The 72,089-nt window shown below is 42.7% G+C and overlaps 10 gene segments (V, D, J or C); 6 read left to right on the forward strand and 4 right to left on the reverse strand.

The window, feature by feature from the left end:
- Positions 1 to 1,608: 1,608 nt before the first annotated feature.
- Positions 1,609 to 1,993, forward strand: LOC115788822 (Ig kappa chain V region 3315-like). The segment is given in 2 exon segments: positions 1,609 to 1,660; positions 1,768 to 1,993. Coding segments are annotated over 2 exon segments (249 nt in total).
- A 1,398-nt stretch (positions 1,994 to 3,391) lies between these two features.
- Positions 3,392 to 19,064, reverse strand: LOC115788820 (Ig kappa-b4 chain C region-like). The segment is given in 2 exon segments: positions 3,392 to 3,813; positions 19,039 to 19,064. A coding segment is annotated over 1 exon segment (258 nt).
- A 1,228-nt stretch (positions 19,065 to 20,292) lies between these two features.
- Positions 20,293 to 20,809, forward strand: LOC115788799 (Ig kappa chain V region 3547-like). The segment is given in 2 exon segments: positions 20,293 to 20,344; positions 20,452 to 20,809. Coding segments are annotated over 2 exon segments (396 nt in total).
- Positions 20,810 to 22,872: 2,063 nt separating this feature from the next.
- On the reverse strand, positions 22,873 to 24,091 carry LOC115788823 (Ig kappa-b4 chain C region-like; the record flags this gene model as incomplete). The annotated part of the segment is given in 2 exon segments: positions 22,873 to 23,330; positions 24,061 to 24,091. Coding segments are annotated over 2 exon segments (363 nt in total), but the record flags the coding sequence as incomplete, so codon positions are not given.
- A 1,738-nt stretch (positions 24,092 to 25,829) lies between these two features.
- LOC115788800 (Ig kappa chain V region 3381-like) lies at positions 25,830 to 26,324 on the forward strand. The segment is given in 2 exon segments: positions 25,830 to 25,885; positions 25,993 to 26,324. Coding segments are annotated over 2 exon segments (384 nt in total).
- A 2,823-nt stretch (positions 26,325 to 29,147) lies between these two features.
- LOC115788814 (Ig kappa-b4 chain C region-like) lies at positions 29,148 to 30,843 on the reverse strand. The segment is given in 2 exon segments: positions 29,148 to 29,682; positions 30,732 to 30,843. A coding segment is annotated over 1 exon segment (258 nt).
- A 2,179-nt stretch (positions 30,844 to 33,022) lies between these two features.
- Positions 33,023 to 33,778, forward strand: LOC115788806 (Ig kappa chain V region 3381-like). The segment is given in 2 exon segments: positions 33,023 to 33,077; positions 33,185 to 33,778. Coding segments are annotated over 2 exon segments (375 nt in total).
- An 18,361-nt stretch (positions 33,779 to 52,139) lies between these two features.
- LOC115788801 (Ig kappa chain V region 3381-like) lies at positions 52,140 to 52,634 on the forward strand. The segment is given in 2 exon segments: positions 52,140 to 52,195; positions 52,303 to 52,634. Coding segments are annotated over 2 exon segments (384 nt in total).
- Positions 52,635 to 57,361: 4,727 nt separating this feature from the next.
- LOC115787758 (Ig kappa chain V region 3381-like) lies at positions 57,362 to 57,840 on the forward strand. The segment is given in 2 exon segments: positions 57,362 to 57,413; positions 57,521 to 57,840. Coding segments are annotated over 2 exon segments (372 nt in total).
- A 1,375-nt stretch (positions 57,841 to 59,215) lies between these two features.
- Positions 59,216 to 60,917, reverse strand: LOC115788797 (Ig kappa-b4 chain C region-like). The segment is given in 2 exon segments: positions 59,216 to 59,721; positions 60,767 to 60,917. Coding segments are annotated over 2 exon segments (465 nt in total).
- Between the last annotated feature and the right edge of the window lie 11,172 nt (positions 60,918 to 72,089).

The raw sequence follows: 72,089 nt of genomic DNA on the forward strand, positions 1-72,089 counted from the left end.
TTAATCACAACGTTGCGGCTGCGTGGACCCGACAAGTAGTCACATTTCTCCAGAGGTGAACGTCAGGTTAGGTCGGTTCAGAGTGACTCTGTGGCTTTCTCGTGCACACGCATGCACACGCACAGCTGCCCGACGGCGCTCTCAGCTTAAACTCGGAGAGCGGAAAAATGATCAAACCACAAGGCTTTTAAATAAAATGACAAACAGGAAAAAAAAGGTAATTTTATCTATAATTTCAGTTAGTTTTAGTTAGTTTTTTAATCTCACAATACAGTTTTAGTTAGTTATCGTTTTTTTCCTTTTAATTGCAGTTTTTATTTATTTCAGTTAACGACAATGTTTTTGCAATTTCAGTTTTCGCTATTTCGTTCGTTTTCGTGAACTATAATAACCCTGATGTGAACAGGTTTGTTCTTCTCTCGCTGGCATTCAACGAGCAGTCTGGCTGCGTGGATAGTGTCGTTGGTGCCGTGTTCTTCCTCCATGATCTGGTTGAACATCAATGTGATGTAAAAGAAAATATGATTCATCAGATCGAGCCACCTTCTTCCATTGCTCTGTGGTCCAGTTCTGATGCTAACAGGCTCATTGTTGGTGCTTTCAGTGGATGATGGGGTCAGCATGGGTACCCTGCTGGTCTGTGGTCATGCAGCCCTATACACAACAAACTGTGATGCACTTTGTGTTCTGACATCTTTCTGTCAGATGTAGGATTAACTTCTTATGGAGTCTGAGCTGCAGTAGCTCATCTGTTGGACCACACACGCCAGCCTTTACTTGTGTATCAGTGAGCCTTGGCCGCCCATGACCCTGTCGCTGGTTCATCACTGTTCCTTAGACCACTTCTGATAAATTCTGACCACTGCAGACCAGGAACACCCCACAAGAGCTGCAGGTTTGGAGATGCTCTGATCCAGTCATCTAGCCATCACAATCTGGTCCTTGTCAAAGATGCTCAAATCCTTACACTTGCTCATTTTTCCTGCTTCTAACACTTCTAACTTTGCTCCCTAATATATCCCACCCACTAACAGGTGCATGATGAAGAGATGATCAGTGTTATTCACTTTACCTGTCAGTGGTCATAATGTTATACCTGATCAAATAATTAAAGGAACACTATGATCTCCAACCAGATCTGGACCAGAGCATCACTGAGCTCCTGGAAAGTCTGAGGTGCAACCTGGCAGCATCGAATGGACCGAAACATGATGTCCCAGAGGAGTTCTATTGGATTGAGATCAGGCAAGCGTGGGGGCCAATCAGTGGTATCAATTTTAGAGGGAGGTGGTATGTGGGCTACAAAAGGAATGCAGTTTTGGTATGAATTTAAATCTGTTTTTAATCCACTACACCAGTTTATACACCATGAGACAAATCAGACAAATTATTTCTGATTGAAATGACACCTGTTAATTCACACTGTGATAACTGTACATGAACCCCTGTGTGAGTCAGTGAGAGCATTTCCATAGAGAGCCACTTTGCATCAGCAGCACCATGCTCCAGTGCTCTGGGAGACTTTATAGTCCTGACAGTTGAACACTGGATGACTGACAGCTGTCCTTCATCACAACAGAAGCCACAGAAATCGTCCTCATCAAAAACATGACTTTGATCTGCGTCCTCATCTGGACTCTCCTCTGCTGCTGCTTCACAGGTAAAGTCCAGAGAATCAAACTCCTCTCCTCTATCAACATCTGTCCCTCTGAAATGAAGCTGACAAAACCATCAAGCTGCTTTATGTTTGTGTCTCTGTATCCTCAGAGTCCAGAGGACAGATCACAGTGACTCAGCCTGGAGCAGTGAGCTCTGCTGTGGGAGGATCTGTGAGCATCAACTGTAGGACCAGTCAGAATGCTTATAGCAACAACCATTTAGCCTGGTACCAACAGAAAGATGGAGGAGTTCCTAAACTGCTCATTTACCTTGCTAGCACTCGAGAATCAGGGATTCCAGGCTGAAGATCCAGCAGTTTATTATAGTAAGAGTGTGCACTGGTTGAACAGTCAGTACGTGTTCACACCAGGGTTATTATAGTTAACGAAAACGAACGAAATAACGAAAACTGAAATTGAAAAAACATTGTCGTTAACTGAAATAAATAAAAACTATAATTAAAAGGAAAAAATGATAACTAATTAAAACTGAATTGTGAGTTTACAAAACTAACTAAAACTAACTGAAATTATCGATAAACTGACTTTCATTTACTTGTTTTTTTTTTTTTTTTTTTAAGCCTTGTGGATTGATATGAAATCATTGTTTCCGCTCTCCGAGTTTAAGCTGGGAGCGCCACAGGACAGCTGTGTGTGTGAGTGCGCATGTGCGTGCGCTCACCGCGCTGGTCCGCAAAGTAATGGCTGCGGTCTGCCGAGAAAGCGGCAGAGTCCCGTATGGAGGTTCTTTGAGTACAAACACCTGCACACGACCACAAGGTAATTAACACACACAATCCAGCTACACAAGCATAAATGCGGACATGAGGTCGGCAACTTCCGTAGGTTGTGTACAGAGGCCGCAAAGACCCTGCAGGTTTAATTAGCGAGCATCTAACCAAGCTAGCTCCAAAACAGAAGCAGCTTCAGGTGGTGAGAACATCAGGATGCAGCTGGATTTGAGCTTTGACTCCTTCAAAGAGTTTGTTTTTGTCAAACACCACTTGTAGGTGTTGTTAATCTACTGCACTGATGCTGAACTTTATTGTGGAGTTTATTGTAGAATGTATTGAGTTTGGGAGTTCATGTTTTTCTTTGTTTCTCCTTGCTGATGTTCATGTGTGTCCTTAATATTACACACATTTAGCATGTCTTGTGAACAGTTGGTTGTTGAATATATTTCTTTAAACTGTATCTTTTGTCAAGTTTTCATTACACAATAGTCACTTTTGCGCCTTGAATCTTGCACCTGATTAGGTATGAAAATACTAAAACTAATACTGAAACTAACTGAAACTACCTAAAACTAAGCATGAAACCAAAAATAAAAACTAATAAAAACGAGAAAATCCACTCTGAAAACTAATTAAAACTAACTGAATTAAAGAAAAAAAAGTAAAAACTAACTAAAACTAAACTATAATGTAAAATCCAAAACTATTATAACCCTGGTTCACACAGTGAAAAACAGTCGTACAAAAACCTCCCTCAGTCAGACTGAACAGAAAGTGAACTGACTGCTGCAGCTGGAAGATACTGCAGAGACTGATACAGTTCACTGAGGACACACACACACACACACACACACACACACACACACACACACACACACACACACACACACACACACACACACACACACACACGAATGAACCTGTATCAAGACAAGTTCATTACTTAAAAAAATACTGACTGTCAGAGATCATGATCCTGTTAATTTTTTGCTTTTAATGTGAGAAGAAAAAGAAAGAAAGAGACAGAGAGAGTTGGAGCACACAGAGAGCAGTAGCTGAAGAAAAACAGGATCAGAGTCCCAGTGAGTCACATCAGGACTGGGAACACTGGTCTCTCCTCAGTGTCTCTGAGACCAGAGCCTGGGAGCCCTGGGTGGCCTCACAGGTCACAGAGCCCACCTTCCCCCACTGGTCTGCAGTGAGTGTCAGGGTGCTGCTCCAGCTGTAGCGGCCGTCATTGTGCAGCACTGCGGGAGTCCTGCTCTCCTCCCCTCTGATGCTGCCACTGCTGTGGCTCATCTTCCAGGACAGCCTCCAGTCTGAGGGGAAGCCCTTGTTGGCCAAACACATGAGCGTGGCCTTCCCCTGCTGCAGCTCCTCACTGGAGGGACCCAGCACATTCAGGGCGGGGCGCACATCACCTAGGAGACACCAATCAGCTTAGAGCACAGGAACCACAACTTGATGTTCTCCTTGAAGAAGTTTCTGCCAGATGTTTCTGCTCCATCAGTCACTCACTCACACATTGTGTAAAAAAGGCTGTCCTGGGGGAGATTCGGCACCGGAAGTATCTCGAGATCTGGCTCGCGCTCTTCCTGGTGACGGCGGAGGGATTGAGAGTCGCCTGCGCGTGAGCTACACAGGACGCGGTAGTTCAGCTGTGTCAGCTACGAGCGGAACGGGTGAAGAACACCGACTGTCAACCCAGAGGGAGATTGGTGCAGCGGCCAGCGAACTGTGTGCGTCTATTTCAAACCACACAAACACCCACACACCTGCACCCCTACTACGCATCTACCCCAGCAGACCCATACTACTGACCCTATGCGTCCACAACCTGGTGGAGCTAGGAACAGCTGTACCTGCCTTGGTGGTGAAAATAAAGCATTCCAAGAAAGACATCCGTGTGGTTCTGACCGATCACCTGCTGCGGTTACCCATTCGATAATCCGGCATTAGTAGTGTAGAGGAGGCAGCCTGCCCCCCAACAAGTGGTCCTTCGAGCCGGATAGGGATTCTACAGCAGATAAGGATGTCTACAGCACAGGAGGACGAGGTGGGTGTGCGTGTCAGGAGGCAACAATCCCTCCCCGCATATCCGGACGACGATGACCGATCTGTGTTCCCAGCCAGATCAGGGCCACCACCAGGCATGGAAACTCCTTCCTCAATGCAGGACAAGTTGGGAGATGAAGACCACCACACCAGATACTTCACACGCTCAGCCTCCCCGATTAGCCAGGAACCCCATAGCCCAGAGCAGTGGAAGAGAGAACGTCACGATCTCGAACTGGAGAGGGACAGCCTTCTAGCATCGGTGGAGAAGCTGAGACTCCAAAACGAGCAGCTTAGGGTCAAGCTTGAGCATGGCGGCTTGGTGGAGGGATATCGGCAGGGGGCTCCCCAGGGGACACGGCACAGTACGGGTTCCGGCTTTAGAGCCACAGCCTCGCGGCCAGGCTCTCCAGAGGGTTTTCTTAGTGAGGCCGCATAATATCCACAGCATGCGGTCAGAGGTCCCGGCGAATACTGGGCGATACTGGACTTCACGTCTGACCCAGGGCGCGCGGAGCCCTACGCTTCACGTAGGGTACCCAGTACAGGAGGGGAGTATTACACCAGTGATGGCCAGGAATGGCGGCGCAGGGACTCCCCCGAGCAGAGACGGGGCTACAGCCCTGAACGGGGGTGGGGTCCGGGTCATGGACCGGAGTGGCACCAATCCAGCTTCCAATACATGGGCCCACCGGGTAGGCGAGAGAGCGTGTATAGGGGGCCGGTGCCTACCATCCCGGTTTCAGCCGCCCGAACCCCGGGGAGTTTGCGAGACTCCGAATGGCTCTGGAGAACCTGCTGCCAGAGGGAGTTTCAGAACGCTTTAAGTTCCAGATATTAGTCGACCATCTGAAATTGGAAGAGGCACTGCTAGTCGCAGATTCCTACACCAATTTGGATTACCCCTTTATGGACACTATGGCCGCCTTGAATCGGCAATATGGGCAGCCGCACCAGCTTGCTCTGCAGCGCATCGCTCATGGATGGACCCAGCATCCTAAGTGGGGACATTAAATCCTTTAGGTTGTTTGCCTTGAATGTCCGCTCGCTGGTGAGCATGTTAGAGCAGCTGGGGCAGAAAGGATGGGTGAAGCTGGACTGTGGTTCACATGTCACCCGCCTGCTGGGTAAGTTACCGCATGAGCTCAGATCTGGGTTTAGACGGTATATACACCCTCTGCGGATCCCAATCCCCATGCTTTGGGATCTGGCTCACTGGTTAGAGCTCCAGATCCAGGAGGATATCGTGCAGTACCGCCCCAAGAAAGACGTTGATACAAGGCCCAAAGACCTCAGGCCTGCTACGAGGTCACCTACTAAGGCTTCCATTCTCATGGTAGGTACCGAAACTAAAACTGTGGGAGGTGCAGCTAAAGGGCTAGGCCAAAGTGTGAAGAAATTCTGCCCATTCTGCGACAATGACAAGCATTCGCTGAATAACTGCTCAAACTTTAAGTATCTGAGCACAGCGCAGAAGCGTAGTTGGATAAAGGAGAATAACCGTTGCTGGAGGTGTGGTAGGGAGCACAGAGCCTCAGACTGCAACATGAAGATGCTCTGTAAGTCCTGTAATAATAGGCATCTCCTCGCCCTGCATTATCTTAATGCACCAGCCAGTGGGAAAAAGGATGGAGGCGAGAAGAGGTCGGACATTGGGGCGGCAGAGGCCAGTGAGTCCACACCTACCCCAGTGGTAGAGGAGGTGTTCTACATCGGCAAACCCCCGCAGGGGTTCCGCGTGTTACTCAAAGTCACCAAGGTCATTCTGCGGCATGGCAATCAAACCTTGGAGGCTTACGCAGTGCTGGACGACGGGTCAGAACGCACCTTACTGCTGGACCCAGCTGTACAGCAACTGGGGCTCCAGGGTCAGCCTGAGGATCTGCCCTTGCGGACGGTGAGACAGGAGCAGCATGTGCTTACGGGAGCATCAGTCACGTTTTCCATCTCGCCATTGGGCTGTCCAGATAAGGTGTACCGCATAGAAGGGGCCTTCACGGCACCGAAGCTGGGACTAGGGCAGCACACCTATCCGGTTAAGGCGTTGAAGCGCAAGTACCGGCATCTGAAAGGGGTACCTATCCCATCATTCAAAGATATTGTCCCATTGCTGCTGATTGGCTCAGACTACCCCCACCTGGTGACCCCGGTTGAGTCGGTAGTCCTGGGGCCCCCCGGGGCACCTGTGGCAGTCCGCACTCGCCTCGGGTGGACGCTACAGGGGCCAACCCATAACATCAAGGCGTATCTTCGTGAGCAGCACTGCCTGTTCACCAGTTATCGAGCCCCACCAGCTGACATTCAGCAGCATGTCGAGAAACTGTGGCAGTTGGATGTGCTGCCATGGCGAAATGAGAAGGCTAGTATGAGGTCGCGACAGGATCAGGAGGCTCTTAGCAGTTTGGAGCAAGGGACAGTGCGGGTCGAGGTTAACGGCATTTACCGTTATGCTACCCCTCTACTGCGCGTCCGAAACTTCCCGAACCTGTGGGCACCTAAGGAGGCGGTGTTGCCTCAGCTCAGGAGTACTGAGAGGCATTTGGCTAAGACCCCCGACATAGCCCGAGTCTACAACGCCGAGATCCAACGACTCGTGCAGGCCGGTTATGTCGTCAAGCTACCACTTGACCAGGGCCAGAGTGTTAATAGTTGGTACATCCCGCATCACCTGGTTGAGCACAATGGCAAGCATCGAGTGGTTTTCAACTGCTCTTTCCAATTCAAAGGGGTCGATCTGAATGGGCTTCTGCTTCCTGGCCCAGCGCTCGGCCCTACCCTACTCGCCGTTCTCCTGCATTTCAGAGAACACAGCGTAGCCTTTAGCAGTGACATAAAGGGCATGTTTCATCAGGTTAGACTTTTGCCAGCAGATCAACCTTTACTCCGCTTTGTGGGGAGAGACCTCAAACGGGACGAACTGCCCAAGGTTTATCAATGGGCCGTGCTTCCCTTCGGTACGACCTGTAGCCCCTGCTGTGCGATCTACCCCCTGTAGAGGCACATTACCGACCACACGAGGCCCGGTGATCCAGTGAGGAACGCGGTACTAAGGCACTTCTATGTGGACAACTGTCTACATAGTGTGGCCTCAGTGGACCAGGCTAGGGCTATTATCCGTCAGTTGCAGTCTCTTCTGGCGGAGGGGGGCTTTGAGCTGCGCCAGTGGGCTAGTACGCATCTGGACACCATCCGTCACCTCCCAGCGGAGCTGAGATCGGCAGGTGCCGAGAGATGGATAGCCCAAGGGCACCCTGGCCAGGCTGAGTCTGCCCTAGGCTACCATTTCCACCCTAACACCCGAGAGTCGGTGGGCCCGTGGGCCGTGTTAGAATAGATAAACATGTAACTGTTTTTCTATATGTATCACAATGTGTTCATCATAAACATGCACATGACCATCAGACTGTAAGCACAAAACATACTCTCATACACCTGGACCCTCCAGGTGAGGAAAGCAGGTAACGCCTGTTTCCTGACATCACACACACATACACACACCCCCCACACACACTTACGTGATGCTAAAATAAAAGCACCGGCAGGAAGAAGGAAGTCAGACTCTCTTTCAGAGGCACGTGAGTGTTAGCTGACTGAGACTCTCCCTGCAGGTAAAAAGACCAACTACGGGTTTCTGTGTCTTTCTTTATTCAACGGTGGTCCGAACCTAACATTTTTTGGTCCTTCGAGAGCCGGGCGGGCAGTGAGGAGGTTTTCCCAACGACTACGGAGGGACGCCGGCAGACTGTCCGGACAGCCAGCTGCAATAGAGGCGCTGCACAAAAGACCTGGGGCATGACGTTTGTCGCCAGGCCCGGCTTCATAGGTTTCTCCGCGGTCGCTGGGAACGCTTTCCTCGAGACCTGATCCACCAAGTGAAGACGACAGAAACCAGGTAGGACAAAACGTGGACTACTGAGTCAGACCGGGTCCGATTGCCATTATAACTTTAAGGGAAAGTTGGCTTTTCAGGGAAAACTGTAGTCTACGTCCTCCGAACCGGGTTCGTGAGGTAACCGGCCGGAGCTTTTCAGGGAAAAGCACAAACAAATCGTACACTACTGAGTCGGACCGGGTCGTATTGCCAGGATAACTTTCAGGGAAAGTTGGCTTTTCAGGGAAAACTGTAGTATACGTCCTCCGAACCGGGTTCATGAGGTAACCGGCCGTTGTAACTTTCAGGGAAAGTACGCTTTTCAGGGAAAAGCGCCCTCAGAACAGGGTTCACGAGGGGCACCGGCCGAAGTAACTTTCAGGGAAAGTTAGCTTTTCAGGGAAAAGCAAATAAAGCATAAAACGGTACCGTAGGTGTTCTCGCCGAAAGGAGAAAGTAAATTGGTAACTCCCGCCCAACGGAGAATTTTTAATTTGGCCTTAATTTGGAATTTTGGTGTTCTCACCGTAAACAAAGATTTAAAATAGGCGCCATAAATACGCGTATGTGTGTGTGTGAAAGTGAGTGACTGAGAGTGAAAGCCGCCATTGAAGTGGAAGCAGCAGCATGAAGAAAATCTAACGGTTTTCAACTTCATGGTCTGTTGAAGTACACAGTGAAGGGCGGATTTGGGTTTAGGTCTCAATAAAGACACGTGGTCTGTACGAGACAAAGCAAAGGCCGATTGTACGTCGGGAACAATGGGTAAGTCCTCGTCGAAATGAGGGCGATGTAAAATTTATGGAATGGCATAAACAAGGGTCAACTCAATATATAACTAAATGGAAGAAAAAATATGGGTTTAAGGGAAAGTTGGTAGTGACAGAATGTGAAAACTTAGTAACACAGCTGCAACAAAAAGCAGCATTTTGCAAAAAGGCGCAGTTGGAACTGCAGTGTGCTAAGTTGTGGCTGTTACAAGCTAAACGCCGACAGGAACAGCGGAAGGCAAAAGCCACAGCAGCAAAACCACCCACACACGTGCATGCAGCTGTAATAAAGGCAGATGAGGAAACTCACATTGTATGTAGATCCCAGCAAGACCGTAGTGGGCCTGACCCTGCGGCACCCGGAGCCGAGCCATGTTTAGCGTGGGGAGGAGCTAACGGCGTAAAACAAGCCGCGCCATGTTTACAGGGGGGAGGAGCTAGTGGGACAAAACAACATGAGACCCAAGCAAGGGAAGGCTTAACAGCTGTTTCTCCCGCAGCTTTTTCTCCCATTGCGAGCCGCACCAGAAATGGGGAACTTAAAACACTGGCGCACATAGATGTGCATGCCACACCTAAGCCAGCAGGTTATCCCATTTTATCAGAGTACGGGCATGAAAGGGATTGTTTCAATTGTGGAGGGCCCCCACCCGCACTGGAACCAGTGACACAAACCTTCCCAATGCTCCAAGTCGCGAACCCAAACATAGGGACAGCGAGCGCCCCTCAACCTCCTACTATTTTGGTTTACCGACCTTGGACTGAAACTGAAATGCAAGAGGCCGTTAGAGGCTTAACCCCACACAAAATTGACATAGAGCAATGGGCGACAGATATAAGGGGATTACAAACCTCGTTTAACCTGAATGGGGATGAAATGTTTCGTGTGTTCCGCAACCATTTTAAACACGAGTGGGGAAGAGTAAGGGACACCTTCACAGGAAGAGATGAGGGCGGCAACATTTTAAGGCATAATTCAGAAATCTTACGGCAAGGGATGGAAGGAGTAATTTTGAGAACAAAACAGGCCCTAGTGCCACCCCCAAATTATGACAAAATTAACCAATGCAGACAAAAGGAGGGTGAAGATGTGTACGAGTACCAAGGTCGCCTGGAAGCAGTTTTTAAAGCCCACAGCGGCATTCCTGAAAGTACAGAACCAAACAACCCCTACCAACAACACCTAAAACTAGCACTAATGTCAGGATTTCAGCCCAAATATTCTGATTTTATTCGAAAACACTTTGTAAATCACTCAACAGCTAATGTAAATGAAATTATGAACTGGGCAACACACGCAGAGGGAGTGATACAGAGAAAAAAAGGCGAAAAATCTAAATCAGGGGGGGCAGTAGCGCGTTCATGACCGACACTATGCCACAGGACTCCCAAGTGTTTCTCGTCGCCCCTTCTCAGAGCAGCCAAGGGAAAAGGTTTCAACACCAGAAGGGGAAAGCCAAAAGTGATGAATGTTACAATTGTGGCCGGAGAGGTCACTTCGCCAGGGACTGCCTGAGGGAAAGGAGGGACAGAAGACGGCAAAGGACAGGTCACAGGAAAGGCAGGAGAGACCCCCCATACAATCCTGACTATGACAGCGACCACAACATAGCATGACTAGACCAGGAACCACGAGAACATGGCCAGGAAATCACTGTGGATTTCCAAAGCATACTGGCCATGCTTTCCAAGCCAGGTGAAAAACCCACAATAATACTCACAGTAAATGGCAAAGACTTAGAGTTTTTGTGTGACACAGGGGCAGACCGAACAGTAATTAGAGAACCGTTCCCAAACCGCAAACCAACAAGAGATAAAGTATACGTGAAATCAGCTAATGGACACCTGAGTACTCTGTCACTATCCAGCCCAGTACAAATTTACAATTCTGAACTGGACATGGAGGTCAGAGGGACAGTGGTCTTAAGCCCAGAATGTCCAGTAAATCTACTAGGTAGAGATATGATGGCCAAACTGAAAATAGCTGTTATCCCAACACCCACCGGCATGCAAGCCAAGACTATTAGTGAACTACATCACAATTAAGAAGAAGAAGGAAAACATTATTACTGGAGTCCAGCTTTGCCATTCCCGGACACAGGCGTTGTAGATCAGGCATGATCCTTTGTCAGCTTACAGGACCATCCCGAACTAAAAGACGTTCCAGACCATCTGTGGTCCAAAGGGCCATCCGATGTAGGTCTTCTTAAGACTGCGCGACCAGTAATCATCAAACCCAAAACTGCTTACAGGCCAATTGTGAGGCAATACCCCCTGAAACCAGACGCCCAAGCAGGGATTGAGCCAGTAATAACTGACATGATCAAAGCTGGAATAATAATAGAAATGCCAGACGCTAAATGTAACACTCCAATATTTCCTGTTAAGAAAATAGGAACAGAAAAGTGGAGGCTAGTACAGGACCTGCGTGCTGTCAATGAAGCTGTGCAATCCAGAGCCCCATGTGTCCCAGACCCCCACACATTGTTGAATCAACTCACTCCAGATAAAAAATGGTTCTCAGTGATAGACTTGAGCAATGCTTTCTTTTCAATCCCACTGCATCCAGACTCCCAAGATTGGTTTGCGTTCACTTTCAAAGGGAAAAAATTTGCATACAGTAGGCTTGCGCAAGGCTTCACCGATAGTCCGACCATATTTTCCCAGGAAATTAGTAACTGTCTGTCAGCCATGCCAATCTCACCACACTCTCAAGTTCTGACATACGTGGATGACATTCTAGTAGCATCAGACTCTGAAGAGCACTGCAGACAGCAATCTCTCAGAGTATTACAACACCTAGCTGACACGGGTAACAAAGTCAGCTTGGACAAGTTACAGTGGGTGAAACAGGAGGTAAAGTATTTGGGGCACACACTCACACAAGAAGGGCAGAGACTGCTAGAGACAAGAAAATCATCACTAGCACAAACACCTAAACCAAAAACCAAGAAGCAAATGATGGCCTTTTTAGGACTATGTAATTATTGCAGAGCATGGATCCCTAATTATGCCCAACTGACGCAACCATTGCTCTCCCTAATATACGACAACCCCATGGCAATGACAGATGTCATACAATGGACAACAGACGCTGCAGAAGCTTTCACAAGAGTAAAAGAAGCACTGGTAACAGACCTAGTGCTGCCTCTTCCAAATTACAAAAAAGATTTTGTCCAGACTGTAGATTGCAAGGATGGCTTTATGACTTCAGCTCTGTTACAGTCTTTTGGAGATAAATTAAGGCCAATCGCTTATTACTCCAAACGCCTAGATGCAGTCTCACGAGCATTACCACATTGCGTGCAAGCAGTATGTGCAGCAGCACTCGCTGTTGACGCCTCCAGAGAACTGGTGCTTTTCCACTCAATTACACTTAAAGTGCCACATGCAGTATCAGTTTTGCTCTTACAGAGCAAAATGACATTCTTATCTCCAGCCAGACACTTGAGCTGCATAGCTCTCCTGTTATCGCAACCACACATAACTATAGAGCGCTGCACCACTCTAAACCCAGCCACTCTACTACCAACGCCACATGACGGCGACCCTCATGACTGCAAAGTGCTGGCGGAACAAACCAGTAAGCCCAGATTAGACTTGCAAGACGAACCACTGGCGAGAGGCCACGTTGTGTTTGTGGATGGCTCAAGCCGGAAAAATGATAGAAACAAAACAGACACGGGCTAAGCTATAGTCACCAATACCACCATAATCAAAGCTGAGAAACTGCCCTCACACCTCTCTGCTCAAGCAGCCGAGTTAATCGCATTAACCGAAGCATGCAAGCATTATGCAGGTAAAGTAGTCACGATTTACACCGACAGCCAGTATGCCTTTTCTGCCGTACATTTGTTTGCAGCGCAGTGGGCGAGAAGGGGAATGCTGACCTCTACAGGAAAGCCAGTGAAACATGCTGAACTGTTAAAAAACCTATTAGCAGCCATAAAACTGCCATCAGCCCTGGCTATTTGTAAATGCGCGGCACACAAAACAGGCACAGACTTGGTAGTACTGGGAAACAACTACGCTGACAAAGTGGCAAAACTGTCTGCAAGTGGTAAATATGGCACCTCAGATGCTTATACAACAATTGTGGAACCCTTGTGAACCGACGTGCTGCACGACATGCAGCAGCAAGCTCCTAAACCTGAAATAGAGCAATGGCTAAAGGATGGGGCATCTAAACTAAACCAGCTGTACCACATAAATGGAAAACCTGTACTTCCTAGGTCACTGTTCAAAACAGCAGCCATATTGACACATGGTTTAACACATGTGTCAACAGGGGGTATGGTGAATATTATAAATAAGCATTTCTATACTAAAGGCTTCAATAATTACTCAAAACAGTTTTGTAGGGCATGCATCATCTGTTGTAAGAATAACCCCCAAGGCAACATAAGGCCAATGCGAGGGACCTTTCCTACCCCCAGCTACCCATTCCAATTTCTGCACATGGATTTTATAGAGCTAAACCCATGTAAGACCTATAAGTATTGCTTAGTGTTAATAGATCCTCTGACTAAGTGGGTCGAAATAATTCCAGCAGTGAAAGCGGACGCACTCACAGTAGCAAAAACTCTGTGCAAAACTATTGTACCCACGTATGGGGTACCTGAAAAACTGTGGAGCGACAATGGCCCACATTTCGTAAATGAAATAGTGAGCAAAGTATCGCAAAACCTAGGGGTACAGCTAAAAAATCACTGCTCTTATCATCCGCAAAGCGCTGGACTCGTTGAAAGAACGAATGGTACAGTAAAAAACAGACTAAGGAAATGTATGGCAGAAACGGGAAGGCCCTGGGTAGAATGCATAGACTTAGTAAAAACATACATGCATGTGACCCCCAACAACACAGGGATAACCCCCTATGAGGCATTGTTTGGCCGACCTTTTAGACTCCCAGTATACACAGAAGAACAACAAGCAGAGGAAGAGACAGACTTAAGTGATTGGATGAGAAAGTTGTTCCAAAGCAAAAATGTTGTTGATACAAATAAACTGCCGGAAGGCCTTTCTGCTTCTCCACAGGAACATCCGGTGGCGGTGGGAGACTGGGTCCTGGTCAGAGTGATTAAGAAGAAGTGCTGGAACCAACCCCGGTGGGACGGACCCTACAAAGTACTACTGACCACACCAACTGCAGTCAAAATAGCAGAGAGATCCACGTGGATACACCTCAGCCATTGCAAAAGGATTGAGCCAATCAACGCTGAGTAGGGGGCGGAAGTCGGGCTTCAAAGGGGGAAGTGAGCCCTAGGCCACTTTCGTCTCAAACCCGTGAAGAAAACAACTGAACCCCCCACTAAATAGGGATGACTCATTCACGTGCAATGACCACGTGGAACTGGATCTGGACCCTGGGCGCATTGATGACCATCGCAACTGCAACACCACTGAACCACCTCAAGTACCCACATGCCTACGCAACCAACGAATGGTGGCGACTGATGAACGCAACAGCTTATAATAGAAACTACACCAATTGCTATGTGTGCTCCCACATGCCAGTAGCAGCCCATAATTCAGGCCTCAGGCCATATAATGTCAGGTGGACAAAGTCATGGTGCCTGTACGGCCTGTCAACCCACCCAGGAAGTGGTAAACTGTGGCAGAACTCTAACTTCAGTCAACCATTAAAAATCAATTGGGCCAAAACACCGATCACTAGAGCTGAATGTACCCCAAATGAAGATTTGGTAGCATGGCCACAGCTGTCCGTAGCACTACCAGAAGTATTAATGCTAACCCATCTTCCCAGAAAGGCTTTTCCAGCATGCGTGGTTAACAATGGATCCCGAGAGGTGGGGAAGCTGCCTCACACGTTGTGTAACAGTACGTTTTCCTACTGTCCACGACAGAACGAGACGAAGTGCATGTACTGCCTCCAGAATCCCACGTGTGCAAAGAACAGTACGCTCCAAGAGGCAGCATGTGCGATGACCAACCGCTCGTTACCGCTGGAAGATGGAAGTCAGAGTTACTGCTCCCGCATAGCCCCTGGGCCTAAAGGAACCCGGGTACTGACGGGCTGGTATTTTGTATGTGGACACAAAGCCTATGTCTCCTTACCACCTGACTGGAATGGACTGTGCACCATAGCATCATTATCAGACCATGTGTTCTTTATGCAAAGAACAAGCACAACCAGCAGGCACCGCCGTGAAGTGACTGAACGGGTCGAGGATGTTCCCAAGGAATGGAGAATATGGGGAACCGGGAAAAAGATAGGACAGAGCCTGTTTCCATGGGTCGGAGTTGGACTGGTTCGGGACCATGTCGAGATAAACAGGTACGCCCTACTCCGTCTGATAAACGCCACAAGAACTTTAGGCAAAGGAACTTCACGGGAGTTGAGCGCCTTGCGTGCAATGGTGATGCAGAACAGAGTGGTTTTGGACTTGCTGGCTGCCCCGCAAGGAGGAGTATGCAAGATTATTGGACAGACTTGTTGCACCTTCATCCCTGATGAAAACGGTGATGGGGGGAGTATCCACACTGCTTTGTCTGACTTAGACACCCTGCAGCAGTATGTAGAACGGCAGACACCTGGAGGGAATCTGGATTGGCTCTCTTGGCTGACTACTGGAGCCTGGTGGCAAATTCTGCTGAAAGTCTTAGTGCCACCAGGGGTCATTCTGCTACTCTTTTGTTTATTTTTCAGTTGTATTGTTCCATGTTTAAGGAAAATGATAACAAATGTTTTAATTTCGGCTTTCTATCAGTATACCCTTGTGCAGGGTGTGCAGGAGGGTGAAACAGAAGACCAAATATGAAACCCCCATTGAAAATGGGAGACCAAGTGGTGGGGGTGGATGTAAACTGGTTTTCAAACTAATGTTTAATTTTTGCAAATGTATGTAGGTGCTTCCCCGAGTGAGACTGACTAGCAGTGGCTGCCGTGAGCGGCGGGGCCGTTGAGGAATTTTCCTGTCTTGAAAGAATAGAAAGCGACTTTGGGTCAAAAGAAGGATAGACAGCCGCATGACAGGTTTTTCGCCTCAACCTCATTCAGGATTGTATGTGCTATGTTCATGATAAACAGGGAGGAATTGTTAGAATAGATAAACGTTTAACTGTTTTTCTATGTATCACAATGTGTTCATCATAAACATGCACATGACCATCAGACTGTAAGCACAAAACATACTCTCATACACCTGGACCCTCCAGGTGAGGAAAGCAGGTAACGCCTGTTTCCTGACGTCACACACACATACACACACCCCCCACACACACTTACGTGATGCTAAAATAAAAGCACCGGCAGGAAGAAGGAAGTCAGACTCTCTTTCAGAGGCACATGAGTGTTAGCTGACTGAGACTCTCCCTGCAGATAAAAAGACCAACTACGGGTTTCTGTGTCTTTCTTTATTCAACGGTGGTCCGAACCTAACAGGCCGGGGTTCCTGGGGAGTAGCCCAGACATATGGTCGTCAACTCCGCCTCTTCAGATTCGTGCAGAGGAATGCGAGGAAAAATAACAGTTTTCTGCGGTCTTACTACCGGGGGGGGTCCCCTGCCTGATGTGACCCAGTTCTCTACCTTCAGCGAGCTGCTCGCCGCCGCTATCCAGAGCCTCCACGGGGCGGCCTTGACTAGTGCCACGGCTGAGGATTACCACCAAGCTCAGCAATCCTTGCTACGTCAGGTGCAGCTGGATTGCTTCCCCACGGATTACGCCCAACTACAAGCCGGTAAGCCAGTCGCTAAGAACAGCCGCCAGATTACCCTGGCCCCTGAATTTGAAACTGGTGACCCGCTCATCCAGGTGGGGCGTCGTCTTCACCACAGTAGTCAGCTAGAGCCAGATGCGGTGCATCCAGTTGTACTGGATGCCAAACATCCGATCACCCGTTTGCTGATCCAGGACTATGACCAACGATTGCATCACCCAGGACTGGAGAGAGTCTTCGCTGAGATTCGTCGTAAATATTGGATCCCAGGAGGCAGGGAGGCCATCCAGCATCTCCAAAGGAAGTGCTCTGAGTGTCAGAAATGGAGGGCCAAGCCACAAGTCCCTAGAATGGCTTCTACTCTACAGGAGTCGATTGCTTCGGGCCCTACTTGGTAAAGATCGGTAGGAGGACCGATAAGCCCTGGAGGGTTCTGTTTAAATGCATGACCACCAGGGCTGTACATATTGATCTGCTCTCGCACCTGGATACAGATGCCTTCCTGATGGCATTAAGACGTTTCATAGCCAGAAGAGGCAAACCTTTCGAGCTACTCTCCGACCAAGGAACCAATTTTAGAGGGAGCGATCGAGAACTGCAGGAGGCTTTCATGGCCCTCGCACCAGACCTCCAGACCCAGCTGGGCCCTCAGCAGATACGGTAGAGGTTCAACCCGCCTAATGCGCCCCACTTTGGGGGCTGTTGGGAACGTGAGATACGATCCGTGAAGCAAGCACTTCAAGTAACACTGGGAGCCCAGTCAGTAACTGAAGAGGTATTGAGGATTCTGTTAGTGGAGATTGAAGGAATCCTTAACTCCAAACCCTTAGGCTACGCTTCGACAGACATCGCTGACCTGGACCCGGTCACACCTAATACCTTGCTAATCGGACGTCGGGATGCCTCCCTCCCACAGGTGGTATACCCTTCCTCAGAGCGCCTGAGCAGTAAATGTTGGCGCCATAGCCAGCTGCTGGCCGATCATTTCTGGAAACACTTTATCAGATTCTATCTGCCTGGTCTTCAAGCCCGGCAGAAGTGGAATACAGAGAATCCAGACTTGCAGCCTGGCAAGACGGTCCTCATTGTGGATCCTCAATTCCCACTCGCCCTGTCACCCGGCTCATCCAGCTCCCAGCTATCCTGGAATAGATACTACCCTTCGACAAGGAGAACGGTGGAGGGCCCCCCTTTTTTTGGATGTACAGATTTCCTTCAGAAATCTGGGGGCGGCTGTAAAAAAGGCTGTCCTGGGGGAGATTCGGCACCGGAAGTATTGGGAGATCTGGCTCGCTCTCTTCCTGGTGACAGCGGAGGGATTGAGAGTCGCCTGTGCGTGAGCTACACAGGACGCGGTAGTTCAGCTGTGTCAGCTACGAGCGGAACGGGTGAAGAACACCGACTGTCAACCCAGAGGGAGATTGGTGCAGCGGCCAGCGAACTGTGTGCATCTATTTCAAACCACACAAACACCCACACACCTGCACCCCTACTATGCATCTACCCCCACAGACCTATACTACTGACCCTATGCGTCCACAACCTGGTAGAGCTAGGAACAGCTGTACCTGCCTTGGTGGTGAAAATAAAGCATTCCAGGAAAGACATCCGTGTGGTTCTGACCGATCACCTGCTGCGGTTCCCCATTCGATAATCTGGCATTAGTAGTGTAGAGGAGGCAGCCTGCCCCCCAACACATTGTTTCACTTCCTTTAAGAAAGCTCTCATGCACATCAGCACAGAGAGAATCATCACAGTTTGACCTGAAATATGTTCAAACTACTCTGGAAGTAAAAGCAGCAGATGTGACAACATTTATAAAACAAGTTTAGCTTAAAAATCATCTGTTCTGTGTAATACACTACTTGGTAGAGATAAAAACTTCATACCACCACTTACTTCATGTGGATTTTAATCAGTTTTTGAACAATTTCAAGATTTCAGACTAAATTTGAAATCATATCTGACACAATAAAAACATCTTTATCTTCACTCTGTCCAGTTTTACATGAGGACAGTAACAGTTAATTCATCCTAACAACAGTAACTGTGGAGGAAAACTAGAAAACAATCACAGCATGATTAAAGTTTATATTATTTACACATCACATTCATTTCAGTTTGACTCAAATGTTGACATAAAGTTTAGGCAAAGCTGATGAGGTCAGCCACCATGGTATAATGGGAATATTAATACTACTACATCAATACTGTTAACATTCACACTTACACATATTTACTTAAAAAGAAAAAACAGAATAAACTTACTTCCAACATCCAGTCTGGTTCCTCCACCAAACGTCCACCACAGTGATACAAACTCACTGAGCCGCCGTACAAAAACCTCTGACTGCACAGAGACACGGCTCTCTGACTCTGAGACAAACAAACTCAACAACATGAAGGATTGTTTGTATCATTTAATAATATAATAAGAGTGTAATTTTAAAATAAAAACTAATGAAACACAGTCCAACATTATTATTATGTACATTTGACAGTGTTTCCACCACAGATAAGATACATATCTTTAAAGTTTCTGCACTTCTCAAAACTTTAAACAATGAACTTAATGTTCAGCCGACATTCACAAAACTGCTCAAACTTCACAAATGCATCAAAACATTTCTGTGTGCTCAAAACCGCTCAGTGTTTTCAGATCGTGCACAGAAAAAGTCAAAATGATAACAATGCTGAGCAGTTATTACACACTACATCACAACACAGAAAACACAAAGATCAGGACAACTCGAGTCTTTCCAGCCTCATGTGGTTGTCCTGTTATCCTAAAACTACTTTTAAAATAATTTAAAAAAGAAATGATTGATTTTAGCAAATTAATGCTGAGTTGGAGTCACTGCAATCACTGCAAAGTGTGTTATAGTGAATGAGAATGTTTAGGGCCAGATTTACTAAAGGAAGCAACATTTGTGCAACTTTATCTTTTTAGGTTATTAGACTGTGTGCTGTTAAATTGTTTGTAGGTTTCTAATTGGCCAACATTTCTTGTTTTGGTCATATTGCCATATATTGCATGGCTGTGCTCGCTACTTAATGTCTTGTGTTTTCCTGTAGACAGAGATGTTTTTCAAAATAAAAGCACAAAATTCTCAGTTTAAAAAATACCCATATATGTGTGGTTGTAACCTAAGATCTAAGAAAGAAAAATATATACACTTTTCCAACCAATGATCTGATAAATTAATTAATTGGCTAATCAAAGATCAATATTTATTGAAGAATGGAGAGATATCCTGTCAAGAGAAAAATTAATATTAGAAAATGCATTTTGAAATATTTTGGACTAAACATTCTGAGAAACTGATTCATTGATAAATATCATCAACTGTTTGACGCAGGACACTATTAGAGTCAGAGCATTTCCATAGAGAGCCACTTTGCATCAGCAGCACCATGCTCCAGTGCTCTGGGAGACTTTATAGTCCTGACAGTTGAACACTGGATGACTGACAGCTGTCCTTCATCACAACAGAAGCCACAGAAATCGTCCTCATCAAAAACATGACTTTGATCTGCGTCCTCATCTGGACTCTCCTCTGCTGCTGCTTCACAGGTAAAGTCCAGAGAATCAAACTCCTCTCCTCTATCAACATCTGTCCCTCTGAAATGAAGCTGACAAAACCATCAAGCTGCTTTATGTTTGTGTCTCTGTATCCTCAGAGTCCAGAGGACAGATCACAGTGACTCAGCCTGGAGCAGTGAGCTCTGCTGTGGGAGGATCTGTGAACATCAACTGTAGGACCAGTGAGGATGTTTATGTTAAGACTGGGGTTTTCACCAGCTTCCACTTTTTAGCCTGGTACCAACAGAAAGATGGAAAACCTCCCAAACGCCTAATTTACACTGCTAGCAGCAGAGAATCAGGGATTCCAGCTCGTTTTACAGGCAGTGGATCAAACTCTGACTTCACTCTGACCATCAGTGGAGTCCAGACTGAAGATGCAGCAGTTTATTACTGTCAGAGTTATCACTATATCAACAGTCAGCTTGTGTTCACACAGTGAAAAACAGTCGTACAAAAACCTCCCTCAGTCAGACTGAACAGAAAGTGAACTGACTGCTGCAGCTGGAAGCTACTGCAGAGACTGATACAGTTCACTGAGGACACACACACACACACACACACACACACACACACACACACACACACACACACACACACACACACACACACACACACAATAAAACAAGTTTCATGACAGTGTATGAAAAAAAAAATGCTTAGTCAGGTTCACAGTGGATAATATAAATCTGAAGACTCAGGTGAAGAGCAAAGACATTCTTTCATGAGTTTGAGTAAAATGCTGTAAGTAACACATTTTGCTCAAAGGTAAATGAAACACTTGAAGGTAATGGAACAATCTTTGTTTCTGAGCTGCTCACAAACAGAAACCCTTTCATCATTTATTAATATCTTAATTAAAACATTTTCATGTTTCACATTTTAAATATTTTTATTTTCATTTGTGTGTTTAATCATGCTCATAAATAAAGCCAGAACCAAACAATGTTCCTCAATTATTGTTAAACTCTTTATACTCTGTATATTTAACATTTCAGTCCATCTTTGCAACATTACACGTCAGCATTGATAAATCTCTGAAACCATCACTTCCACTGTCAGGATCAATTCTGTCATCATTACTTGAGTCCAATCATCTTCTTGCCCTCCTTCTGAGAGCCAATCAGCTTCTGTTCTGTGTGCTTTAAATCTCAGAGCTCTTCTTTCATTCTGCCTTTCAAACTCTCATTGGTGCGACCCGCCTTAATCAGACTTTGATCAATCATCTTAAATTGTTTTAAATGATCTCTCCTTAAAGATAGGGATGACTCTCTGCTCTTTAATCTTTATTATAGATTGTTTCACATGGTCAGAATAAAATGCAGGTCAAAGAACTGCTTCAAGACTAGAAATTATGAAGAGATTAGAGTTAATCTGCCACTGACATGGCCTCAGCATCTATCAAATATATTAAATGTGGATATAAGAATGAATTCAACCATTTTACACAACATTACACTCAATGTGTTCTGCTGCCATTTTTCTTTTGGTCGGCTTAATAAATCTTACAAAATGTTTGATATTTGTTAAACTCAGGGAGTCAAAGAACATGTTTACTCAGTACATTTTTATTCTTTTGAAAAGTTCAAATATCAGTTTTACAACAGACAATCACAAAAGGATCAAACTAGAGGAGATTGTTTTTAGCATTTTTTTATCCTTATGAGATGGAAAATATTATGATTTGATTTTTTTCTTTTAATGTGAGAAGAAAAAGAAAGAAAGAGACAGAGAGAGTTGGAGCACACAGAGAGCAGCAGCTGAAGAAAAGCAGGATCAGAGGCTCAGTGAGTCACATCAGGACTGGGAACACTGGTCTCTCCTCAGTGTCTCTGAGACCAGAGCCTGGGAGCCCTGGGTGGCCTCACAGGTCACAGAGCCCACCTTCCCCCACTGGTCTGCAGTGAGTGTCAGGGTGCTGCTCCAGCTGTAGCAGCCGTCATTGTGCAGCACTGCGGGAGTCCTGCTCTCCTCCCCTCTGATGCTGCCACCTTTGTCCTGCGTCCCTCATTGTCATACCGTGGACGAGGACATGGTTTGTTTGCTCAGTGGTCCTCGTCCTCTTCCTCCTCGTCTGCCACCTCTCACATGCACTCTTCCTCCTTTTCCTCTCTGTATGTGTCGTCCATTGTAGATGCACATGTGCCACCTGCACACTAAACTGACTTTTATCCTGCACAGTTGTTCTGCTCACATCATTGGACGCATGTGTGTTCATTTGTAAGTTGCTGAGTGTAACAGATGACAGTAGTGTTGGCGTTGTGTTTGCATTCTGCTGCCAGTGTTTAAGGTTTAGCAACACACGTGTGAAGTGTGTTTAGTGACTGAGACTGTGTTTGCTGTTTCACAAAAGAGAGCGATTGAGCTGCACCGAATGTGTCGAAGTGCCTGAACTGTGTTCACGGTTTGACTGGAAGAGTGTGTCACTCGAGAAATTTGTTCAGGCCTCTTTGATTTGATTTAGGGAATGTGGTTTAGTGTTTTAGTGATTGAGAAATGCTGTAAACAGGTCAAAGTGCTTGATTTGAAAAAGAAACTTTTATTGTCTTAAAGCATGAACAATATCAGCAACAGTGGAGCTGAATAATGAGACAGAGAAACACAGAGTACAGAGTAAACCAGGATCAGAGGCCCAGTGGGTCAGGTCAGGACTGGGAACACTGGTCTCTCCTCAGTGATGCTGAGACTGGAGTCTGGGAGCCCTGGGTGGCCTCACAGGTCACAGAGCCCACCTTCTCCCACTGCTCTGCAGGGAGCCTCAGGGTGCTGCTCCAGCTGTAGTGGCCATCATTCTGCAGCACCCCGGGGCTCCTGCTCTCCTCCCAGCTGATGCTGCTGCTTCCATCCACCTTCCAGGACAGACTCCAGCCTGAGGGGTAGCCCTTGTTGGCCAGACACATGACCGTAGCCTTCCCCTGCTGCAGCTCCTCCTCACTGGAGGTGGCCAGCACCATCAGGGTGGGGGGGACTCGACCCACTGCAGAGAGAAAGAATTTAGAGAAACTGGGAGTTTGAATGAATCTGCTCTCCAGATGTTTCACTTCCCTCTCTGAGCTCTGTAACCATGACAACAGACAGGCATCACTGCTCAACCGCAGCAACAGACGAGTTTCAGGACTAAAGATAAAAATGTTAAAGAGACATTTTGTTCTTTTCATGCATTCATTTAATCTGCAAACGACTGATTCTTAGTTTAAGAGAGAAAAACATGTTTTTAGTGATGAAACTTTTTCTGTTTATCAGGTCGTCTTTCTGACGCGTCTGTTTGTTTCATTCATTCTTAATTTTAAATCTGGAAACATTAAAAATGATGAAAATTGTAGATTCATGTCAGTTTTCAGTCAGTTCAACAGGAATGATTCATGTTTGATCAAAGTAAACATTAATGACTCAGTTACATATTCAGACATTCATGTTTGAAACACAAAATCTAAATGAAAATTAATTTGAACAGAAGATAAAAATATTTTCAGACACAAAAACTTTAATTTAAATGAAATTTGAGACTCAGAAAAGTTAAAGTTTGTTTTTCAGAGACGAAATGCTGCCAAAGACTTCAGTCTCTCTGACACACAACATAACCTACTGAGGAATCACTGCAACTATATTAAATAAGGAATTTCACATAAAAATATAATGTCTAATGTTAAACAATATTAGAAAATAAAAAGAGAATTTGGACATCTAAATGAGTCAAATGTACTTACAGTTAACATCCAGTCTGGTTCCTCCACCAAACGTCCACCACAGTGATACAAACTCATTGAGCCGCCGTACAAAAACCTCTGACTGCACAGAGACACGGCTCTCTGACTCTGAGACAAACAAACTGCTCAAAATGTCAAACTGAACAAATGTGACTGAACTGATCACAAAGTTCACAAATAAGTGTTTCACTCTTAATTATGAAATGTGTCAAAATCATTTAAAATACAGACAAAATGAAGAAAATAACTTTTTTCTTTCTCTATTTCAGAAATGATACTATAGTAACAAAAGTAATTTACAAAATACTTTAAGATGTCATTGCAACAGTAACAATGATTCATCTATATTTGAAATAGAGTAATTTATAAAACCGCTAAAATATTGAAAAGCAAATTTCTCAGAGTGAAGAAGAGTAAATGGACACTGAAGTGAGAATAAGCCCTTTCAGACAGAGCGCTGAAAATAATCCAGTTTATCAACAATCAAATACACTGATTGATCCACTGATTGATCCACTGATAAACAGTAATTGATGTAAGTCCCTGTGTGAATCAGTCAGAGCATTTCCATAGAGAGACACTTTGTAACTGTTAGTAAAGCTGTTTGCTTACTTCAGTTTTATTTTGCACCTGGAGAAAAAAACTCCCAGATATTTCTAAAATTAGAAACATCTTTTCTCAGACTGATGCTGAAAAGCTAATTCATGCATTTATTACTTCTAGGCTGGACTATTGTAATTCATTATTATGAGGGTGTCCTGAAAGCTCCCTGAAAAGCCTTCAGCTATAGTAGCAAAATGCTGCAGCTATAGCAGAGCCTTCAGCTTTCAGGCCCCTCTTCTGTGGAACCAGCTCCCAGCTTGGATTCAGACAGACACCCTCTCTATTTTTAAGATTAGGCTTCAAACTTTCATTTATGATCAAGCTCATAGTTTGGGCTGGATCAGGTGATCCTGAATTCTGCAGTTACACTGCAGTAGGCCTGGGCTGCTGGGGGTTCCTATGATGCACTGAGTGTTTCTTTTCATTCACCTCTTTTCACTCTGTTTATACACCACTCCACATTTAATCATTAGTCATTATTAATCTCTGACTGTTTTCCACAGCTTATCTGTTTTCCTGCCTCCCTCCCCTCACCCCCAGCTGGTCACAGCTACCCCTCCCTGAGCCTGGTACTTCCTGTTAAAAGGGAGTTTTTCCTTCCCACTGTCACCAAGTGATTGTTTATTATTGTTTATTATGTTTATTGTGACAGCTGATTTTGGGAAAATGTGGCAAGCCTTGATGGTGTTACAGTCCAGCTGAGTGCCTTTGGAAAGCAGGAAGGCAGCTTCCTGTTGCTCAGTGGAGCAACTCACCAGGCCCCCCCTTTGTTATCAGCAGGCACCACCCAAGCTATGACGAGTGGTTGACTGTTAGTCCAGCAACAATCACATCATTCATTCTAGTGTATTGTTAAGGTCTGACACTCTGCTTTCCAGCACATTGATTTTTTTTTGTTTGACAGTTTAATTCATTTCCTCAACCAGATTTAGGATTTCTCTCTGCTCCTGCCAGACTGCAGGGATCTCCTCCCTTCATTATAATGAACAGCATCATCATATTGATCCCTGTGTGAGTCAGTGAGAGCATTTCCATAGAGAGCCACTTTGCATCAGCAGCACCATGCTCCAGTGCTCTGGGAGACTTTATAGTCCTGACAGTTGAACACTGGATGACTGACAGCTGTCCTTCATCACAACAGAAGCCACAGAAATCGTCCTCATCAAAAACATGACTTTGATCTGCGTCCTCATCTGGACTCTCCTCTGCTGCTGCTTCACAGGTAAAGTCCAGAGAATCAAACTCCTCTCCTCTATCAACATCTGTCCCTCTGAAATGAAGCTGACAAAACCATCAAGCTGCTTTATGTTTGTGTCTCTGTGTCCTCAGAGTCCAGAGGACAGATCACAGTGACTCAGCCTGGAGCAGTGAGCTCTGCTGTGGGAGGATCTGTGACCATCAAGTGTAGGACCAGTCAGAATGTTCATGTTTACAGCAACAACCACTATTTAGCCTGGTACCAACAGAAAGATGGAGGAGTTCCTAAACTTCTCATTTACCGTGCTAGCACTCGAGCATCAGGGATTCCAGCTCGTTTTACAGGCAGTGGATCAAACTCTGACTTCACTCTGACCATCAGTGGAGTCCAGGCTGAAGATGCAGCAGTTTATTACTGTCAGAGTTATCACTATATCAACAGTCAAGCTGTGTTCACACAGTGAAAAACAGTTGTACAAAAACCTCCCTCAGTCAGACTGAACAGAAAGTGAACTGACTGCTGCAGCTGGAAGCTACTGCAGAGACTGATACAGTTCACTGAGTACACACACACACACACACACACACACACACACACACACGAATGAACTTGTATCAAGACACGTTCATTACTTTAAAAAATACTGACTGTCAGAGATCATGATCCTCTTAATTTTTTGCTTTTTATTGATTTGCCAAAAAATTAAGATGAGCAACATGACATTGTATGAGAAAATGCTTAGTCATGACCTTTGACCTGAGGTTCACTGGATAATCTTATATATTTGAAGACTCAGGTGAAGAGCAAAGACATTCATCCATGAGTTCGAGCAAAATGCTGTAACACATTTTGCTCAAAGGTAAATGAAACACTTGAAGGTAACGGAACAATCTGTGTTTCTGAGCTGCTCGATTTACATTGTATTACAGTATTTCTGAACTGCTGACTCACATTTCCTGACACGAATCCAAAGACTCAAAGCTAATAAAGCAGAGATCTGTGCGCAAAACCAAACACTGTGGGGAGATCAAACACACAGCAAGTAAAAAAATATATTCACAAAGACCATCTGTTACACACTACATCAAATAATTTAACACGCAGCATCCAGGACATGTAGTCAGCAGAAAATGTTTATTTCAAGTGTGTACAGTGAAACAGTGCCATAGTCAGAGTGACATGACAGTGCTGAATGTAGATAAACAAACAATACGTAAATAATAAATAAATAAATAAAATAATATGTGCTGAATCCAGCCTTTACAGGACTCCACAGTAACATCATCACATGCATGTTCCATTGCCTCCAGTATATTCTCCCTGGTGTAGGGCTGTCGGTCAAACACCTTCCCCCTCCACGCAGAGAAAACTCCTCTATTGGACTGAGGAAGGGGCTGTAAGGTGGATGGAACATGTTCATGTAGTGCTGGTTGTTTGTGAACCCCTCAGCACGGTGAAAGTTCACAGTGTCCCAAACTATGACGTATACAGGAGGCACTGCTTGCTGATCCAGCTGTTCATGTGCAGCCATGTCATCCTGTAGACCACCCAGGAATGTGAGGAGATGTCTGGTGTTGTATGGCTCCAGGTTAGCATGATGGTGGAGGACCCCCCCCCCCCCTAGCTACCAATGGCTGCACAGAGGGTGACATTGCCACCCCGCTGGCCAGGGACACCCACATGAGGCGTGAAAAGGGCGCTCCTGCCACCCGCATGTGGTCATTGTTCAATTCTGGGAAAGTTGGAGTACACTCAGACATTACACTGTAATGAACGTCACAGTACCTGCAGTGTGGCATACTGTGTGTCAAAGGTTGTACAGCATGGAGCAGTGAATGTCCTGATGATGCTGCCACAGAGAATCTGCTCAGTTTGGGTTGGACTCTTTGTCCCGCTTCCCTCATTGTCATCCCGGGTATGAGGACATGGTTTGTTTGCTCAGTGGTCCTCGTCCTCTTCCTCCTCGTCTGCCACCTCTCACATGCACTCTTCCTCCTTTTCTTCTCTGTATGTGTCGGTCCATTGTAGATGCACATGTGCCACCTGCACACTAAACTGACTTGTCCTGCACAGTTGGTCTGCTCACATCATTTGACAAATGTGTCCTCAGTTGTGACATGCTGAGTGTAACAGCTGACAGCAGTGTTGGAGTTGTGTTTGCATTGTGCTGCCAGTGCTTAAGGTTTAGCAACACACGTGTGAAGTGTGTTTAGTGACTGAGACTGTGTTTGCTGTTACAGAAAAGAGAGCGATTGAGCTGCACCGGATGTGTCGAAGTGCCTGAACTGTGTTCACGGTTTGGCAAGAAGAGAGTGTGATTAGAGAAATGTGTTAAGGCCTCTGTGGATCTGATTTAAGGAATGTGGTTCAGTGTTTTAGTGACTGAGAAATATTGTGATGTCTTTATTTACAACATTTTCATGTATCAGATTTTAAATATTTTTATTTTCATCTGTGCGTTTAAGCATGATCATAAAAAAAAGCCAGAACCAAACAATGTTCCTCAGTTATTGTTAAACTCTTTATACTCTGTATATTTAACATTTCAGTCCATCTTTGCAACATTACACGTCAGCATTGATAAATCTCTGAAACCATCACTTCCACTGTCAGGATCAATTCTGTCATCATTACTTGAGTCCAATCATCTTCTTGCCCTCCTTCTGAGAGCCAATCAGCTTCTGTTCTGTGTGCTTTAAATCTCAGCGCTCTTCTTTCATTCTGCCTTTCAAACTCTCATTGGTGCGACCCGCCTCCTCCCCATCTCCACCTCATCCTGGACAATCAGAGATCCTCATTCAAGTCTCCACCTGCTTCATCTCTGCCAACACCAGTGTCTAAACTCCAGCCTGCTGTGAGGCTCCATCAGAGTTTAATCATTTATTGCCCAATAATTTATTGATCAGACTTTGATCAATCATCTTAAATTGTTTTAAATGATCTCTCCTTAAAGATAGGGATGACTCTCTGCTCTTTAATCTTTATTATAGATTGTTTCACATGGTCAGAATAAAATGCAGGTCAAAGAACTGCTTCAAGACTAGAAATTATGAAGAGATTATAGTTAATCTTCCACTGACATGGCCTCAGCATCTATCAAATATATTAAATGTGGATATAAGAATGAATTCAACCATTTTACACAACATTACATTCAATGTGTTCTGTTGCCATTTTTCTTTTGGTCGGCTTAATAAATCTTACAAAATGTTTGATATTTGTAAAACTCAGGGAGTCAAAGAACATGTTTACTCAGTACATTTTTATTCTTTTGAAAAGTTCAAATATCAGTTTTACAGCAGACAATCACAAAAGGATCAAACTAGAGGAGATTGTTTTTAGCATTTTTTTATCCTTATGAGATAGAAAATATTATGATTTGATTTTTTTCTTTTAATGTGAGAAGAAAAAGGAAGAAAGAGACAGAGAGAGTTGGAGCACACAGAGAGCAGTAGCTGAAGAAAAGCAGGATCAGAGTCCCAGTGAGTCACATCAGGACTGGGAACACTGGTCTCTCCTCAGTGTCTCTGAGACCAGAGCCTGGGAGCCCTGGGTGGCCCCACAGGTCACAGAGCCCACCTTCCCCCACTGGTCTGCAGTGAGTGTCAGGGTGCTGCTCCAGCTGTAGCGGCCGTCATTGTGCAGCACTGCGGGAGTCCTGCTCTCCTCCCCTCTGATGCTGCCACTGCTGCCGTCCATCTTCCAGGACAGCCTCCAGTCTGAGGGGAAGCCCTTGTTGGCCAGACACATGAGCGTGGCCTTCCCCTGCTGCAGCTCCTCACTGGAGGGACCCAGCACCTTCAGGGCAGGGAGCACATCACCTAGGAGACACCAATCAGCTTAGAGCACAGGAACCACAACTTGATGTTCTCCTTGAAGAAGTTTCTGCCAGATGTTTTTCTGCTCCATCACTCACTCACTCACACATTGTTTCACTTCCTTTAAGAAAGCTCTCATGCACATCAGCACAGAGAGAATCATCACAGTTTGACCAATATTTAAACAACCAGAGAGCTTCACAGGCAGCAAAAATAACACACATTAAAAAACAAAACACTTGTATCTGCAATTAAAGGCCTGAGAGTAGAAATGAGTCTTGAGCAAAGACTTAAAGGTAGAAACTGTTCGGGCAGCTCTAATATGAAATGGTAAGGCATTCCAGAGACTCGGGGCAGCGACTGGAAAAGCTCGGTCAGCTCTATGTTTAAGTCTAAATCTTGGAATATTGAGGATGATCTGATTAGCAGACCTCAGTGCTCTGACAGGAGTGAGAACATGAAAAAGGTGCCAGCACATTTCAGAGCTTAAAAACCATCAATAAAATCTTCAAATGAATCCTAATATTGACAGCAAGCCAGTGAAGAGAAGCTAAAACTGGAGTAATATGCTCACTGACTGAAGGAATGAGTGGAAACAAGAACAACTACTCATCAGCATCAAATGTTCTTCATAGAGGTTTCAAATGTTACTGAACAGTTCACATAATTCCAAACTAACTTTGAAACATCTGACACGATAAAAACATCAGAGTTTAAACTTGAAACTTCACAGTTTCAGTGAAACAAAGCAAACATGACGAGTCTGACAACAAATGATTATTATAGAAAGAAAGAAAGAAAGAAAGAAAGAAAGAAAGAAAGAAAGAAAGAAAGAAAGAAAGAAAGAAAGAAAGAAAGAAAGAAAGAAGAAAGAAAGAAAGAAAGAAAGAAAGTTTTGAATCTACATTTCCAAAGCTGACTTAGTTTCTCAGAGCAAAAATGTTTCTAAAATAATGAATCATGAACACGAAAAGTTTCCTACATGCTGAATATTAAAGGAAACGAAAGGAATGAAAAGAAAAAGAAATCAAAGAGTTCTAAGACTGACTTACTTCCAACATCCAGTCTGGTTCCTCCACCAAACGTCCACCACAGTGATACAAACTCACTGAGCCGCCGTACAAAAACCTCTGACTGCACAGAGACACGGCTCTCTGACTCTGAGACAAACAAACTCAACAAAATCATTCACTGTTTGTACAGTTTTGTCAGCTGATGTGAAAACTGAAAATATTTCAGTGAAGAATATATAGATTTGGAATGTGTGACTTTGGACTTTTGTTGTTTTGGGGCTTTCTTCTGATATCAAACACTCACAATAACACAGTGGCACCAATTCATAGAATGTTCACTGGATTTAAAAGGTATCCATGTAAATTAAGACCTGCTTGATTCAAATCATTTTTAATAATAATAAAATATCTACATTTTTATTGTCAGAGACCACAGGTTAATTGTAATATATCTGTAAATATTTACAAATGAGACGTTTCCATTTGATCCTCTGATAAACTGGCTGATCCCCTCCATAGAAAGATGCATATGTATTGACAAAAGACACAAAAACATGTAAATACTTCGGTGCTGAGCCGCCACTGAGACTCCAAGACTCTGAACTCTGCTGGAGGGATGAAGGCCATCCTCCCAAAACATGCAGATGGAGAGCTCTGTCCAACACATTGAATTTTAATGACCATATTTGGATTCAGCACCACAAAATCACCCAAATTATTGCTAAAATCTGTTCAGTTTCAAAATTGTAGCTCACTCTACATTTGTGTACAGTACAGCAACACATTAGCTAAATATACTGACATGAGCATAACTCAAGAACCTGACGTGCTAAAGAAATTCTGATTATAGATTTGGAACCAGCATACCTGAAATGCCTTATATCAGGTATTTTTCTCTAAGTAGCAAAATCTTTGTTGACCAGAGTAATCTGAAGAAAATCCAATAAAAGGATCATACAAAAGAAAAACACGTTGGGCTCTACATTAAACTTTTTGAACACATTCACCACAATGATGTTCTGCTCTGATGGACAAACACTGAGACAGCAGCATTGACCTTCTTCCATCTGTTCTCCATGTTAAAGAAATGATGCTCTTCTCAAAGACTCAGAAATATCACAAGAACTCAAACTGAAATGCATTCACTAAAAATCCGACACTTAAACACTTAAATACCATGACACACAGATCTTTCCATGTTTTCCTTCTATGGTTTTACAGCATGTTTCCTCTTTTTCCTCTTTTGCCTCCCTGAGCCTGGATCTGTTGGAGGGCTCTGTTTTTCTTTTCTTTTTTTAAAGGGACTTCTTCCTCCCACAGTGACCAAAGTCTTGCTCACAGGAGATCATCAGATCACTCAAAGCATCTTGAGAAGACTGTTGTCATTAACCGGTGCTGTATAAATGAACTGGAACAGAAATATATATATAAATGAAATGCATTTAGTAAAACACTTAAATCTTTATTTTTCAGTAACAGTTCATCTTATCGCATTATTACATTTTTGTCATCTAGTACTCAAATGTATTTCATCTATTTATTTAAAATGATTTCACAATGAGAAACAGATGAAAAAATCTTGTTGAGAAAATCTCTCGTCTGTAGTATTCACACTATTTCCAGTTACATGAATTCTTCACTTTTCTTCAGCAATTATAGTTTAACATCAATGTTTCTATGAACCTGTTTAAAGAGTAAAAAACAAAACAACAAAGTCAGAAACAGTCAGAGAGCAAATGTCCACTGCAGACTAACAGCACATTTAAACTTAAAACATTAACAGTGAACTATTTTATTTCAGTGATATCACTTCTCAGCCTTTAAATACTTTAATATTGTATTTAAAAAAAAAACCCTGTCAAGTCCACCCAAACAAATAAAAATGTAACTTTAACTCTAATTTCTTGATTTTGGCATTTTGACCTTTTTCATTCTTTTCTTTAAACAGAAAAAAGAAAAGAATGACAAACAGAACATTTCCATAGAAAACCAAAACAATCTCACAGTGTTGATTCCTTTGAAAGCAAATTAATAGCATTTAAATAATAGAGGGCATTTGGAGAGGAAAGCTTTCCATTCAAGTTACATACAAACTAAAATGAAATTGAAAAAAAAATGTCATTATTGTGATGAAGTCATTGATCCATAAACAGCATCATCATATTGATCCCTGTGTGAGTCAGTGAGAGCATTTCCATAGAGAGCCACTTTGCATCAGCAGCACCATGCTCCAGTGCTCTGGGAGACTTTATAGTCCTGACAGTTGAACACTGGATGACTGACAGCTGTCCTTCATCACAACAGAAGCCACAGAAATCGTCCTCATCAAAAACATGACTTTGATCTGCGTCCTCATCTGGACTCTCCTCTGCTGCTGCTTCACAGGTAAAGTCCAGAGAATCAAACTCCTCTCCTCTATCAACATCTGTCCCTCTGAAATGAAGCTGACAAAACCATCAAGCTGCTTTATGTTTGTGTCTCTGTATCCTCAGAGTCCAGAGGACAGATCACAGTGACTCAGCCTGGAGCAGTGATCTCTGCTGTGGGAGGATCTGTGACCATCAACTGTAGGACCAGTCAGAATGTTTTTAACTCCAACTTTTTAGCCTGGTACCAACAGAAAGATGGAGGCATCCCCAAGCTTCTCATTTACCTTGCTAGCAACCAATATTCAGGGATTCCAGATCGTTTTACAGGCAGTGGATCAAAGTCTGACTTCACTCTGACCATCAGTGGAGTCCAGGCTGAAGATGCAGCAGTTTATTACTGTCTGAGTGATCAAGAAATCAACAGTCAAGCTGTGTTCACACAGTGAAAAACAGTCGTACAAAAACCTCCCTCAGTCAGACTGAACAGAAAGTGAACTGACTGCTGCAGCTGGAAGATACTGCAGAGACTGATACAGTTCACTGAGGACACACACACACACAATCACACACACACACACACACACACACTCACACACACACACACAGTGGTTGTTTCATTTTTCAATTAACTCTTTTCATCTTGTCAAGTACCAAGTTGTATCTCATAAATAGAGGTTTGTATAACATTTTTAATAAAAACAAAATAACAAAAAGACATTAACGTCTGTCTTCATCTGCTAAGTCACACAACCACATAGACTGTCATGTATTGCTGTGGCAGGCAGGTCTTGGACCCCAAACCAGACTCAAGAAAGGGATTCAAGTTGAACTTCAGCTTTATTGCTGGAAACACAGCACTTATAGATAACCAACACAACAGACTAGGAATGTCACTTAATCAGAACCACACAAAAACAGGACAACACACGAGAGAAGCTAAACATGATGACACAACAGAACTGAAGAAAAACACAAGCAATATATGCACATGAGGAAATCAGGGAGACCGGACACACCAGGGAGCACAGCTGAACTGAATCTAACAGGACAAAGAAGCAAAGCTGACTTTATGGCACAGACAGTGAGAGAACGCTTAATTCTGGATTGTGTGCAGGTGGTTAACTCTGTGCATTATGTTAGCCTTATTGTGGATCTGCATGTGTGCTCTAGTCTTTGTTCTTGTTGGTGTTGCGTTGTCCTGTGCTATGATGGAGAACAAACTCCACACTGAAAGACCAGGCCAAGGTGGATTCAAACCCAGGACCTTCTTGCTGTGATACATGCAATAATTTCTCTACAGATTTATCAGTTACATCTTGGGGGTGGCTTTACTGTAGCTCAGGAGGTAGAGCTGGTCACCTACCAATGGTTGGCAGTTCAATTCCTGGCTGCTCCGGGCTGCATGCTAAGGTATCCTTGGTCAAGATACTGAACCCCAAGTTGCTCTCAGACACAAGCGTTGGAGTAAGAATGTGTATGAATGGTAGACAACCTGAACCTTTATTCTGGCTGGTAACATAAATAAACAAATCATGAAACTCAGAAAGACCTAAACTGGGGAAGGAAGATAGGAACTGTAAGGGCCTGCCTGTTCTGTTTGGATTGGTGCCCTGTTCTTTTTTCACACTGTCCCGCTCCGCAGTGGTGTGTGTGTGAAGTTGGTGTCCTGCCTTGATACACTGGAGCTGATTGCACACCTGGAGAGGAAGATCGCACCCGTGGCTCATTATCTCATTGGACTGTAGCTTCTTAAGGAGAAGCGGGTCATTCAGACAGCGCTGGATTGTCAGTCGAGTCACATTAGTAAATTGTATTACTTGTATTACTGCCTGCATGGTTGAACGCAATAGCTGTATCACTCACCTGCTTCTTCTGTCTGCAGATATTCAACTGCCTACCGGATTGTGTGTTTTCCCCTGAGCGAGGTGAGAGTGAGAGGAGTGACCTCGGAGAATCCTGCTTGGAAACCAGAACCCCCACTGGATCTGGAGATTCCCCGTTCAGTCCCAAAACCAGTATTGGACAATAAACTTGTGAACTTTTCATCAGAATCCTGCATTTTGAGTCCCATCCGTTCACTGAGCGTTATGACAGGGGACACTATAGGAACACAGGAATGAGACACAGCCACGACAACAACTTAACATGCCTGAAATCATTAAAATACTTGAAATTTCACCAGACCTGACATGTGTGCAAAATTTCATGAGTTTTTGAGCATGTTTAGGCCCTCAAAAAAGCAATTCATTTGACTGAATGTCCAAAGCAATAGGGCTTTTGCACAGGTTGTGCTCGGTCCCTAATAACCAAGAACAGAGGGGCAGAGAATATGAACACCAAACACAGAGATGAGGACCAGGCCAGACACAGAAACATAAGGAAGACAGGAATACACTCAGAGAGGAGGGTCCAGTCAAGTCAACAGTCTCTCTGGAAGTGATTAGTCATTTGCAAGATGGAGAACTGAGTTGGTGGATTTGTAAAGAAATGCCAATATCCTTTAAGACAGTAACTTCAACTTTAAAGCTTGCATTTTGGGGACAACTTAAGCCCATCCAGTTCTAGAAAGCATTTCTGAAACTCCTCAGAAGTGTAGTGCAGTGTTGGGGGTGTATGCAAGCCTGAGAGCATAAATCAGAGCTATCAGCACCGTGGACGACCAGGATGCACTGGGTGGTGTCATTACTGCTGTCCTCCTGCATAAAAGATGGATAAGGAGAATTTTGTTTTTTAAATTCTATTTATTTTGAATGAAATTACATCCAGTGGAGTCCAGGCTGAAGATGCAGCAGTTTATTACTGTCAGAGTGTGCACTATCCTAACAGTCAGAATGTGTTCACACAGTGAAAAACAGTCGTACAAAAACCTCCCTCAGTCAGACTGAACAGAAAGTGAACTGACTGCTGCAGCTGGAAGCTACTGCAGAGACTGATACAGTTCACTGAGGACACACACACACACACACACACACACACACACACACACACACACACACACACACACACACACACACACACACACACACACACACACACACATTAACGATCTCATTAAAATGACTTACAGACAGACATTTTCTTTCTACAGGAGACACATGTGTCCAAAACATCTGCACACACACTCACCTCTCCACAGTTCCTCCACATGTACTCAGCCTGCAACAAATCCAAGCAGAGACGTAGTCAAATTGATTGACAGAAAGATGAACATTCACATTTAGAACACTGATTTATAATATTTAATTTATCTGTTCAAAACACGACTTTATACATTACTAATATTTATGAACCAAATGTTGATGACCCTCCTTTTTTCATACCTTCTTCACGTCACCGTCGGATCACTCTGACACCACACTTATTAAAAAAGCAGACTTCAGTCTGGTAATACAAGAGGGCAGCTGGGTGAAGTGATGGTTAGCAGTGTTTCCTCAACGTGAGAAAGTCTGGGTTCAAATCCACATTGGCCTGGGCACTTCTGTGTAGAGTGAGCATGTTCTCCGGTTTCCTTCCAAAGACGTGCAGTTAGTGGGGTTAGATTAATTGATGCATGGTGTGCCCTGCCTCTTACCCTATGATAGCTGGATAGGCTCCAGCCCTTCTGCAACTCTGAAAAGGATAAGCAGAAGAGACGGGATGGGAGATGTAATACAGCATTACTTAAAAAGCAAGATTTCATCTATTATTTTAAAAAGGAGTGGGCAGCGTATTAAGAAAGTAATAATCCACCAGCAATATTGCCATGTGTTCTTTGGGAAGCAGGAAAGGCAGTAATGGTGGGAAATTAGAGGTCATCCAGGCCTTTATGTCTTTAAGACATTCTTGCAGTTTAACTAATTGATGTGCGTCATCTGGCTTCATGGATAGATAAGTATCATCTGCACAACAATGAAAACCTATGCAGTGCTTTCTAATAATACTGCCTAAGGAAAGCATGTATAATATAAAAAAAAAAACTGGTACTAGCACAGAACCCTGTGGAACTCCATGATTAATTTTACTGCGTGAAGAAAACTCCCCATTAAGATGAACAAATTGGAGTCCATTAGAAAAATATGATTCAAACCACTGCAGTGCAGTACCTTGAATACCTACAGCATACTCTAATCTCTGTAATAACATGTTATGGTCAGTAGTATTAAAGCTGCACTGAGGTCTAACAGGACAATCACAGAGAGGTTGGAGATTGGCCTATAATTAGCTAAGACAGCTCGCACAAGTGATGGCTTTTTAAGTAATGGTTTAATTACTGCCTCCATAAATCCTGTGGTACATAGTCAACTAATAAAGATAGACTGATCATATTTAAGATTGAAGCATCAATTAATGGAAGGACTTCTTTGAGCAGTTTAGTAGGAATGGAGTCTAATGGACACGCTGATGGTTTGGAGGAAGTAACTATTGAAGTTACCTCTGAAAGATCAATCAGAGAGAAAGAGTCTAAATAAACAGCAGCAGTGCAGAGAGTAGTTGTACACCATGATTCATCTGTGAGACAATCTTTTCTCTTATGATTAAAATTTTTTTTGTCAAGGAATTCATGAAGACATTAAAATTTAAAGGAATACATAGAAAAACAGAGGGCATAAATACACACACCAGGTAATCAGGGCAAGAGGAAGAGCACAACAGGTGAAAATAACAACACAGGGGAAGCAAAACTAACACAAAAAACAGGGAACATGAGACTGTCAAAATAAAGCAGGAAGTAACCTAACAAGGTACACACAGACTTGAAAGGACAGAGGACTGGCAGACAGAGGAAACTAAACACGGACCAAGGCACGGGGAAACAGACAAAGAGAAACAGACACGGGACAGAGACACAAACTAGACACAACACTGGGAATAAAACTCAATATGAAAACAGGAAGTCAGGGACATGACAAAAGGACAAAACAGACACAAGAACACAGACACAGAGGAGACAGGAAAATCAAAATGTAACAATAATGAATAACAAAACAGGAACTGAGATGAAAAACAAACTGTGACCATAACCCAGTGAAAACAAAACCTAAACACAAAACAGTGTGCACACGGCCCGGGACCATGACAAACAGAGCTCTGACTCTTTGTCAGCCTGGCTACAGCGCTGAAAAGAAACCGGGAGTTGTTCTTATTTTCTTCAATCAGTGATGAATAGTAAGATGTTCCAGCTTTATGGAAGGTTTTCCAGGCTAAATGAACATCTTCTAAATTAGTGAGATGTCATTTCTTCTCCAGCTTACAGGTTATCTGCTTTAAGCTGTACGTTTGTGAGTTATAGCAGGGAGTCAGGCCCTTCTGATTTGAAGCTTTCTGATTCAGAGGATCCACAGAATCCAGAGTCATACACAGTGAGGATGTAAAACCACTGATGAGATGTAGATAAATATAAAAGACCGTACAGAGAAATTTTCAGCTTTTCATTTGAGTTCATTATTCAAAAATAAAACTTAGGGTTTTATTGTGGTTCACATACTTTTTAGATTAACTGACTTTAAATATCAGATCCAGTCTAAAAGAAAACAAATGCACTACAATAAAATAAAGTTATAAATGTATTTATTGTGGATAAAATGTCAATTTGTTCCAGTTTGGTGGAAATGATGGAAAACATTTTAATCTAAAAGTAAACTTTGAGACGTGATGATGTATATGCTGTATAACACTTAAAGCTCTGCTCAGATTTTCATGTAAGATTCATTTAGAATTCATGATTTAATAAAATCATTTATTAAACTGCAGCTGTAATGAGAACATCTGAACTCATCAACTACATTTCTTTTGTTGTAATTAAACAGAACAAAGTGCTTGATTTGAAAAAGAAACTTTTATTGTCTTAAAGCATGAACAATATCAGCAACAGTGGAGCTGAATAATGAGACAGAGAAACACAGAGTACAGAGTAAACCAGGATCAGAGGCCCAGTGGGTCAGGTCAGGACTGGGAACACTGGTCTCTCCTCAGTGTCTCTGAGACTGGAGTCTGGGAGCCCTGGGTGGCCTCACAGGTCACAGAGCCCACCTTCTCCCACTGCTCTGCAGGGAGCCTCAGGGTGCTGCTCCAGCTGTAGTGGCCATCATTGTGCAGCACCCCGGGGCTCCTGCTCTCCTCCCCTCTGATGCTGCTGCTTCCATCCACCTTCCAGGACAGACTCCAGCCTGAGGGGTAGCCCTTGTTGGCCAGACACATGACCGTAGCCTTCCCCTGCTGCAGCTCCTCCTCACTGGAGGTGGCCAGCACCGTCAGGGTGGGGGGGACTCGACCCACTGCAGAGAGAAAGAATTTAGAGAAACTGGGAGTTTGAATGAATCTGCTCTCCAGATGTTTCACTTCCCTCTCTGAGCTCTGTAACCATGACAACAGACAGGCATCACTGCTCAACCGCAGCAACAGACGAGTTTCAGGACTAAAGATAAAAATGTTAAAGAGACATTTTGTTCTTTTCATGCATTCATTTAATCTGCAAACGACTGATTCTTAGTTTAAGAGAGAAAAACATGTTTTTAGTGATGAAACTTTTTCTGTTTATCAGGTCGTCTTTCTGACGCGTCTGTTTGTTTCATTCATTCTTAATTTTAAATATGGAAACATTAAAAATGATGAAAATTGTAGATTCATGTCAGTTTTCAGTCAGTTCAACAGGAATGATTCATGTTTGATCAAAGTAAACATTAATGACTCAGTTACATATTCACACATTCATGTTTGAAACACAAAATCTAAATGAAAATTAATTTGAACAGAAGATAAAAATATTTTCAGACACAAAAACTTTAATTTAAATGAAATTTGAGACTCAGAAAAGTTAAAGTTTGTTTTTCAGAGACGAAATGCTGCCAAAGACTTCAGTCTCTCTGACACACAACATAACCTACTCAGGAATCACTGCAACTGTATTAAATAAGGAATTTCACATAAAAATATAATGTCTAATGTTAGACAATATTAGAAAATAAAAAGAGAATTTGGACATCTAAATGAGTCAAATGTACTTACAGTTAACATCCAGTCTGGTTCCTCCACCAAACGTGTACCACAGTGATACAAACTCATTGAGCCGCCGTACAAAAACCTCTGACTGCACAGAGACACGGCTCTCTGACTCTGAGACAAACAAACTGCTCAAAATGTCAAACTGAACAAATGTGACTGAACTGATCACAAAGTTCACAAATAAGTGTTTCACTCTTAATTATGAAATGTGTCAAAATCATTTAAAATACAGAGAAAATGAAGAAAATAACTTTTTTCTTTCTCTATTTCAGAAATGATACTATAGTAACAAAAGTAATTTACAAAATACTTTAAGATGTCATTGCAACAGTAACAATGATTCATCTATATTTGAAATAGAGTCATTTATAAAACCGCTAAAATATTGAAAAGCAAATTTCTCAGAGTGAAGAAGAGTAAATGGACACTGAAGTGAGAATAAGCCCTTTCAGACAGAGCTCTGAAAATAAATCAGTTTATCAACAATCAAATACACTGATTGATCCACTGATTGATCCACTGATAAACAGTAATTGATGTAAGTCCCTGTGTGAATCAGTCAGAGCATTTCCATAGAGAGACACTTTGTAACTGTTAGTAAAGCTGTTTGCTTACTTCAGTTTTATTTTGTACCTGGAGAAAAAACTCCCAGATATTTCTAAAATTAGAAACATCTTTTCTCAGACTGATGCTGAAAAGCTAATTCATGCATTTAATACTTCTAGGCTGGACTATTGTAATTCATTATTATGAGGCTGTCCTGAAAGCTCCCTGAAAAGCCTTCAGCTATAGTAGCAAAATGCTGCAGCTATAGCAGAGCCTTCAGCTTTCAGGCCCCTCTTCTGTGGAACCAGCTCCCAGCTTGGATTCAGACAGACACCCTCTCTATTTTTAAGATTAGGCTTCAAACTTTCATTTATGATCAAGCTCATAGTTTGGGCTGGATCAGGTGATCCTGAATTCTGCAGTTACACTGCAGTAGGCCTGGGCTGCTGGGGGTTCCTATGATGCACTGAGTGTTTCTTTTCATTCACCTCTTTTCACTCTGTTTATACACCACTCCACATTTAATCATTAGTCATTATTAATCTCTGACTGTTTTCCACAGCTTATCTGTTGTCCTGCCTCCCTCCCCTCACCCCCAGCTGGTCACAGCTACCCCTCCCTGAGCCTGGTACTTCCTGTTAAAAGGGAGTTTTTCCTTCCCACTGTCGCCAAGTGATTGTTTATTATTGTTTATTATGTTTATTGTGACAGCTGATTTTGGGAAAATGTGGCAAGCCTTGATGGTGTTACAGTCCAGCTGAGTGCCTTTGGAAAGCAGGAAGGCAGCTTCCTGTTGCTCAGTGGAGCAACTCACCAGGCCCCCCCTTTGTTATCAGCAGGCACCACCCAAGCTATGACGAGTGGTTGACTGTTAGTCCAGCAACAATCACATCATTCATTCTAGTGTATTGTTAAGGTCTGACACTCTGCTTTCCAGCACACTGATTTTTTTTGTTTGACAGTTTAATTCATTTCCTCAACCAGATTTAGGATTTCTCTCTGCTGCTGCCAGACTGCAGGGATCTCCTCCCTTCATTATAATGAACAGCATCATCATATTGATCCCTGTGTGAGTCAGTGAGAGCATTTCCATAGAGAGCCACTTTGCATCAGCAGCACCATGCTCCAGTGCTCTGGGAGACTTTATAGTCCTGAGAGTTGAACACTGGATGACTGACAGCTGTCCTTCATCACAACAGAAGCCACAGAAATCGTCCTCATCAAAAACATGACTTTGATCTGCGTCCTCATCTGGACTCTCCTCTGCTGCTGCTTCACAGGTAAAGTCCAGAGAATCAAACTCCTCTCCTCTATCAACATCTGTCCCTCTGAAATGAAGCTGACAAAACCATCAAGCTGCTTTATGTTTGTGTCTCTGTATCCTCAGAGTCCAGAGGACAGATCACAGTGACTCAGCCTGGAGCAGTGAGCTCTGCTGTGGGAGGATCTGTGAACATCAAGTGTAGCACCAGTCAGGATGTTTATGTTTACAGCAACAACCACTATTTAGCCTGGTACCAACAGAAAGATGGAGGAGTTCCTAAACTTCTCATTTACCGTGCTAGCACTCGAGCATCAGGGATTCCAGCTCGTTTTACAGGCAGTGGATCAAACTCTGACTTCACTCTGACCATCAGTGGAGTCCAGGCTGAAGATGCAGCAGTTTATTACTGTCAGAGTCAGCACTATATCAACAGTCAAGCTGTGTTCACACAGTGAAAAACAGTCGTACAAAACCTCCCTCAGTCAGACTGAACAGAAAGTGAACTGACTGCTGCAGCTGGAAGCTACTGCAGAGACTGATACAGTTCACTGAGGACACACACACACACCACACACACACACACACACACACACACACACACACACACACACACACACCACACACACGAATGAACTTGTATCAAGACACGTTCATTACTTTAAAAAATACTGACTGTCAGAGATCATGATCCTCTTAATTTTTTGCTTTTTATTGATTTGCCAAAAATAAAGATGAGCAACATGACATTGTATGAGAAAATGCTTAGTCATGACCTTTGACCTGAGGTTCACTGGATAATCTTATATATTTGAAGACTCAGGTGAAGAGCAAAGACATTCATCCATGAGTTCGAGCAAAATGCTGTAACACATTTTGCTCAAAGGTAAATGAAACACTTGAAGGTAACGGAACAATCTGTGTTTCTGAGCTGCTCGATTTACATTGTATTACAGTATTTCTGAACTGCTGACTCACATTTCCTGACACGAATCCAAAGACTCAAAGCTAATAAAGCAGAGATCTGTGCGCAAAACCAAACACTGTGGGGAGATCAAACACACAGCAAGTAAAAAATATATTCACAAAGACCATCTGTTACACACTACATCAAATAATTTAACACGCAGCATCCAGGACATGTAGTCAGCAGAAAATGTTTATTTCAAGTGTGTACAGTGAAACAGTGCCATAGTCAGAGTGACATGACAGTGCTGAATGTAGATAAACAAACAATACGTAAATAATAAATAAATAAATAAAATAATATGTGCTGAATCCAGCCTTTACAGGACTCCACAGTAACATCATCACATGCATGTTCCATTGCCTCCAGTATATTCTCCCTGGTGTAGGGCTGTCGGTCAAACAACTTCCCCCTCCACGCAGAGAAAAACTCCTCTATTGGACTGAGGAAGGGGCTGTAAGGCGGATGGAACATGTTCATGTAGTGCTGGTTGTTTGTGAACCCCTCAGCACGGTGAAAGTTCACAGTGTCCCAAACTATGACGTATACAGGAGGCACTGCTTGCTGATCCAGCTGTTCATGTGCAGCCATGTCATCCTGTAGACCACCCAGGAATGTGAGGAGATGTCTGGTGTTGTATGGCTCCAGGTTAGCATGATGGTGGAGGACCCCCCCCCCCCCCCCCCCCCAGTTACCAATGGCTGCACAGAGGGTGACATTGCCACCCTGCTGGCCAGGGACACCCACATGAGGCGTGAAAAGGGCGCTCCTGCCACCCGCATGTGGTCATTGTTCAATTCTGGGAAAGTTGGAGTACACTCAGACATTACACTGTAATGAACGTCACAGTACCTGCAGTGTGGCATACTGTGTGTCAAAGGTTGTACAGCATGGAGCAGTGAATGTCCTGATGATGCTGCCACAGAGAATCTGCTCAGATTGGGTTGGACTCTTTGTCCCGCTTCCCTCATTGTCATTCCGTGGATGAGGACATGGTTTCTTTGCTCAGTGGTCCTCGTCCTCTTCCTCCTCGTCTGCCACCTCTCACATGCACTCTTCCTCCTTTTCTTCTCTGTATGTGTCGGTCCATTGTAGATGCACATGTGCCACCTGCACACTAAACTGACTTGTCCTGCACAGTTGGTCTGCTCACATCATTTGACAAATGTGTCCTCAGTTGTGACATGCTGAGTGTAACAGCTGACAGCAGTGTTGGAGTTGTGTTTGCATTGTGCTGCCAGTGCTTAAGGTTTAGCAACACACGTGTGAAGTGTGTTTAGTGACTGAGACTGTGTTTGCTGTTACAGAAAAGAGAGCGATTGAGCTGCACCGGATGTGTCGAAGTGCCTGAACTGTGTTCACGGTTTGGCAAGAAGAGAGTGTGATTAGAGAAATGTGTTAAGGCCTCTGTGGATCTGATTTAGGGAATGTGGTTCAGTGTTTTAGTGACTGAGAAATACTGTGATATCTTTAATTAAAACATTATCATGTATCAGATTTTAAATATTTTTATTTTCATCTGTCCGTTTAAGCATGATCATAAAAAAGCCAGAACCAAACAATGTTCCTCAGTTATTGTTAAACTCTTTATACTCTGTATATTTAACATTTCAGTCCATCTTTGCAACATTACACGTCAGCATTGATAAATCTCTGAAACCATCACTTCCACTGTCAGGATCAATTCTGTCCTCATTACTTGAGTCCAATCATCTTCTTGCCCTCCTTCTGAGAGCCAATCAGCTTCTGTTCTGTGTGCTTTAAATCTCAGCGCTGTTCTTTCATTCTGCCTTTCAAACTCTCATTGGTGCGACCCGCCTCCTCCCCATCTCCACCTCATCCTGGACAATCAGAGATCCTCATTCAAGTCTCCACCTGCTTCATCTCTGCCAACACCAGTGTCTAAACTCCAGCCTGCTGTGAGGCTCCATCACAGTTTAATCATTTATTGCCCAATAATTGATTAATCAGACTTTGATCAATCATCTTAAATTGTTTTAAATGATCTCTCCTTAAAGATAGGGATGACTCTCTGCTCTTTAATCTTTATTATAGATTGTTTCACATGGTCAGAATAAAATGCAGGTCAAAGAACTGCTTCAAGACTAGAAATTATGAAGAGATTATAGTTAATCTGCCACTGACATGGCCTCAGCATCTATCAAATATATTAAATGTGGATATAAGAATGAATTCAACCATTTTACACAACATTACACTCAATGTGTTCTGCTGCCATTTTTCTTTTGGTCGGCTTAATAAATCTTACAAAATGTTTGATATTTGTTAAACTCAGGGAGTCAAAGAACATGTTTACTCAGTACATTTTTATTCTTTTGAAAAGTTCAAATATCAGTTTTACAGCAGACAATCACAAAAGGATCAAACTAGAGGAGATTGTTTTTAGCATTTTTTTATCCTTATGAGATGGAAAATATTATGATTTGATTTTTTTCTTTTAATGTGAGAAGAACAAGAAAGACAGAGACAGAGAGAGTTGGAGCACACAGAGAGCAGTAGCTGAAGAAAAGCAGGATCAGAGTCCCAGTGAGTCACATCAGGACTGGGAACACTGGTCTCTCCTCAGTGTCTCTGAGACCAGAGCCTGGGAGCCCTGGGTGGCCTCACAGGTCACAGAGCCCACCTTCCCCCACTGGTCTGCAGTGAGTGTCAGGGTGCTGCTCCAGCTGTAGCGGCCGTCATTGTGCAGCACTGCGGGAGTCCTGCTCTCCTCCCCTCTGATGCTGCCACTGCTGCCGTCCATCTTCCAGGACAGCCTCCAGTCTGAGGGGAAGCCCTTGTTGGCCAGACACATGAGCGTGGCCTTCCCCTGCTGCAGCTCCTCACTGGAGGGACCCAGCACCTTCAGGGCGGGGCGCACATCACCTAGGAGACACCAATCAGCTTAGAGCACAGGAACCACAACTTGATGTTCTCCTTGAAGAAGTTTCTGCCAGATGTTTTTCTGCTCCATCACTCACTCACTCACACATTGTTTCACTTCCTTTAAGAAAGCTCTCATGCACATCAGCACAGAGAGAATCATCACAGTTTGACCAACATTTAAACAACCAGAGAGCTTCACAGGCAGCAAAATAACACACATTAAAAACAAAACACATTTATCTGCAATTAAAGGCCTGAGAGTAGAAATGAGTCTTGAGCAAAGACTTAAAGGTAGAAACTGTTCGGGCAGCTCTAATATGAAATGGTAAGGCATTCCAGAGACTCGGGGCAACGACTGGAAAAGCTCGGTCAGCTCTATGTTTAAGTCTAAATCTTGGAATATTGAGGATGATCTGATTAGCAGACCTCAGCGCTCTGACAGGAGTGAGAACATGAAAAAGGTGCCAGCACATTTCAGAGCTTAAAAACCATCAATAAAATCTTCAAATGAATCCTAATATTGACAGCAAGCCAGTGAAGAGAAGCTAAAACTGGAGTAATATGCTCACTGACTGAAGGAATGAGTGGAAACAAGAACAACTACTCATCAGCATCAAATGTTCTTCATAGAGGTTTCAAATGTTACTGAACAGTTCACATAATTCCAAACTAACTTTGAAACATCTGACACGATAAAAACATCAGAGTTTAAACTTCAAACTTCACAGTTTCAGTGAAACAAAGCAAACATGACGAGTCTGACAACAAATGATTATTATTATAGAAAGAAAGAAAGAAAGAAAGAAAGAAAGAAAGAAAGAAAGAAAGAAAGAAAGAAAGAAGAAAGAAAGAAAGAAAGAAAGAAAGAAAGAAAGAAAGAAAGAAAGAAAGAAAGAAAGAAAGAAAGAAAGAAAGAAAGAAGGTTTTGAATCTACATTTCCAAAGCTGACTTTGTTTCTCAGAGCAAAAATGTTTCTAAAATAATGAATCATGAACATGAAAAGTTTCCTACATGCTGAATATTAAAGGAAATGAAAGGAATGAAAAGAAAAAGAAATCAAAGAGTTCTAAGACTGACTTACTTCCAACATCCAGTCTGGTTCCTCCACCAAACGTCCACCACAGTGATACAAACTCACTGAGCCGCCGTACAAAAACCTCTGACTGCACAGAGACACGGCTCTCTGACTCTGAGACAAACAAACTCAACAAAATCATTCACTGTTTGTACAGTTTTGTCAGCTGATGTGAAAGCTGAAAATATTTCAGTGAAGAATATATAGATTTGGAATGTGTGACTTTGGACTTTTGTTGTTTTGGGGCTTTCTTCTGATATCAAACACTCACAATAACACAGTGGCACCAATTCATAGAATGTTCACTGGATTTAAAAGGTATCCATGTAAATTAAGACCTGCTTGATTCCCCAAATCATTTTAATAATAATAAAATATCTACATTTTTATTGTCAGAGACCACAGGTTACTTGTAATATCCATCCATCCATCCATTTTCTTCCGCTTATCCGGGGCCGGGTCGCGGGGGCAGAAGCCTAAGCAGAGAAGCCCAGGCTTCCCTCTCCCCAGCCACCTCCTCCAGCTCATCCGGAGGGACCCCAAGGCGTTCCCAGGCCAGCCGAGATACATAATCTCTCCGCGTGTCCTGGGTCTACCACGGGGCCTCCTCCCGGCGGGACATGCCCGGAACACCTCACCCAGGAGGCGGCCAGGAGGCATCCTAATATACTTGTAATATATCTGTAAATATTTAAAAATGAGACGTTTCCATTTGATCCTCTGATAAACTGGCTGATCCCCTCCATAGAAAGATGCATATGTATTGACAAAAGACACAAAAACATGTAAATACTTCGGTGCTGAGCCGCCACTGAGACTCCAAGACTCTGAACTCTGCTGGAGGGATGAAGGCCATCCTCCCAAAACATGCAGATGGAGAGCTCTGTCCAACACATTGAATTTTAATGACCATATTTGGATTCAGCACCACAAAATCACCCAAATTTTGCTAAAATCTGTTCAGTTTCAAAATTGTAGCTCACTCTACATTTGTGTACAGTACAGCAACACATTAGCTAAATATTGACATGAGCATAACTCAAGAACCTGACGTGCTAAAGAAATTCTGATTATAGATTTGGAACCAGCATACCTGAAATGCCTTATATCAGGTATTTTTCTCTAAGTAGCAAAATCTTTGTTGACCAGAGTAATCTGAAGAAAATCCAATAAAAGGATCAAACAAAAGAAAAACACGTTGGGCTTTACATTAAACTTTTTGAACACATTCACCACAGTGATGTTCTGCTCTGATGGACAAACACTGAGACAGCAGCATTGACCTTCTTCCATCTGTTCTCCATGTTAAAGAAATGATGCTCTTCTCAAAGACTCAGAAATATCACAAGAACTCAAACTGAAATGCATTCACTAAAAATCCGACACTTAAACACTTAAATACCATGACACACAGATCTTTCCATGTTTTCCTTCTATGGTTTTACAGCATGTTTCCTCTTTTTTCTCTTTTGCCTCCCTGAGCCTGGATCTGTTGGAGGGCTCTGTTTGTCTTTTCTTTTTTTAAAGGGACTTCTTCCTCCCACAGTGACCAAAGTCTTGCTCACAGGAGATCATCAGATCACTCAAAGCATCTTGAGAAGACTGTTGTCATTAACCGGTGCTGTATAAATGAACTGGAACAGAAAAAATATATAAATGAAATGCATTTAGTAAAACACTTAAATCTTTATTTTTCAGTAACAGTTCATCTTATCGCATTATTACATTTTTGTCATCTAGTACTCAAATGTATTTCATCTATTTATTTAAAATGATTTCACAATGAGAAACAGATGAAAAAATCTTGTTGAGAAAATCTCTCGTCTGTAGTATTCACACTATTTCCAGTTACATGAATTCTTCACTTTTCTTCAGCAATTATAGTTTAACATCAATGTTTCTATGAACCTGTTTAAAGAGTAAAAAACAAAACAACAAAGTCAGAAACAGTCAGAGAGCAAATGTCCACTGCAGACTAACAGCACATTTAAACTTAAAACATTAACAGTGAACTATTTTATTTCAGTGATATCACTTCTCAGCCTTTAAATACTTTAATATTGTATTTAAAAAAAAACCCTGTCAAGTCCACCCAAACAAATAAAAATGTAACTTTAACTCTAATTTATTGATTTTGGCATTTTGACCTTTTTCATTCTTTTCTTTAAACAGAAAAAAGAAAAGAATGACAAACAGAACATTTCCATAGAGAACCAAAACAATCTCACAGTGTTGATTCCTTTGAAAGCAAATTAATAGCATTTAAATAATAGAGGGCATTTGGAGAGGAAAGCTTTCCATTCAAGTTACATACAAACTAAAATGAAATTGAAAAAAAATGTCATTATTGTGATGAAGTCATTGATCCATAAACAGCATCATTATATTGATCCCTGTGTGAGTCAGTGAGAGCATTTCCATAGAGAGCCACTTTGCATCAGCAGCACCATGCTCCAGTGCTCTGGGAGACTTTATAGTCCTGACAGTTGAACACTGGATGACTGACAGCTGTCCTTCATCACAACAGAAGCCACAGAAATCGTCCTCATCAAAAACATGACTTTGATCTGCATCCTCATCTGGACTCTCCTCTGCTGCTGCTTCACAGGTAAAGTCCAGAGAATCAAACTCCTCTCCTCTATCAACATCTGTCCCTCTGAAATGAAGCTGACAAAACCATCAAGCTGCTTTATGTTTGTGTCTCTGTATCCTCAGAGTCCAGAGGACAGATCACAGTGACTCAGCCTGGAGCAGTGAGCTCTGCTGTGGGAGGATCTGTGACCATCAACTGTAGGACCAGTCAGGATGTTCAGTACTGGAGCAGCTCTCACCTTTTAGCCTGGTACCAACAGAAAGATGGAGGAGTTCCTAAACTGCTCATTTATGCTGCTAGCACTCAAGAATCAGGGATTCCAGCTCGTTTTACAGGCAGTGGATCAAACTCTGACTTCACTCTGACCATCAGTGGAGTCCAGGCTGAAGATGCAGCAGTTTATTACTGTCAGAGTAAACACCATATCAACAGTCAGCATATGTTCACACAGTGAAAAACAGTCGTACAAAAACTTCCCTCAGTCAGACTGAACAGAAACTGCAGGAGCTTCCAGCTGCAGCAGAGACTGATACGTTTCACTGAGAACACACACACACAATTTTATGAAGGAAACTTAAGTCATGTCATCATATCACCTATGAGCAAGTATTGAGGGTTATTATGATGAAAGCTGTTTTCTACTGTTTCAAAACTCAAGAGGACATCTCTGAACCTGACCCTGTAACCTACGACCCGCACCTCTCGAGAAATGTAACAGCCTGCAAGGTTTGAGATTACTGTGTAGAGTTCAGAGGTCATTTCCAGTTATGTACGTAGACCCTGCAAAGACCCAACACAGAAGTCTAATTCCGGCCTGAGGGGGAAATCCTTATTGGCTTCACATATGTATAGTATATAGAGTATAGTGTATAGTGTGAATTACTTTTTTTATTTTTATTCTTCTTATTTATATGTGTGTGTATATATGGTTGCAGGTACAAAATACATTTCACTGTGCATTGTACTGTGTATAACTGTGCATGTGACAAATAAACACTATCTTAATCTTAATCTTAATATGAACATGGTATCTGAGTCCCAGTGAGAGGCCCAGGACTGGGAACACTGGCCTCTTATCAGTGTCTCTGAGACTGCAGAACAACATTAATTATGATGTTAATTAATTATGAATAATTATGATGTTGAAACACCAACACAGTGATAAATACACTGTAAGGCTGCATGTGTGCAGTCCACCACAGGGTAACCAGAACTCTGTAACAGTTTGATCAGTCTGAATGGAACATTAAGAGTCTGTTAAGATAAGATAAGATAAGATAAGATAAGATAAGATAAGATAAGATAAGATAAGATAGTGTTTATTTCTATTTTAGGATCTTCATGGCCCTCAGCCTGCACTGCTTGGTGTAAATGTCCTGCAGGTTGGGGAGGGTGGTTCTGATGGTCCGTTCAGCTGAACGAACCACCCTTTTTAGGGCCATGAAGTCCTGCTTGGTGCAGTTTCCCATCCAGGTGGTGATGCTCCCACGCATGATGCTCTCGATGGTGCAGGTGTAAAAGTTCCTGAGCACCTTGAGTGGGAGCTTGAAGTCTCTCAGCCGCCTGAGGAGGTAGAGACGCTGTCTGGCCTCCTTCACAGTGATGTTAATGTGATGAGTCCAGGACAGGTCCTGTGAGATGGTCACTCCCAGGTATTTGAAAGTGTCCACTCTTTCCACCTCAGCACCACTGATGACAAGTGGATGGTAGTCCCTCTGCTGCTTCCTGCTGAAGTCCACGATCAGTTCCTTCGTTTTGCTGACGTTGAGCAGAAGGTGGTTCTCCTGGCACCAGTTCTCCAGGCGGGAGACCTCTCTAGTGTAGGCTGTCTCTTCATTGTGGGAGATCAGTCCCACAACAGCAGTGTCATCAGCAAACTTGATGATGACGTTGGACTCTGACGTGGCCACGCAGTCATGGGTGTACAGTGAGTACAGCAGAGGGCTGAGCACACAGCCCTGGGGGGATCCAGTGTTGAGGGTGAGGGAGGATGAGGTGAGGTGACCCACTCTTACCACCTGTGGTCTGCTGGTCAGGAAGCTGTGAACCCACCAGTGGAACAGTTTGGTTCTCAGCTCCTACACTCAATATGAGAACGTTTCTCCTGGTCCAACAAAACTTTCAGGACTGCCTTCAGTGTGAACCTCCAGTTCTCTGAATGTTCTCTGAGCGGTGCTGAGAGAGGAGAGCAAATCAAACATCACACCAAAATCATTCATTCAGAGCTTCAGACATCTGCACCTCTGTTCTTACCTCTGCTGCTTTAGAAATTACACTTAATGAGGCGAACCAACAGAAAACACTTTAGTAACAAGTTCACTGATTTCTTTAGTTTATTCAACTTTTTAAAAAATGCTGGGCAAACTTTGAACTCCACATTAAAATTTAGCTGACACAACACGCTCACAGTTCAAAGTTTATGAAACATTTTTATAATTTTTTAATATTATATTTTATATAATTTATATATTTATCTTTTATGTATATTATATTATATATTTTTTTATTTTCATTTGTATTGTATTATGTTTACCTTTCCACTATTGGAATTTGTTGTCACTTTTTTCATGCGCACATAAACATAAAGGCAGAAATACATCTTTAAAAGGACAGACACATTCAGAGACACATTTCCATAGAGAGCCACTTTGCATCAGCAGCACCATGCTCCAGTGCTCTGGGAGACTTTATAGTCCTGACAGTTGAACACTGGATGACTGACGGCTGTCCTTCATCACAACAGAAGCCACAGAAATCATCCTCATCAAAAACATGACTTTGATCTGCGTCCTCATCTGGACTCTCCTCTGCTGCTGCTTCACAGGTAAAGTCCAGAGAATCAAACTCCTCTCCTCTATCAACATCTGTCCCTCTGAAATGAAGCTGACAAAACCATCAAGCTGCTTTATGTTTGTGTCTCTGTATCCTCAGAGTCCAGAGGACAGATCACAGTGACTCAGCCTGGAGCAGTGAGCTCTGCTGTGGGAGGATCTGTGACCATCAAGTGTAGGACCAGTCAGGATGTTCATGTTTCTGGCAGCTCTCACTATTTAGCCTGGTACCAACAGAAAGATGGAGGAGTTCCTAAACTGCTTATTTATTATGCTAGCAGTCGAGCATCAGGGATTCCAGCTCGTTTTACAGGCAGTGGATCAAACTCTGACTTCACTCTGACCATCAGTGGAGTCCAGGCTGAAGATGCAGCAGTTTATTACTGTCAGAGTTTGCACTATATCAACAGCCAAGCTGTGTTCACACAGTGAAAAACAGTCGTACAAAAACCTCCCTCAGTCAGACTGAACAGAAAGTGAACTGACTGCTGCAGCTGGAAGCTACTGCAGAGACTGATACAGTTCACTGAGGACACACACACACACACACACACACACACACACACACACACACACACACACACACACACACACACACACACACACACACACACACACACACACACACACACACACATATTTTATCTCTTTTCTGAAAACATGAACATGAACTGAGCTGTGACAGTTAATGAGAAAATGCTCAGCCATGATGTCTGTACCTCAGCTTCACACTTCTCAGCTACCTCACTTAAAATAATCCACACATGAAGACAAAGATCAGCATCAGAATCCTTCACAGTCAGAAACACAAAAACACGACACACCCCTCAAATATATTTTTAATATTTATAGAAAAAAGCTCAGTGTCAACAGGAATCATAAAAAAGTAAAAGTTTCCTCCTGTATGTTTAATAATTATTGAACATATTGTGTAGTTGATAAGTGAACACATTATGGATGAAGCTGCTGTGAAACCTTCAGTTATATCAATTGAAGGTTTTACATTAATACTTCTGATTCATATATGTTGTTGTAAAGCTCCACAGAAACTGATGGACAGACCTGGTGTTCCTGTTATTAAAAATCAAAGTTCTCTTTATAAATCACCGTCCATCTGAAAATGTGCACATGATTCATCTCATATCACACCCTCTAAACACTCACATTCAACCATAAAACCTCATGAATGTTCACACACATGAAGCTTATGATCCTGTTTGTCCAATCACATCGTCCCCCTGCAGTCACAGCTCAGCCCTCGTGCTGCATTAATGTTCCCAAATGGTGATGGAAACAGTGGTGTCTCCCACCCTGGGATATCATTCAAAAATGAAACTTCTGTGAATATGAATGTGTGTTTATGAGTTTTTGTTAATTGGAGGTTTAAAGTATTCACACTTAGTTTTGGGGAAACAAATAACACTGCTGATTTAAATGTTAATATAAAGTAGATCTATGAGCAGCATCTGAAATGATATGTGTGAGTCATATTTCATTTTTACCCTTGCCATCAGTTCACCACCTCTCCATCTGTATCTCCAGTTTCTGTCTCCTAAATCTTTGGATGTCAGGGTCAGACGTTGCATTCAGGTTCACACCTTCTCCTGTTAACTTCAGCTTTAGAAATTCCAACTTTTGCAGTGGAAATGATGCACGTCTATTTCAGGCCATGTTTTCTTCATTCACCACATTTATAAATGAGACCCCTGAAATGTACTGATTTGATCATCAAGTATGAACTCTCAGTTATAAATTTCAAGCCAAAGTTATTAAAATCATCTTAAAGCAACATGAAAAGCTTCATAAAAGTCACATTACTGCACACAGGTGTTACTACATGAAGCTGAGACACAGAAATATGTGAGAGGAAGCACAGCTGCTCTGTCTTTGCTCTAACCTTATTCAGGATTTTACATGATGACGGCTTCTTTCTTCTCCCCAGATGGAGACAGGACTACACAGCAGGACAGCAGATTTATGTCCACACAGCAGCAGCAATACAAGCTCACACATGCATTCATTTCAAACAGCAGCTAAATTGAAACACAGGAACAACTATTTGAATATTGTTTTTATTATTTGAAGTATTCAAACCATCAACAAAGCCACAAGCAAGAAAAGATGAATTTTGAACTCTGAGTGAAACAGAGACACAGAGAGAAGAGACTGGGAGCAGTAGCAGAGTCCCAGTCAGCTCAGGACTGGGAACACTGGTCTCTGTTCAGTGTCTCTGAGACCAGAGCCTGGGAGCCCTGGGTGGCCTCACAGGTCACAGAGCCCACCTTCCCCCACTGGTCTGCAGTGAGCCTCAGGGTGCTGCTCCAGCTGTAGAAGTCGTCATTCTCCAGCACCACAGGGCTCCTGCTCTCCTCCCCGTCACTGCTGCTGCTGCCGTCCATCTTCCAGGACAGCCTCCAGTCTGAGGGGAAGCCCTTGTTGGCCAGACACATGAGCGTGGCCTTCCCCTGCTGTCTATCCATAAAAATTATGAACAGAATTGGTGACAAAGAGCAGCCCTGGTGGAGTCCAACACCCACAACAGGCCAGACACCCCATACTCCCGCAGCACCTGCCACAGGACACCCTGAGGGAAGCGACTGAATGGTTTGTCCAAGTCCACAAAACACATGTAGACTGGATGGACAAACTCCCACACACACTCAAATGTCCTTGAGAGGATAAAGAGCTGGCCCAGCTTTCTGCAACCAGGATAAAAACTTCATTGTTCCTCTTGGATCCGAGGTTCAACTAATGGACACATGTTAAACTTCATGACTACACTTAGAAAAAGACTGAACAAGTATGGCTTGTTTGGAAGGCCTCTTCTCTCTAAAAGAACATGACAGCACAGCTTAGGTTTGCAAAACTGCACCCAAAAAAACTGCAAGACTCAAAGTCAGCATATCAGCACAAACTGTCATGGCCCTAACCTAATAGACCCACAAAACAACTAGAATCAGATGCTCAGGGTTTTTTAATTTATAATACAAATTTGGGAGCAGAGGAATTACTGGGAGTGGAGGAGACCTGGTCTGAGCACGCACCAGAAACAGGAGTGATGGCTGTGGAGAGAGGGAATGACTGTTACTTCAAAGCCAGGTAAGATAACTGGGGACTAACACTGGAAACTTAGTGACCTTACATCACGTGCAGATGAGCTGGGATTGAGAGACAAGTCCAGAAAACAGGAGACGGATCCAAGACGAGCTGCTGGGTACAAGTGGAGAGTGGGCAGGCAGAGGAGGGCAGCAGGAAGGCGAACAGGTTAGGGCCAATAAATGAGAGATGGTAATTTCTCCAAGTGGTGAGCCGAGCTCCTCTAGCAGACTCCGTGGAGGACGAACGAACTGGCGGAGAATAACTGACCCTTAAATACCTCGCCGTCAATGAGCAGATCACTCAGGGGTGTGAACTCCGTCTGCCTTGGAGGATGCCAATCCCACCATCTTGTCACCTAGAGGTGTAACAGACTGATGAAACACCCCATACCAACCCAGCACCTTGACACAAACACCTCATACCAGCTGTCAGCACGATGGTGGAAGGTAAAAATTTGGACTTGCTTTACAGCCACAGGAGCTGCACACTTTGCAGTCACTGCCACAAGAAGAGTGGCCAAAATTCCTCCACAATAATGTGAGAGACTGATAAAGTCATACTGAAAACAATTACTGCACATTGTTGCTGCTAAAGGTGGTTCTGTGAGCTGCTAAATCACGAGGTATATTTAATCTTTAACATGCTGCTTCTGCATTTTGAATAATGACAGTGTAATATGTTGTGTTGTTGATCATCTGAGGTTGGATTTACCTCATTTTAAGACCTGCTAAGGACTTTTTTTTATTATATCATAATACACAAAACCTTAGAATTGAAAGAGGGTGTTCTTTCTTTTTACCTTACTGTAAATAAATAAATATTGTAAAATGAATATAGACATATTTCTAATAAATTGTGTTGAGCCACCACTGAACATAACAGCTTCAGTGCTCGTTGGCACTGATTCTCCAATTCTGTGAGCTCTGCTGGAGGGAAGAAGAAACATGTCCCATCATTTGGTGTTCATGATGGTGACCAGAGGTGGCAAACGTACAGACATTCTGTACTTAAGAAGAGGTACAAATAATTTAATGTTAATGTTAAAATGTTAAAATGTTATAATGTTAAAAAATACTCTAGTAAAAGTTGAAGTACTGATTTAACTTCTTTACTCAAGTAAAAGTGAAGAAGTACAGGCTCTAAAATCTACTCTGGTCCACTGTCAGCCCTGAGTACAGCAGTATAAATGATGCATAAATTATATGTTTTTGTCTCTTTTTATGTGGTAAGCCGCAGGGACGGATACACCGATACAATTGTCCCTTCTTATTCCCCCGTTTACACTCAGATCAGTTTGATGTTTGAAGGCGCGCAGTGACCGGAAATGAAAACTTCTCTCAGATGTTAAACCTAAAGTAACGAATCTGTTTTGAAAATGTAAGAAGTAGAAAGTACAGATACTTGTGTAAAACTGTAGGGAGTAAAAGTAAAAAGTTGTCAGAAAAATAAAAACTGAAGTACAGTACAGATACCTGAAAAATCTGCTTAAGTACAGTAACAAAGTATTTCTGCTTCATTCCTTCCCACCTCTGATGGTGACAGAGAGCTCTAAACACATCTGTGCAGAATCACCTAAATGTTCATGATGGCCTTGAAGGACACAGCATGTGATTAATGTATGAAGTATTCAGTGATCAGACATTTTTATCATAGAAGACACCACTGCATCAGGATAGAAATGGATGAAGGAGATTACTTAGAACAACTCTAAAGGAAGAAGTGGTCTCAAACCATTTCAACAAAGTGTCCCTTTAGATCCCCTCACTGTAGGGGTCAAGGGTTCAAGTTTGTCCTTAATTTGTCACCTGTCTCTAAATCCTGAAGGGTTTGTATGAGTTACATGAAAATATGTTGTGAAAAATTCTCTCTTATAGTGAACAGCATCATCATATTGATCCCTGTGTGAGTCAGTGAGAGCATTTCCATAGAGAGCCACTTTGCATCAGCAGCACCATGCTCCAGTGCTCTGGGAGACTTTATAGTCCTGACAGTTGAACACTGGATGACTGACAGCTGTCCTTCATCACAACAGAAGCCACAGAAATCGTCCTCATCAAAACATGACTTTGATCTGCGTCCTCATCTGGACTCTCCTCTGCTGCTGCTTCACAGGTAAAGTCCAGAGAATCAAACTCCTCTCCTCTATCAACATCTGTCCCTCTGAAATGAAGCTGACAAAACCATCAAGCTGCTTTATGTTTGTGTCTCTGTATCCTCAGAGTCCAGAGGACAGATCACAGTGACTCAGCCTGGAGCCGTGAGCTCTGCTGTGGGAGGATCTGTGAACATCAAGTGTAGGACCAGTCAGAACATTCATAGCAACCATTTATCCTGGTACCAACAGAAAGATGGAAAACCTCCGAAACAGCTCATTTACTACACTAGCACCCGATTATCAGGGATTCCAGCTCATTTTACAGGCAGTGGATCAAACTCTGACTTCACTCTGACCATCAGTGGAGTCCAGGCTGAAGATGCAGCAGTTTATTACTGCAAGAGTGTTCATGTTATCAACAGTCAGCTTCTGTTCACACAGTGAAAAACAGTCGTACAAAAACCTCCCTCAGTCAGACTGAACAGAAAGTGAACTGATTGCTGCAGCTGAAAGATACTGCAGAGACTGATACATTTCACTGAGGACACACACACACACACACACACACAAGTAAACATGTATCAAGACAAGTTAATTACTTTAAAACATCACTGACTGTCAGAGATCATGATTCATGGTTTTTATTTATTTGCCAAAAAATTATGACGTGTCACATGACATTGTTTGAGAAAATGCTTGATCATGACCTTTGACCTCAGGTTCACAGTCAATAATCTTATAAATCTGAAGACTCAGGTGAAGAGCAAAGACATTCTTTCATGAGTTTGAGTAAAATGCTGTAAGTAACACATTTTGCTCAAAGGTAAATGAAACACTTGAAGGTAATGGAACAATCTTTGTTTCTGAGCTGCTCACAAACAGAAACACTTTCATCATTTATTAATATCTTAATTAAAACATTATCATGTATCACCTTTTAAATATTTTTCATTTTCATTTGTGTGTTTAAGCATGATCATAAAAAAGCCAGAACCAAACAATGTTCCTCAATTATTGTTAAACTCTTTATACTCTGTATATTTAACATTTCAGTCCATCTTTGCAACATTACACGTCAGCATTGATAAATCTCTGAAACCATCACTTCCACTGTCAGGATCAATTCTGTCATCATTACTTGAGTCCAATCATCTTCTTGCCCTCCTTCTGAGAGCCAATCAGCTTCTGTTCTGTGTGCTTTAAATCTCAGCGCTCTTCTTTCATTCTGCCTTTCAAACTCTCATTGGTGCGACCCGCCTCCTCCCCATCTCCACCTCATCCTGGACAATCAGAGATCCTCATTCAAGTCTCCACCTGCTTCATCTCTGCCAAAACCAGTGTCTAAACTCCAGCCTGCTGTGAGGCTCCATCACAGTTTAATCATTTATTGCCCAATAATTTATTGATCAGACTTTGATCAATCATCTTAAATTGTTTTAAATGATCTCTCCTTAAAGATAGGGATGACTCTCTGCTCTTTAATCTTTATTATATATTGTTTCACATGGTCAGAATAAAATGCATGTCAAAGAACTGCTTCAAAACTAGAAATTATGAAGAGATTAGAGTTAATCTGCCACTGACATGGCCTCAGCATCTATCAAATATATTAAATGTGGATATAAGAATGAATTCAACCATTTTACACAACATTACACTCAATGTGTTCTGTTGCCATTTTTCTTTTGGTCGTCTTAATAAATCTTACAAAATTTTTGATATTTGTAAAACTCAGGGAGTCAAAGAACATGTTTACTCAGTACATTTTTATTCTTTTGAAAAGTTCAAATATCAGTTTTACAGCAGACAATCACAAAAGGATTAAACTAGAGGAGATTGTTTTTAGCATTTTTTTATCCTTATGAGATGGAAAATATTATGATTTGATTTTTTTCTTTTAATGTGAGAAGAAAAAGAAAGAAAGAGACAGAGAGAGTTGGAGCACACAGAGAGCAGTAGCTGAAGAAAAGCAGGATCAGAGTCCCAGTGAGTCACATCAGGACTGGGAACACTGGTCTCTCCTCAGTGTCTCTGAGACCAGAGCCTGGGAGCCCTGGGTGGCCTCACAGGTCACAGAGCCCACCTTCCCCCACTGGTCTGCAGTGAGTGTCAGGGTGCTGCTCCAGCTGTAGCGGCCGTCATTGTGCAGCACTGCGGGAGTCCTGCTCTCCTCCCCTCCGATGCTGCCACTGCTGCCGTCCATCTTCCAGGACAGCCTCCAGTCTGAGGGGAAGCCCTTGTTGGCCAGACACATGAGCGTGGCCTTCCCCTGCTGCAGCTCCTCACTGGAGGGACCCAGCACCTTCAGGGCAGGGAGCACATCACCTAGGAGACACCAATCAGCTTAGAGCACAGGAACCACAACTTGATGTTCTCCTTGAAGAAGTTTCTGCCAGATGTTTTTCTGCTCCATCACTCACTCACTCACACATTGTTTCACTTCCTTTAAGAAAGCTCTCATGCACATCAGCACAGAGAGAATCATCACAGTTTGACCAACATTTAAACAACCAGAGAGCTTCACAGGCAGCAAAAATAACACATTTAAAAACAAAACACTTTTATCTGCAATTAAAGGCCTGAGTTTAGAAATGAGTCTTGAGCAAAGACTTAAAGGTAGAAACTGTTCGGGCAGCTCTAATATGAAATGGTAAGGCATTCCAGAGACTCGGGGCAACGACTGGAAAAGCTCGGTCAGCTCTATGTTTAAGTCTAAATCTTGGAATATTGAGGATGATCTGATTAGCAGACCTCAGTGCTCTGACAGGAGTGAGAACATGAAAAAGGTGCCAGCACATTTCAGAGCTTAAAAACCATCAATAAAATCTTCAAATGAATCCTAATATTGACAGCAAGCCAGTGAAGAGAAGCTAAAACTGGAGTAATATGCTCACTGACTGAAGGAATGAGTGGAAACAAGAACAACTACTCATCAGCATCAAATGTTCTTCATAGAGGTTTCAAATGTTACTGAACAGTTCACATAATTCCAAACTAACTTTGAAACATCTGACACGATAAAAACATCAGAGTTTAAACTTCAAACTTCACAGTTTCAGTGAAACAAAGCAAACATGACGAGTCTGACAACAAATGATTATTATAGAAAGAAGAAAGAAAGAAAGAAAGAAAGAAAGAAAGAAAGAAAGAAAGAAGAAAGAAAGAAAGAAAGAAAGAAAGAAAGAAAGAAAGAAAGAAAGAAAGAAAGAAGTTTTGAATCTACATTTCCAAAGCTGACTTTGTTTCTCAGAGCAAAAATGTTTCTAAAATAATGAATCATGAACATGAAAAGTTTCCTACATGCTGAATATTAAAGGAAATGAAAGGAATGAAAAGAAAAAGAAATCAAAGAGTTCTAAGACTGACTTACTTCCAACATCCAGTCTGGTTCCTCCACCAAACGTCCACCACAGTGATACAAACTCACTGAGCCGCCGTACAAAAACCTCTGACTGCACAGAGACACGGCTCTCTGACTCTGAGACAAACAAACTCAACAAAATCATTCACTGTTTGTACAGTTTTGTCAGCTGATGTGAAAACTGAAAATATTACAGTGAAGAATATATAGATTTGGAATGTGTGACTTTGGACTTTTGTTGTTTTGGGGCTTTCTTCTGATATCAAACACTCACAATAACACAGTGGCACCAATTCATAGAATGTTCACTGGATTTAAAAGGTATCCATGTAAATTAAGACCTGCTTGATTCAAATCATTTTTAATAATAATAAAATATCGACATTTTTATTGTCAGAGACCACAGGTTAATTGTAATATATCTGTAAATATTTACAAATGAGACGTTTCCATTTGATCCTCTGATAAACTGGCTGATCCCCTCCATAGAAAGATGCATATGTATTGACAAAAGACACAAAAACATGTAAATACTTCGGTGCTGAGCCGCCACTGAGACTCCAAGACTCTGAACTCTGCTGGAGGGATGAAGGCCATCCTCCCAAAACATGCAGATGGAGAGCTCTGTCCAACACATTGAATTTTAATGACCATATTTGGATTCAGCACCACAAAATCACCCAAATTTTTGCTAAAATCTGTTCAGTTTCAAAATTGTAGCTCACTCTACATTTGTGTACAGTACAGCAACACATTAGCTAAATATACTGACATGAGCATAACTCAAGAACCTGACGTGCTAAAGAAATTCTGATTATAGATTTGGAACCAGCATACCTGAAATGCCTTATATCAGGTATTTTTCTCTAAGTAGCAAAATCTTTGTTGACCAGAGTAATCTGAAGAAAATCCAATAAAAGGATCAAACAAAAGAAAAACACGTTGGGCTTTACATTAAACTTTTTGAACACATTCACCACAATGATGTTCTGCTCTGATGGACAAACACTGAGACAGCAGCATTGACCTTCTTCCATCTGTTCTCCATGTTAAAGAAATGATGCTCTTCTCAAAGACTCAGAAATATCACAAGAACTCAAACTGAAATGCATTCACTAAAAATCCGACACTTAAACACTTAAATACCATGACACACAGATCTTTCCATGTTTTCCTTCTATGGTTTTACAGCATGTTTCCTCTTTTTTCTCTTTTGCCTCCCTGAGCCTGGATCTGTTGGAGGGCTCTGTTTTTCTTTTCTTTTTTTAAAGGGACTTCTTCCTCCCACAGTGACCAAAGTCTTGCTCACAGGAGATCATCAGATCACTCAAAGCATCTTGAGAAGACTGTTGTCATTAACCGGTGCTGTATAAATGAACTGGAACAGAAATATATATATAAATGAAATGCATTTAGTAAAACACTTAAATCTTTATTTTTCAGTAACAGTTCATCTTATCGCATTATTACATTTTTGTCATCTAGTACTCAAATGTATTTCATCTATTTATTTAAAATGATTTCACAATGAGAAACAGATGAAAAAATCTTGTTGAGAAAATCTCTCGTCTGTAGTATTCACACTATTTCCAGTTACATGAATTCTTCACTTTTCTTCAGCAATTATAGTTTAACATCAATGTTTCTATGAACCTGTTTAAAGAGTAAAAAACAAAACAACAAAGTCAGAAACAGTCAGAGAGCAAATGTCCACTGCAGACTAACAGCACATTTAAACTTAAAACATTAACAGTGAACTATTTTATTTCAGTGATATCACTTCTCAACCTTTAAATACTTTAATATTGTATTTAAAAAAAAAACCCTGTCAAGTCCACCCAAACAAATAAAAATGTAACTTTAACTCTAATTTCTTGATTTTGGCATTTTGACCTTTTTCATTCTTTTCTTTAAACAGAAAAAAGAAAAGAATGACAAACAGAACATTTCCATAGAGAACCAAAACAATCTCACAGTGTTGATTCCTTTGAAAGCAAATTAATAGCATTTAAATAATAGAGGGCATTTGGAGAGGAAAGCTTTCCATTCAAGTTACATACAAACTAAAATGAAATTGAAAAAAAAATGTCATTATTGTGATGAAGTCATTGATCCATAAACAGCATCATCATATTGATCCCTATGTGAGTCAGTGAGAGCATTTCCATAGAGAGCCACTTTGCATCAGCAGCACCATGCTCCAGTGCTCTGGGAGACTTTATAGTCCTGAGAGTTGAACACTGGATGACTGACAGCTGTCCTTCATCACAACAGAAGCCACAGAAATCGTCCTCATCAAAAACATGACTTTGATCTGCGTCCTCATCTGGACTCTCCTCTGCTGCTGCTTCACAGGTAAAGTCCAGAGAATCAAACTCCTCTCCTCTATCAACATCTGTCCCTCTGAAATGAAGCTGACAAAACCATCAAGCTGCTTTATGTTTGTGTCTCTGTATCCTCAGAGTCCAGAGGACAGATCACAGTGACTCAGCCTGGAGCAGTGAGCTCTGCTGTGGGAGGATCTGTGACCATCAACTGTAGGACCAGTCAGAATGTTTTTGTTTATAACAGCTACCACTATTTAGCCTGGTACCAACAGAAAGATGGAGGAGTTCCTAAACTGCTTATTTATTATGCTAGCAGTCGAGCATCAGGGATTCCAGCTCGTTTTACAGGCAGTGGATCAAACTCTGACTTCACTCTGACCATCAGTGGAGTCCAGGCTGAAGATGCAGCAGTTTATTACTGTCAGAGTTTGCACTATATCAACAGTCAGCATGTGTTCACACAGTGAAAAACAGTCGTACAAAAACCTCCCTCAGTCAGACTGAACAGAAAGTGAACTGACTGCTGCAGCTGGAAGCTACTGCAGAGACTGATACAGTTCACTGAGGACACACACACACACACACACACACATTTTATCTCATTTCTGAAAACATGAACATGAACTGAGCTGTGACAGTTAATGAGAAAATGCTCAGCCATGATGTCTGTACCTCAGCTTCACACTTCTCAGCTACCTCACTTAAAATAATCCACACATGAAGACAAAGATCAGCATCAGAATCCTTCACAGTCAAAAACACAACAACACGACACACCCCTCAAAATATATTTTTAATATTTATAGAAAAAAGCTCAGTGTCAACAGGAATCATAAAAAAGTAAAAGTTTCCTCCTGTATGTTTAATAATTATTGAACATATTGTGTAGTTGATAAGTGAACACATTATGGATGAAGCTGCTGTGAAACCTTCAGTTATATCAATTGAAGGTTTTACATTAATACTTCTGATTCATATATGTTGTTGTAAAGCTCCACAGAAACTGATGGACAGACCTGGTGTTCCTGTTATTAAAAATCAAAGTTCTCTTTATAAATCACCGTCCATCTGAAAATGTGCACATGATTCATCTCATATCACACCCTCTAAACACTCACATTCAACCATAAAACCTCATGAATGTTCACACACATGAAGCTTATGATCCTGTTTGTCCAATCACATCGTCCCCCTGCAGTCACAGCTCAGCCCTCGTGCTGCATTAATGTTCCCAAATGATCGTGGAAACAGTGGTGTCTCCCACCCTGGGATATCATTCAAAAATGAAACTTCTGTAAATATGAATGTGTGTTTATGAGTTTTCATGGTGAATTTTTCCTGGTTGACATCATTATGAACACTCACAGTGACCACATGCAGTGTATTGATTGTTAGAGCATGTAACGCCAAGATGACCCTGAGTGGCAAGGCTTTAAATCATGGGAGGCAGACTTTGTTTTTATACCCCATTTTCCATTTTATTTCTCAAGCTCAATTTAGACAATTAACTCCATATCTCTGTGAAGCAGGTGTGACCTTTCCAGCAACCCAACCAAGTACAAAAGAGAGAAGAGCCCCCAACCACCAAAAGACAAAACCTCTTTATACCCAGCTGCTGATGAGCCACACCTTGCTCCACAACTTGCAGGAGTACCACACATTTTAACAATAATAGAATACACAAACAATCAAACAACAACATTTACAATTAAAACCATCACCCCAACATTTCCATAACCCAATATCTACAATAAAACCAAATACCCCTACAAAACACCTAAAAATATACCTAAAAAATCCCAAACAAATCCCCCACCCAATTTCCTCCTTGGTCTCTCCTGGAACCTTTAAATAGTGTTCAGACCCCCAGGGACACATTTGCCTGAAACACCCTGGAAGGACAAAGGAAGAAACAGGTGAGTGATTGCTACACCACAAACCCACTTGCACTATATCTGTATAAGTTAAACACACACACTTTTCTTAACCACAGGTCAATTATAATTGTGGCTAAAACTAATTCTTTATTTTACAGCATCTGCCTGCCACACACCGAGTAACTGCTCATGTGCCTGGAAGACAGAACCATATCAATTATTAAAATACTTAATAAAGAATAAATATTTAAGAGTCCTTATTTTCTGAGTGTATGTCCAAAAGTGCCAAGTGCTAATAAAGTGCAAAAGGTGTCCCAACATTTACTACCCAAAACCATACACATAAATATAAACAAGTAACGAAAACCCTCTTCGTTACAGAGCATCAGTGGCTTTCAAAGCTGTAAATCTGATCTGTGCTTTTGTGCAGGTGGTGAAGACGATACTGGAGAAGTCAGTTTCCACATGGCAGCAGTCTTGTTCACAGCAGCGATTTTACACACAGAATCTAAATGAATACTAACTTGCCATCAGTTCACCACCTCTCCATCTGTACCTCCAGTTTCTGTCTCCTAAATCTTTGGATGTCAGGGTCAGATGTTGCATTCAATTCAATTCAATTCAATTCGATTTTATTTATATAGCGCCAAATCACAACAAACTCAAGGCGCTTTGTATTGTGGGTAAAGACCCTACAATAATACAGAGAAAACCCAACAGTCTAAACGACCCCCTATGAGCAGCACTTGGTGACAGTGGGAAGGAAAAACTCCCTTTTAACAGGAAGAAACCTCCAGCAGAACCAGGCTCAGAGAGGGGGGGTCATCTGCCGCGACCGGTTGGGCTGAGGGGAGAGAAAGACATGCTGTGGAAGAGAGCCAAAGATTAATATCAATTAATGATTAAATGCAGAGTGGAGTATAAACAAAGTAAATAAGGTGAATGAGAAGAAACAGTGCATTATGTGAACCCCCCAGCAGACTAGGCCTATAGCAGCATAACTAAGGGATGGTTCAGGGTCACCTGATCCAGCCCTAACTATAAGCTTGATCATAAAGGAAGGTTTTAAGCCTAATCTTAAAAATAGAGAGGGTGTCTGTCTCCTGAATCCAAGCTGGGAGCTGGTTCCACAGAAGAGGCGCCTGAAAGCTGAAGGCTCTGCCTCCCATTCTACTCTTAAGTATCCGAGGAACCACAAGTAAGCCAGCAGTCTGAGAGCAAAGTGCTCTGTTGGGGTGATATGGTACTATGAGGTCTTTGAGATAAGATGGTGCCTGATTATTCAAGACCTTGTATGTGAAGAGAAGAATTTAAAATTCTATTCTAGATTTAACAGGGAGCCAATGAAGAGAAGCCAATATGGGAGAAATATGCTCTCTCTTTCTAGTCCCTGTCAGTACTCTAGCTGCAGCATTTTGGATCAGCTGAAGGCTTTTCAGAAAGCTTTTAGGACAGCCTGATAATAATGAATTACAATAGTCCAGCCTAGAAGTAATAAATGCATGAATGAGCTTTTCAGCATCACTCTGAGAAAGGATGTTTCTAATTTTAGAAATATTGCGCAAATGCAAAAAAGCGGTCCTACATATTTGTTTAATATGTGCATTGAAGGACATATCCTGGTCAAAAATGACTCCAAGATTTCTCACAGTGTTACTGGAGGCCAAAGTGATGCCATCCAGAGTAAGTATCTGGTTAGACACCATGTTTCTAAGATTTGTGGGGCCGAGAACAAGAATTTCAGTTTTATCTGAATTTAGAAGCAGGAAATTAGAGGTCATCCAGGCCTTAATATCTTTAAGACATTCCTGTAGTTTAACTAATTGATGTGTGTCATCTGGCTTCATTGATAGGTAAAGCTGAGTATCATCTGCATAACAATGAAAATTGATGCAGTGCTTTCTAATAATACTGCCTAAGGGAAGCATGTATAATGTAAATAAAATTGGTCCTAGCACAGAACCCTGTGGAACTCCATAATTAACCTTAGTGTGTGAAGAAGACTCCCCATTTACATGAACAAATTGGAGTCTATGAGATAAATATGATTCAAACCACTGCAGTGCAGTACCTTTAATACCTATAGCAAGCTCTAATCTCTGTAATAAAATGTTATGGTCAACAGTATCAAAAGCTGCACTGAGGTCCAACAGGACAAGAACAGAGATGAGTCCACTGTCAGAGGCTGTAAGAAGATCATTTGTAACCTTCACTAATGCTGTTTCTGTACTGTGATGAATTCTGAAACCTGACTGAAACTCTTCAAATAAACCGTTCCTCTGCAGATGATCAGTTAGCTGTTTTACAACTACTCTTTCAAGAATCTTTGAGAGAAAAGGAAGGTTGGAGATTGGCCTATAATTAGCTAAGACAGCTGGGTCAGTGATGGCTTTTTAAGTAGAGGTTTAATTACAGCCACCTTGAAGGCCTGTGGTACATAGCCAACTAATAAAGACTGATTGATCATTTTTAAGATTGAAGCATCAATAATTGGAAAGACTTCTTTGAACAGTCTAGTAGGAATGGGATCTAACAAACATGTTGCTGGTTTGGAGGAAGTAACTATTGAAGTTAACTCAGAAAGATCAACTGGAGCAAAAGAGTCTAAACAAATACCAGCAGTGCTGAAAGCAGCCGAACATGAAGAATAATCTTTGAGATGGTTATGAATAATTTTTTCTCTAATGTCTAAAATTTTATTTGTAAAGAAATCCATGAAGTCACTACTAGTTAACGTGAAAGGAATACTCGGCTCTACAGAGCTCTGACTCTTTGTCAGCCTGGCTACAGTGCTGAAAACAAACCTGGGGTTGTTCTTATTTTCTTCAATTAATGATGAATAGTAAGATGTCCTAGCTTTACGGAGGGCTTTTTTATAGAGCAACAAACTCTTTTTCCAGGCTAAATGAGCATCTTCTAATTTAGTGAGACGCCATTCCCTCTCCAGCTTTCGGGTTATCTGCTTTAAGCTGTGCGTTTGTGAATTATACCACGGAGTCAGGCACTTCTGATTTGAAGCTTTCCTTTTCAGAGGAGCCACAGTATCCAAAGTTATACGCAGTGAGGATGTAAAACTATTGACGAGATAATCGACCTCACTGGGAGCAGAGTTTAGGTAGCTGCTCTGGACTGTGTTGGCACTGAAGAGCATAATAATGAAGGAATTAGATCCTTAAACTTAGTTAGAGCACTTTCAGAAAGACTTCTACTGTAATAAAACTTAGGTTTCAGGTTCACACCTTCTCCTGTTAACTTCAGCTTTAGAAATTAGAAATTCCAACTTTTGCAGTGGAAATGATGCACGTCTATTTCAGGCCATGTTTTCTTCATTCACCACGTTTATAAATGAGACCCCTGAAATGTACTGATTTGATCATCAAGTATGAACTCTCAGTTATAAATTTCAAGCCAAAGTTATTAAAATCATCTTAAAGCAACATGAAAAGCTTCATAAAACTCACATTACTGCACACAGGTGTTACTACATGAAGCTGAGATACAGAAATATGTGAGAGGAAGCACAGCTGCTCTGTCTTTGCTCTAACCTTATTCAGGATTTTACATGATGACGGCTTCTTTCTTCTCCCCAGATGGAGACAGGACTACACAGCAGGACAGCAGATTTATGTCCACACAGCAGCAGCAATACAAGCTCACACATGCATTCATTTCAAACAGCAGCTAAATTGAAACACAGGAACAACTATTTGAATATTGTTTTTATTATTATTATTTTAAGTATTCAAACCATCAACAAAGACACAAGCAAGAAAAGATGAATTTTGAACTCTGAGTGAAACAGAGACACAGAGAGAAGAGACTGGGAGCAGTAGCAGAGTCCCAGTCAGTTCAGGACTGGGAACACTGGTCTCTGCTCAGTATCTTTGAGACCAGAGCCTGGGAGCCCTGGGTGGCCTCACAGCTCACAGAGCCCACCTTCCCCCACTGGTCTGCAGTGAGCCTCAGGGTGCTGCTCCAGCTGTAGAAGTCGTCATTCTGCAGCACCACAGGGCTCCTGCTCTCCTCCCCATCACTGCTGCTGCTGCCGTCCACCTTCCAGGACAGCCTCCAGTCTGAGGGGAAGCCCTTGTTGGCCAGACACATGAGCGTGGCCTTCCCCTGCTGTCTATCCATAAAAATTATTAACAGAATCAGTGACAAAGAGCAGCCCTGGTGGAGTCCAACACCCACAACAGGCCAGACACCCCATACTCCCACAGCACCTGCCACAGGACACCCTGAGGGAAGCAACTGAATGGTTTGTCCAAGTCCACAAAACACATGTAGACTGGATGGACAAACTCCCACACACACTCAAATGTCCTTGAGAGGATAAAGAGCTGGCCCAGCTTTCTGCAACCAGGATAAAAACTTCATTGTTCCTCTTGGATCCGAGGTTCAACTAATGGACACATGTTAAACTTCATGACTACACTTAGAAAAAGACTGAACAAGTATGGCTTGTTTGGAAGGCCTCTTCTCTCTAAAAGAACATGACAAAACTGCACCCAAAAAAACTGCAAGACTTCTGGAACAATGTCCTTTGGACAGATGAAACTAAAGTGGAGCGCAGCAGTGTGCTTGGAGGAAGTCAAAGTCAGCATATCAGCACAAACTGTCATGGCCCTAACCTAATAGACCCACAAAACAACTAGAATCAGATGCTCAGGGTTTTTTAATTTATAATACAAATTTGGGAGCAGAGGAATTACTGGGAGTGGAGGAGACCTGGTCTGAGCACGCACCGGAAACGGGAGTGATGGCTGTGGAGAGAGGGAATGACTGTTACTTCAAAGCCAGGTAAGATAACTGGGGACTAACACTGGAAACTTAGTGACCTTACATCACGTGCAGATGAGCTGGGATTGAGAGACAAGTCCAGAAAACAGGAGACGGATCCAAGACGAGCTGCTGGGTACAAGTGGAGAGTGGGCAGGCAGAGGAGGGCAGCAGGAAGACGAACAGGTTAGGGCCAATAAATGAGAGATGGTAATTTCTCCAAGTGGTGAGCCGAGCTCCTCTAGCAGACTCCGTGGAGGACGAACGAACTGGCGGAGAATAACTGACCCTTAAATACCTCGCCGTCAATGAGCAGATCACTCAGGGGTGTGAACTCCGTCTGCCTTGGAGGATGCCAATCCCACCATCTTGTCACCTAGAGGTGTAACAGACTGATGAAACACCCCATACCAACCCAGCACCTTGACACAAACACCTCATACCAGCTGTCAGCACGATGGTGGAAGGTAAAAATTTGGACTTGCTTTACAGCCACAGGAGCTGCACACTTTGCAGTCACTGCCACAAGAAGAGTGGCCAAAATTCCTCCACAATAATGTGAGAGACTGATAAAGTCATACTGAAAACAATTACTGCACATTGTTGCTGCTAAAGGTGGTTCTGTGAGCTGCTAAATCATGAGGTATATTTAATCTTTAACATGCTGCTTCTGCATTTTGAATAATGACAGTGTAATATGTTGTGTTGTTGATCATCTGAGGTTGGATTTACCTCATTTTAAGACCTGCTAAGGACTTTTTTTTATTATATCCTGATACACAAAACCTTAGAATTGAAAGAGGGTGTTCTTTCTTTGTACCTTACTGTAAATAAATAAATATTGTAAAATGAATACAGACATATTTCTAATAAATTGTGTTGAGCCACCACTGAACATAAGAGCTTCAGTGCTCGTTGGCACTGATTCTCCAATTCTGTGAGCTCTGCTGGAGGGAAGAAGAAACATGTCCCATCATTTGGTGTTCATGATGGTGACCAGAGGTGGCAAACGTACAGACATTCTGTACTTAAGTAGAGGTACAAATAATTGGGTTAAAAAATACTCTAGTAAAAGTTGAAGTACTGATTTAACTTCTTTACTCAAGTAAAAGTGAAGAAGTACGGGCTCTAAAATCTACTCTGGCCCACTGTCAGCCCTGAGTACAGCAGTAGAAATGATGCATAAATTATATGGTTTTGCCTCTTTCATGTCTTTTTATGTGGTAAGCCGCAGGGACGGATACACCGATACAATTGTCCCTTCTTATTCCCCCGTTTACGCTCAGATCGGTTTGATGTTTGAAGGCGCGCAGTGACCGGAAATGAAAACTTCTCTCAGATGTTAAACCTAAAGTAACGAATCTGTTTTGAAAATGTAAGAAGTAGAAAGTACAGATACTTGTGTAAAACTGTAGAGAGTAAAAGTAAAAAGTTGTCAGAAAAATAAAAACTGAAGTACAGTACAGATACCTGAAAAATCTGCTTAAGTACAGTAACAAAGTATTTCTGCTTCATTCCTTCCCACCTCTGATGGTGACAGAGAGCTCTAAACACATCTGTGCAGAATCACCTAAATGTTCATGATGGCCTTGAAGGACACAGCATGTGATTAATGTATGAAGTATTCAGTGATCAGACATTTTTATCATAGAAGACACCACTGCATCAGGATAGAAATGGATGAAGGAGATTACTTAGAACAACTCTAAAGGAAGAAGTGGTCTCAAACCATTTCAACAAAGTGTCCCTTTAGATCCCCTCACTGTAGGGGTCAAGGGTTCAAGTTTGTCCTCAATTTGTCACCTGTCTATAAATCCTGAAGGGTTTGTGTGAGTTACATAGAAATTATGTTGTGAAAAATTCTCTCTTATAGTGAACAGCATCATCATATTGATCCCCGTGTGAGTCAGTGAGAGCATTTCCATAGAGAGCCACTTTGCATCAGCAGCACCATGCTCCAGTGCTCTGGGAGACTTTATAGTCCTGACAGTTGAACACTGGATGACTGACAGCTGTCCTTCATCACAACAGAAGCCACAGAAATCGTCCTCATCAAAAACATGACTTTGATCTGCGTCCTCATCTGGACTCTCCTCTGCTGCTGCTTCACAGGTAAAGTCCAGAGAATCAAACTCCTCTCCTCTATCAACATCTGTCCCTCTGAAATGAAGCTGACAAAACCATCAAGCTGCTTTATGTTTGTGTCTCTGTATCCTCAGAGTCCAGAGGACAATACACAGTGACTCAGCCGGGAGCAGTGAGCTCTGCTGTGGGAGGATCTGTGACCATCAAGTGTAGGACCAGTCAGAATGTTTTTGTTTACAGCAACAACCACTGTTTAGCCTGGTA

This window comes from Archocentrus centrarchus, chromosome 11 (genome assembly GCF_007364275.1).
Source record: "Archocentrus centrarchus isolate MPI-CPG fArcCen1 chromosome 11, fArcCen1, whole genome shotgun sequence".
Taxonomy (NCBI): Eukaryota; Metazoa; Chordata; class Actinopteri; order Cichliformes; family Cichlidae; genus Archocentrus; species Archocentrus centrarchus.